Genomic DNA, 72089 nt, shown 5'->3' with positions numbered 1-72089 from the left:
CTGGCTTTCTTTGAAATGTTTGGTACTATTAGCGTTGTGCAGAATTTATTCACACATTTTTTTATTTAGATTTAAAAAATTCTAGTAAAATAAGATAGAAAACAAATGAAGAAAAGAGAAAGAAGAGGAGGTATTTCTAACCAACTAATAACACTTTTATTTGAGGAAACGTTTATGGATTTTTGTGAATTCATTTGTATAGTACACTGCAGAAACTTTTCTTACTCCAGTTTATGAGTAGAAAATAATTCTTGTATAAGGCCTGTATTTAGTTCTCTCTCCTTCTGTCTCATCTCTTATACTTCTGAGTTCTCTCTTTTGTCAAGGGGTCTTTAAAATTTCATGTTTTTTGCTATAATCCTTGGGCAAAAAGAGTAAATCCAAATTGTTTACAAGCTAAAAAATGGATTTCCTAAAACAATATATATATATATATATATATATATATTCCCTAAAACAATGTGTGTATACATGTATATATAGTTTTAAAATTTAATAATATATAATTATATATATTATTTTATAACATATATCATTTTATATGTATATGTTTTACAACATATATTTTATAATACATATTATAAAATGTTTTATTATTAGATGTTTTATGATATATATTTTATATGTATATGTTTTATAATATATATAATTTGTACATATAAAATATATATGTAACTATATATTATATGTGTACACATATATTATATATGCGATATTTATTATATATGTGTGTATATCTCTTTATATTTTATCATTATCTATCTCAAGCTGCAGGTTTTCAGGTTTTGCTTCCTATTTGTTCCTATTCTACCGCTTGCTGGTTTTCATAAAGTTCTTAAATTGAAAAATGATATGCATTTTTTTAGGATTCTGATTTTTTATCTTATTTCAATAATACTATTAATAATAATTTTTAAAAAATAGTTTTTTAGTTGTAGTTAGACAGAATACCTTTATTTTTATTTTATTTATTTTCACGTGGTGCTGAGCATAGAACCCAGGGCCTTGTACATGCTAGGCGAGCACTCTACCAGTGAGCCACAGTCTTAGCCCTGATAATACTATAAATGATAATTTAAGAATGTATTATATATACAATCTACGTGATGAATAATATTACTTGTTATATACCAGATAAGAGGGTCACATGTTTAATCTCTTTACTACTAATTAAAACTTTTAAAGTTAGGACTATTATTATTTTCATTTTACAGAACAGAAAAGAAAAATCACATAACAATAAGTAGAAAACAGGGGTCAAATGACAGTTGTCACATCAGTCCTTGGTTGCCACAGTCTGGCTGGGCACAATTCAGGAGCCACTTGTCAAAAGAAACGGAACTTTATTTTTAGAACCACACACGCCAAACAAAACTGCTCCTCAACAACAGTTACTAATAGGGCATTATGTAAAATTGTGAATGTGTAACCGACGTGATTCTGCAATCTTCCAATCTGCATTTGGGGTAAAATTGGGAGTTCATAACCCACTACAATCCAATGTATGAAATATGATATGTCAAGGGCTTTGTAATGTTGTGAACAACCAATAAAAAAAAAACAAAAAAAAAAAAAACACTGCTCCTCAGGAAAACCTTCAGAGCCCAACTGCCACCCCTGGCTTCCCACAAGCCTCTCCACCTCCCCCAGTCCTCCTGCTCTTGAGGACGATTGGCTGGGTCTCATGGGTGGAGCCAAAAAATCCCCCAATGAGCAGCTCCGTAGTCTGAAAGGGCGGGGAAACAGCCCAATGAGCATCACCGCAGAGGAGCCAATCAGCTAGAAGTTTCTGGGGCCGCTGGGAGCCAATCATCAGCTGGCAGTCTGAAAGTTTGCTGGGACCCCTTCGGCTGTGGCTCTCAATACTTGGTGATACCTGCTGCATGACAACACTGAACACATGACTTAGAGAAGCAGATACCTGCAATTGCCCTTCAGTCATTCCATCCTGATTTTATTTATTTATTTTATCAGAGTCAGGAGAAGCATAGGCATTCTACTCATCTAATTTTTTTCCCTAGTGTTGAAGCTTAGCTTTTGAACATAAGAGGGTAGCTAGCACAGGAAACATCTCTCTTTCTTTTTTCTTTTTAATTTTTTAATTGATTTAAAAAAAAAATAAATGACAGTGGAATGCATTACAAATCTTATTACACATATTACAGCACAATTTTTCATATCTCTGGTTGTATATAAAGTATGTTCACACCAAGTTGAGTCTTCATACATGTATTTGGATAATGATGTCCACCACATTCCACTGTTCTTACTAATTCCCTGCCCCCTCCTTTCCTCCTCCTTCCCTCTGCCCTATCTAGAATTCATCTATTCCTCCCATGCTCCCCCTCCCTTTTCCACTATGAATCAGTCTCCCTATATCAGAGAAAAGCATTTGTTTTTTGGGGGATTGACTAACTGCACTTAGCATTATCTTCTCCAAAACCATTTATTGAAATGCAAATGCCATGTTTTCATTATTTTTTATTGCTGAATAATATTCCATTGTGTATATATGCCACATTTTTTTTTATCCATTCATCTACTGAAGGACATCTAGGTTGGTTCCACAGTTTAGCTATTGTGAATTGTGCTGCTGTAAACATTGATGTGGCTGTGTTCCTATAATATGCTGTTTTTAAATCCTTTGAGTATAGAACGAGGAGGATATACAATCAATCAACAAATATATGAAAAAAATGTTCATCATCTCTAACAATTAGAGAAATGCAAATCAAAACTACTCTAAGGTATCATCTCACTCCAGTCAGAATGTCAGCTATTATGAAGACAACAAGTGTTGGCAAGGATGTGGGGAAAAAGACACACTCACACATTGCTGGTGGGACTGCAAATTGGTGCAGCCAATATGGAAAGCAGTATGGAGATTCCTTGGAAAACTGGGAAAAAGACATCTCTTAATATTCACGTTATTATTTCTGTAAAAGTAATCTCTACTTTGCCTAAAAAAAGCCTCAGGAAAAGAGGGAATAGGAATGTGTTTCTTCCCCTCGCTCCTCCCTTCAGCCCCCTAGAACCTCCAAGACTGGGTCTCAGTGGAGTATTGCCTGGCTTCTGAGAGAGAGGAAGAAAAAATGCCCCATTGTGTTCACTTTAATTGACACTATGTGTGACCCACTTTTCCCCTTGAAACATTCATAGTCTGGAGATATTTTATAATACTAGTTTTTGTTGTTATTTGTTTGTTTGTTGTTTTGTTTGGTTTTATTTTTTGGAGAAGTACCAGGAATTGAACTCAGGGGCACATGACCACCTATCCACATCCCCAGCCCAGTTTTATACTTTTATTTAGAGATGGGGTCTCAATGAGCTGCTTTGCACTTTGCTTTTGCAGAGGCTGACTTTGAACTTGCCAGCCTCAGCCTTCCAAACTGGGATTACAGACATGTGGCATGGTGCCCGGCAAATTGCTAGTTTATTTTTACATAGGTTTGAATTACTACCACAGTTTTTCTTCTTTATCTTTATTTTTCTACTTTCTGATTTTATATCTTTGTTTTTATTTTTCTTTCTTTGTTCCCTTAGTAATTCTCCTTATTTTTTTTTTAATCTGGTCTCTCCAAAATCATAGTTCAAGTCCAGTGAGACATTTGACTTGAGAGGCAAAATATAAAAACTCAGTAATCAAGATATTTTCATTTACTAATTTTTGTAAAGAAATGACAAATGACTATGCATAAGCTACTTGTTTCTGTAAATAAAATTTCACTGGAATAAGAAACATGACAGTGCTCCTGGCATTCCAATCTGTGGGTTCTCCTGGGGTTCCAATGCATGGAACTCAGTTCCCCTCCTGCATCAGAAATCATACAAAAAAAAAGGAAAAATGAAGTTAATTGCAATTTGGTCCAAATTGGGATGACAGCTAATCTGTCTCCTACAGGAACTTGACAATTTCTAGAAACAAAATATAGGAAATCTGTCAATACTCTCTCTCTGGGTCTGAGCAGCATCTTCTCAGCTTACATGTTTTCAGGGAATTGGGAGGAAAAAAAAATGAAAAAATAAACAAAAAATAAAAGTAACTGTAAGACTTTTGATTTTAAAGGGGGCTCTGAGGAAGCAAGAGTAGAACTAGTGGGATGGATTCATGTAAGTGCAGGGTCCAATCTTGTCTGTTTTTAAAATGTTCCTATTTTTCTATATAAGATTTTTGCATTTTTTTCTAAATAATTCATTACACTACTATCTACATGGATCATTTTGTTATTTTCTACCACATAACATTTCTATCCTCACTTTGATATTTCATTCACCTCATGCCAAGCCCTCCAGAGTCTTGAACTACATGAGGTGTGTGTGTGTGTGTATGTGTGTGTGTGTGTGTGTGTTTTATAACTAAAAGTATTTCCTGAAAATAATAGTTCTCTTTGGAAAATACTCAGCATATGCCAGGCTATGGTGTGTTCTTCACATACACACAGGGAACAGGTTTTGCATGTACCTTTTATTTTTCAATAAAACAGAGTAAATACTTCACATATTGACTGGGATGAACCTCAGTATCTAATTCCTCAGATTTGTTATAGTGGTGGCCTGAAATAGTTCTAAAGAATGGGAATCACTAAACTTTCCTCTCCTACCTTTGTTCTTTGGTGTCACATGCTGGCTTGGTTGAACTCCAGGATTTCTTAGAACAATACACTTTGTTTTTTTTTTTTTAACTTTTATAGAACAATAGACATTTTAATAATGTCTTTCTGGTCTAGGACCCAGCACAAACTGCCATAATCCTATGGAAGGAAGAGTTCTTAACTTTGATCAAGCACAGTGAAGTTTCTGTGAGTTAGCTACCACTCTCAGTTCATAAAATAGTATGAACTGATGGCTCTTGTCCTTCAACTCTGTTAAAAACATGACCCTCGATATTATGGAATTCAGAAATGTGGCCTCAGTGGAGTGGTCAGGTCCTAAAGATGGAGCCCTCACTAATGGGATTGGTGTTCTTGCAGGAGGAGATTTTCCTTTCTCTGTGTCCTCCATCATTCAAGAATGGGATGAGTCCACTTTCTGCCAACCAGGAAGCAGGTTGTACCTGGGCATGGATCTGCTGCTTTACCGTTCTCCTAAAGTTGTGAGAAATAAATGTTCCTGTTTGAACCCACAGTCCACGGAAACTTGTTTCAGGGACTTGAACTGACTATGCCCAGGCTTGAGTATTAGAATCAAGCAATGTGCTTGTTCGGTGGTGAAAGCCTGGCCTCAGCCTCATACTGCCATAACACCTGTCCTCCTCTTCCTGCGACCCACTGAGCAGCCTCAAGGTAACGAGGCGTCAATACTCCGGTGGCACTTTTATGCTCTGAACCATCCTGCCCACTGATGCATGCCTCCTAAGCTAAGGGTGAGGCAGGTAGTGCTGTTTCTTTCCTTCCAGGAAGATATTCAGATTCTTATGTTATTAGATTCACTTTCTGTCTGAACATTTATTTTTTATATTCTAGCAATTAATGGGTACTTTCATGGATCCTTACGGGAACAGTAACTATAGGATAGTGGCTATCAATAAAGGTTTACAGGTCCAGGAAGGCAAACTTCTTTAAAAGGAATGAATCAGTGAAACAAAATCATGGCCTATCATTGGGTGATAATTACTTCCTTCCTGTACTTGCCCACCCTGATCCATAGAGAAGGGATCCCGAGACCTGCCCTCTTGAGCAGAAGAGCATTTGAGCTGACAGAAGGCCTGGTGTGGAGCCATATTTTCTTCAGAAAGGTAGTCACAATGTGACACTCTCTTCACTTACCTGAGTCTCCCATTGTTTTGGCCTTCTCCAGACACAGGGGCTCCCACAACTGACTCCTTTCCTTTCACCAGACTTTCTGTAATTGGCACATGCCTCCTGCTCCTCCTTCCACCCCCTGTTAATCCCTCTGTCTAAATTGTGGAAGAACCTTTCCTGCATTCATGACATGGAATTTGTATACCAATGGCAGGGGTCAAAGCTAATTGCAGGAGAGAATCAGAGGTTCTTTTAGACTTCAAATCTAAGTAAGAATTACTGCAGCTATCATGTTATAAGCTATTCAGTTGACCATTATTACAGTTACTATTTTGATTGGCATTCATTTAATCATCTTCTTATAATTATCTCACTTGATTATATCTAAAGAAGAATTAAGGTTACAGGAGTTTTGTTCTTTAACTTCCTAAGCATTATTATGTGTGATTACACATGCAATCCTCCTATCAACGCTATGGATTAAGTGTGATCATTAGTTGTCCCTTAAGTGAATAATTAGAAGCTTAGAGATGTTAAGTAACACTTACAAAATTACATGGCTTGATGGAGTGAAAATGTACATCGAGGTATCTGGAGTCCTGCTGATAATCTCTCAGTCACCAGGGTGCATGTGAGCCACTCACAAGTTATGCAAGTTCACTGCTGCTTGTGTATTCCAACATTCTGCATTATTCTATATAATGTGATGCTTCCCTATAGGTTCTGGGTTTGTCCAAACAAAATGTGGCTCAGGGTTTTAGAGTTGAGGACTAAAAATCTTTTCCTTCTTTTATGCTCTCTCAAGATCAAGCCTCAAATGAAAATCACAGTATGTGTTACAGTAATCATTGTGTATGCAATACAAATGTAGCCAATTTTTCCACACGTTTAAGAATGATGTAAAAAATATGACACTGATACTAAATATGAAGGAGAAAAACATGCAATTCACACAAAAAAATCAGGGAATTATCATCCGGATGAAGGTAAAATAATTCCTTTAGGGAATCAAGTTGTTAATACTTTCTTTAATTTCTCAGGATACCAAGTTTTCATGTCAGGCAGAAATAGTCCTCAACATTCACATGTCAGAAAGCTTTGCCAGTGTTTTGTTACAATAGCCATTAAAGTTAGCATCCTTCTCTGTGGAATACTAAGAGTAACACATTCTCCTGCAGAATCAAGTTGAAGCTTAGCCACTCAGTGCAGCAAACTCTAAGTTTCAGTGTGATAATAGCTGGTTGATGATAATTCAACATTTCCAAAAAAACATCATGAATTTAATTTGACTTTTCACCACAGATGTAAGAACATATAATTGATCTACATTGAAAAAAGCATGCAAAGGAAAGGGGTTAAATTTTTACTCTTCTTGGTCACTCACCTGCTTTGCAAATTTTATGGAGTATCTTCAATTAAGACAAAGAAAAATTCTCCCAGCGTGGGTTTTTCTTTTCATCTGCCCTACAAACATGAGGGGTAAAAGGGAATAGCCCCAAACCACACTGGAAAAAAATGTAGTACTATCCATTCATTTACAAATATCTTCTGAAGCTTTCCTTTCTTAATAAAATATGTCAAGGTAAGTAAGCCATGGTGCCTTCAAACCCTAGTCATTAGTTAGTACTGGATTCTGCCTTCCTATTTGAAAAATTACATTACTCCCTTTTTTCTTTCTGAAAGCAATTTGTTAACCATTATCATTAGGAAGTTTGTTTTTGTCTTCACAAATCTTGCAAAAACAATAGTTTGTGCTGGTTTTACAAGGTCTACAAATATTTTGGCACCACTGCATGGCTGGCATATATTATTAACAGATTCGATGTGTAATGATGTGTGGCTGCATACTGATGCAGACCCACACCCATCATTAGATATAAGCAAATTCTAAACACATGGAGAGACAAAAGAACATTGTTTTCACTTTTCTATTACTTTGCCTTCCTGGAAATAGCTCTATTTTCCAGAAAAAGATTTGTTGATCTGTTTTGTAATTTTAGTAAAAATACCAATTTTGCAATTATTTTCAGTTATTGTATTCCAGAAACATGCCTGAGGCATGTATATTCTGTGCATGTGGTACTGGGAAGATAACCCAACCAAGTATTCTATCAATGTGTACATCCCTACCCCATGATAAATGTTTGGAAATAAAGTCAGTTAATTTGACATTCTTCTCAATAGACAAAGGGTTTTACCCAGCTAGCCCTTAATGCTCTCTGCAGGGGACAGTAAACTATGTGTGTAGGTAAGGCCAGTGACCCACCCATTTTTTTACTTCCAATGATCTAAGAGTGATTTACATGTTTTAGAAAAAAAATGACAGCTAGTGATGAGTTGAAATTATGCAAATTTCAAAATTAGTATCCTTAAAGAAATTTTATGAGATCTTAGCTGCGCACAATGATTTACTAATTTTCTGTTTCTGTTTTTGTGCTACTACACCAGGGCTAAATAGGTGCCCAAGAGACCCTGAGATTTGCAAAACCTAGAATTCCTGCATCTTTACAGAAAAATGTTGCAGATGTCTACTCTACATGAACTCAGAAATGTAACTATACACTCCACTCCACACCTACAATAGGGACAAAATGCCATATCTAATTGGAATAGATGGTCACTGTGAGACGTTATATAATGATTAAACGTCCATTTTTTAATTCATAAAATTGCAAGTGATCATTACACATCTCCCTAATTTAATATCTCATTTCATATTAAGGAATTGAAGTTTAGAAAAATTATTTTACTAAACATTTACTTATTTTACCAATAAGTTTACTCAACTTGATAGTAGTGGTGAAATAGTAGAAACCATATATAATATTAACAGTCACTATTTTATGTGATTTCTATGACTCTGTTGACTCTGTGTGTCAAAGTTTTATTTATGTTTGTGTATTTAATCTTTGCAATATTACATAATAGTTATTACTATCACCTTTTATAGCTTAATACTTGGCATTGCTAGAGTTAAGAAATTTTGTTATAGCTTAAAGTTAGTAAGAGTACAGATATTGTCATAACTTGGATGTTTCTAACTCCTAGAGTTTTACATTTATGGCTAATTAATGCCGTCCTTATTTAGAATGAAATCTTTCATCCCACTTTATTGAAGCTATAAGAAAGTTGTGAAATTTATGAGAAAAGTAAGTATGCTCTGCAGTTTGTAAATATTAGAAAACACTTGCAGATGATAGCTATTAGAAATAAAAACTAACTTTAGTGGAACCGTTTGCATTTGAGAAAACAACATTCATTAACACCTGAGAAAACATTCGACCTGTGTGGAGCGAGGCATTGCTGATACATTTGCTGAATGAATAATTCTGAAACCTCTATGAAAAAATAAAAAAAAAAAAACAAGAAATAAGCAGGCTCCACTCCACCTCCTTGGTGCTTCTCAACAGAAGCTTTTTCTGTACCTCAACTAAATAACACATGGTTAAGATTATGTCATATAAATTCAATTGTTTTCCCTGTTTAAAAAAATAAAGGTATTCATTTTAGAGGGTCTTTCAACAAGACAGTGGACCTTTGGGTCTTTACTTATGAATGAGAGAGTTTGATGCAAAACTTGATTAACTGCCAGAGACTAATGGTCAGAGGTGTGCCAGAGAGGCCAGACACTGGCCCCAGGACTAGCCTGGACTTGCCCCAGCACTGGCAGAGGCTACTGACTACACTATTATCCTCTGCTCAGCAACCCAACACCAAGAGCACAGACTGCCTTTGAGGGAAGTAGGCCTAAAGGGTGGTTCTTTTTTTTTAATGAATAACTTCTAACTTTAAGTTGAGAAGTTCAGAACACAGGTCACTTTTTTTAAAAGCCAGATTTTTTAATTTGGCTTTTCATGCTTTCATTCATGTGCTTCACAACATTTCATTGAATTTGGTATTTAGTTAATAATTCTAATGTCTTCACTGATTTCCTTCTGAAAAATGCACAAGGGAGGGTTTAAATGAAATTCAGCAGGCCCATTTTCCCTCCACTAATTGAATAGTATGACTTATTCAAATATGTAGGCAGAGATCGTTTTTATGAGTATTTATTTCATGCCAGTCATGAACATCCCTCTTAAAGCATGCACTTTCTCAAATGCAAAACAAATATGCCTTTGATTGGCTGAGTGAATTCTATGGAGAACTCGGCAGAATAGGCCACGCCATTGTGTGTTCTTAGGAAGGTCTGATGAGCTCCATTGTTCGCTTTGTTCAAGACCTGGCTGGCTTTCCCCAGAACAAAGAAGCTATGACTACAGCTACAATTTTATTTTTAAGATTACAGATTGTAACGATCCTATTACACTATCCAACATATTATATTCAAATAGTCTCCTTGCATAAAACCTTCGATAAGGAATAAGAAAAAAAAGTTTTTCTATGAATAAATCCAAATTATGCTGAAATCATACAAATGTGGAATTAGTTACACCTTTTTAAAAAGCAACTAGGGATTGTATCCTACTTTAACTCTGTGATGAAACAAGAATTCTAAGGCTAAGTTGAGATTTTAGAGCTTTGTATATTAGAATTATAATGTTCTAATCACGTTTCTCATGTAAGTGCCAAGGTCCCTGCTAAGAAATATACTATAAATAAATTACTAATGAGGTTTCTTTTTTTTCCCCACTTTGTTGTTGTTTTTCTACTTTTGTCTTTTCTGGAAATAAAGTAAGAATTCTTAAAAAAATATTTATACCATTCCATAGTCATAGAATCATTATGTCATAGGTTTGAAAAATACCAGAGAAATGTGGAATTATTTTTAAAAATATAGTTCAGAAGAGAACAGAATTCAGAACATAAAAATATATTTTAGTGGAGTGAGCTTGGGAATATGGTATTATATTTTTTTTTCAAAAGAATGTTGTGATGATTGAAATCCAAATTCCACATTTCAAAGGAAAGCAATGACAATAATAACGGTAAAAAATACAGTTGTCAGGGTATAAGCATATTGAGGTCCCTGAGAGTCAGTGATATTTGTGAAAAGAGACCCTAACAGGCAGTTAGGATTTATGTGAGTGGCATGTATTAATAGAGTTTTGGTATATTTTCTCTCTGAAGGAGGAATCAAAATGATCTCTTGAGAGTAAAGGGGGAAAGAGTAGGATTAGCAGGTTTAGAAGAGGAGAAAAGGTTTAAAATAATTATTGCATTATACACACCCTCTGCACACAGTAAATGTGTCCATTGACTTAAAATTATAGGTAGCATTTGCAGAGCTTAGGACTGTTTGTGGTCCTGCCATTTCAACTGAGATGTTGGATCAATTTGGTCAAACATCATGCTAATAAGGTCAAAAAACCTGTCCAACTGGTCTGAGTTGAATGACTGTGAGACTCAACTCCTATTCATCTCAAGCCTGATTCTGAGATGAGCTATTTCAGATGCTAAACTTTCTTTGGTTTCTGTAAAATCATTCTGTCTATACTAATATTCTTTAACATTCTAGAGCGCACACTTTCAACTGAAAGTGTACTCAATGTTATGACCTTTGTAAAAGTTCCATCAAATTCAAAATAAATTTGAAAATAGTGAAAATACAAAGAGACTTTCAATTGATTTTGAAAATAAACAACTTTCTTTATCCTAACGTGTATCAAATACCTATTTTACAGGGCATTGTCAATGCAGGAGTGACTTTAAAACTTTGCCCTCTTATTTCCCTATGTCCATTTATGGGATTGTGTGCTAGTGAACATCTTTTAATTATAAAACCTTCCATATTTTCCAAAGTCTAATTGTTGTTATCATTGATACTTCCCTTTATAGTTTGAGCCCTAAAGAATATTAATTCTGTTTATCCATAAACTATCTAACATAGCTACTATTAGTGTGGAAAGTAGCTTGTTTCATGGATCAACTTCAGTCAAGTCAGTGAAATCTCCTTTGTGGCTTTCTGCTATCTACTTATTATAAACCAGTTGTTGGAGCTGGGGCTGTAGCTAGAACACTTGCATGTGTGAAGCACTGGGTTCAATCCTTAGCACCACATAAAAATAAACTGCTGTACATACACAACTATAAAAAATAAATAAATAGATAGATAAATAAATAAAACAACAATAAGATGAATTAGAATCAAATGTAGATTTTGAGTTTTTTATTGTTTTAGGGGTATCTTAGTAGGGCAAATAAGATCTGGCTGAAATTATTTTTTAGTAAAATTATTAATAGAAAAGACTAAAATAATTGAAAGACTAGAAGAATCAACTAATGTTCAAAACTAACATACTTGCTATATCCCACCCAAAACACCTTTTAATAATTTCTTAAACAACATTAGAAAAAAATGTACCATGATGAGGAGAGTAATATTAAAGATCTCACTTCTCACTTTAATGCCCCATTCCCCATGGAGACCCAAGGGACCTCTTATTCACTTTTGCTTTATGGCTGTACCTGATTTTAAATGTGCTTGGGAACTTTAAAAGCAAAAGTAAGAGCTTTTGTCTCCACTTATTTCCATACATTACAACAAGGAGTGAGGGTGACTGAGAGGGGAACCATTTAGAAAACAATAGAATGCTGAGAAAGGAAGCACTAAGAAAGGAATAGGTAGGGAGGTATTAAAAACCAATCAGGGTAGCATTTATGGATCCAAGGTCGCTGTATAACTTAACTAATGAGATATAGGACTAGTAAGTTACTCATAGAGGTACAACCTGGGGATACTGTTTAGAGTCTTTAAAATGGAATGATCGGTACTCACTGCTATTTCTCACTTTTTTTGGGGGGGGGGAGAGAGAATTTTAATATCTATTTATCTTTTTAGTTTTCGGCGGACACAACATCTTTGTTGGTATGTGGTGCTGAGGATCGAACCCGGGCCGCATGCATGCCAGGCGAGCGCGCTACCGCTTGAGCCACATCCCCAGCCCATCACTGCTATTTCTCTTTCATTAATATTATTACTTTTCATTAGAGATCACAGTCAGAGAAGCATCAGTATCAATTAAGTTTCCTGCTCTCCCTCCTATAGGTTCTGTCCCATTTACAAATATGAATCTAATAACCAACTGCCACTGGGCTTCAAATCCTTCCATTTCTCTTGGTCTTCCCAACCAAGTTACTGATCTTTCTCTGTTGGTTTCCGGAAATAGCTTCCTAGGCTTCTAATTTTCTACTCCTGTCTACTTGTCTTTTCTTTTTTTGATTTTTATCTATTTATTTATTTGTGCTATGGTGAGTGAACTTGGAGCCATGTACATAACCCAAAGAGCACTCTGCAACTGAGCTGCATCAAGGCCTTTTAGTTTCCTTCCTTCCTTCCTTCCTTCCTTCCTTCCTTCCTTCCTTCCTTCCTTTCCTCCTTCCTTCCTTCCTTCCTTCCTTCCTTCATTCCTTCCTTCCTTCTTGCCTTCCTTCCTTCCTTCCTTCCTTCCTGCCTTCCTTCTTCCTTCCTTCCTTCCTCCCCCTCCATCCTCCCTCTCTTTCATTCTTTCTAATTTTGATAAATCATCTCCCAAAGTTGACTGGCCTTGAATTTGTGATCCTCCTGCCTCAGCCTCCAAGTCCTGGAGTGATTGGAACTTACTAACATGTCCTACCACATCCAGCTTTTGTTCCATTTGTTCCAAGTAGAACTTCACAGTCCATTAAATAAATGTTTCACTAAGAATAAGATATTTTAAATCACAAGGTAGTTATAAATACCCACATGCTGTGCTCCCAGTGCATCATTTAGTATTCACAAAGCAGTGCCCACCTCCATGGCTGGCCCTCGCCCAACCTCCTTCCCCATCTTGTTCCACAGTCCTGAACTCCATCAATATTGCCTTTAGTCCTTGTCATGCACCAGGATCCCTGATCCATAGGGACTTCTTTACTTCTTGTTTAAAATAGTTATTTTACTGCTTTCCTGAAAAGTATAGCCTATTTAGCTTCTCAGTCTTTCGAGGTTGATCCAAAATTAACATTCTGAATAGTCTTCCTTAATAGTTGAGCCTGCATCACATTTTCTAGTACAAATTCTGTTTCTTTCAGTATTTGATCTTTGGACCATTTTTCCAATTCACATACTGATATTACTGACATAGGCCCTTCTCTCTTCTTGCTACTCTGTGAAGAGCTTGAGTCCAAAACTGGAGTCTGTTCACTTTCATTCTGTTAAATGCTATTGGAGCCTCCTCTACCTCTCCAGAGCCTGCCCTGGGGGTTATTGGCAGTTATCTTTGCAGCTCACTGACATGTTGAACCCTCAATTGGAGAAAATGCTTTAGGCACTGGGTTAGGACTGCCTGGTGCAGGGAGTAGAACACAAACGATAGGAAGTTAACTCTCCAGAAGTGACCTCCAACCACCTGGGGGATTAGGGGTTCTGTACAGGGCAGTCATTTTCTCCTCAGTGAGACAATGTGTAAGACTGTTTTCATATTTGCTCTAAAGTTACATTCTATTTAACTACTTATCGGAGAGAATTTGTCAAGGACAATAAAAACATTCTAAGTATTTCAAGAAGGGCATTTAATAGATGAGGGATAGCAAAATAGCAGTTAATGGAGTTAGTAGTGATGATAATGATAGTAGTTTAAATTGCTGTCACTGCCAGGGTTGAGATAGGCTAAATGTTGGCAGTTCACATCCGGAATCATAAGAGAAGATACCACTGCCAACCTCAAGACTTCCTCACACACTTGGGATAATGGCAGAGAAACAAGGCAGGCTGAAAAACTTCCTTTGTAAAACCATAGGTCTGTTCCTGTTAAGCACAGATCATAGTTAATGTTTTTCCCAGAAAGTAATCACATTTGTAATCCTTAAAACAAAAACTCTGCTATACAAGTTCCCAGGCTTCCCATGACCGACATTGTGTGGAGAACACAGAAAGGAAGGCATAGAGAACAATCAAAGCCACAATGGCATACTGCACCATAATGAGTGCTGATGTAAGTTCTGCAGTGACCGAACTCCTCTGAACTTGAACTTCATATATATACATATGGGGGGAGGGGTTGGTCAGGTAGCCTTCATTTAATGCACTACAAATCACATCTTAATGGCTCTGAATGGATATTAAGATATCATTTTAATGATTCAAACATCACTTTGATAGATTAAAAACATTTTTAATAAATTAAAATAAAAGCAACTATGGCTTTTCTATTGTTATTACAAGTTAATGACTTTCAATTAAGTATTATATTACTTTAATTTTTATTGGTCTTGTTCATTTTAAAGTTTTTAAGAGTTTTCTGTAAAGAGTTTGTTGAATACATGCACTTTATCTCATAATGTTGTCACAGGGAATGGTCTTTTCTTTTTAACCTATGTAGTATTTATCATCTATTACTATATTACCTTCACTGTGCTGTCATTAAAAATTGCCATAAATTCTGTGTTTTAAAATAACAAAAAAATATTCTCATACAGTTGTGAAAGTCTAAACTCCAAAGTCAAAGTGTCTAAGGTTCTGAGTGCTCTGAGTATTTCTTCTAGCTTCTGGAAGCTTCTAGACATCCTTACTTTTCCTTGGCTGGTTGGTACATCACCCAAATCTCTTCGTCCTTCTTATATCACCTTCTAAAGGCCTTCCTGTCTATATAAGGATGACTTTCATTGCATTTAGGGCCAACCCTAATCAGATAACACCCTGTTAGGTCCTTACCTTTATTAAATCTGCAGACATTATTCTAAAAAAGGTAACTGTCTGAAGTCCCCAGTGGATATATATTTTGAGACATCACTATTCACCCTCCTACCATGTCAAAAAAAAAAAAAATTACCCTGGAACTTACTAATTTAAAGGAGCACTGATTGTTGTGTCATAGTTTCGCAGGTGAAGGAATTTGGGCATAGCTTAGCCAGGTACTCTGGCTCAAGGTATTTCTCAAACTGCAGTCCCTTTGTGGGCGGGGACTGCTATCAGCTAAGGCTCTCCACTGGCCGATCCCCTTCCACACTCACTGTGACTATGGCCAGGCTCCAGTTCTCACTGTGAGACACGGGAAGACTTCAGACTTTGCCTCTGGGGCTCTTCTTGTAGGTGGCCAACCACATGGTAACTGGCTTCCCTCAACAAGAGCCTAAGAAAAAAAAAGAAGGTGCCCAAGACAAAAGTAGCACACATTTTTTTTAAAACCTAATATTTAAAGTGAAATCCCATCTCTTTTACCATGTTTTATGCGTGAAGAGTAGGGTTCTAGGATATTTCACATTCAAGGGAAGGATATCACAAAGAGGAAAGAGTGTAGGGATCCTTGAGAGCCAACTGAGAGGCCGCATAAAACAAACAATAACTTCCTGTTTTCTCCAAATTTATCAAATCGGTAATTTTGACTGGCTGTCTCAATTCTCTTTTGTACTTGGTCGTAAAGGAAACATATGAGCAAATACAAGGTAAATGGCCACTTAAACATGGATGAGGGAGTCTGTAGCCTAAAACGGGGGAGGCAAGACATGTCAGAAGAAAATATTTTCAACAGTCTTTAAAAAATGATCGTGCTCAATCATATTTTGGGGTGATTTTTCAACCTGGGAGTTGGTTGCAAAATAGTTTCTGATTATTTATTCTGTTTGGGTTTAATTGTGTAGCTTCATAATCTTTTGGTTTTTGAAATTGCAATTATTTTAGTTTTGTGTCATGAATCACAAACTTTTTCCTGTTTACTTAAAAATGATTTCTATTTCATCTGATTTAAGATGACTTTTTCCTAAGAGAAAGAAAATGAGTGTTAGGTTCATTAATTGTGCCCCTTGGTCCTTAGGTAGATAAGTAATTTCCAGATTATTTTAATAAGCAAAACTAAGTGTTATTGAAGACATTAGATTTAAAAAAAAATCTGAGCTATTTATGTGTTCTTAGTTGTAGCTGTCTAACTGGGAAAAAAACATTCGTAAATCATTTATAATTTTTCCAATTGGGAAGTTTCACAGCATTTTAACTATTTTTTAAAGGGATAAAACTTGGTGCTTATAGGCATTATGAATAAACCTAATTTCAAGAAAATAGTTTTAGGTATTTTAAACCAGATGTTTGAAATGTAATTCCATTCCAAAAGATAGAATGAAATTTTGCCAATAATTGATAGAGCTCTTTGAAGAATTCATTCAGAAGATTGTAATATGCCTCCAGTATGATGCAGATAAATGTAGAATACATGTTGTGTATGAGAACTGGATAGATTTTACCTATCCAAGTAAAAGCCAGATTTCTTTTTGACTGCTTCTCTTATACTTTACCCCATGTAAGTATGTATGGACAAAATCAATAAAATAGAAATTAGTCATTAAAATAAGACTCACATATAAGAAATCTAATTAACATACCTCTATATTTATGGTGTTTCTAAGCTTCTGAGTTTCTATTTATATCTGTGATTTGAGTAGTCATTCATAATTGATTGAAAAAAAAAACTTTTTAAATTGCTCTCCAAAGCTACTGCACCATGATGTGCAGATCTTGCAGGAATGTGGAGGGGTCTTATCTTCTTTTGCTCAGTTCTGTGGCCATGGTACCTTTCTGGGTGGCCAAAAACAGCTGTCAAAAATGAAACGCAATTTGGGCACTTAATTAATTATCTACATGTAATGCAAATACTCATGCAACAATAGAGTAAAAATAATCTACATTATTCTCTTAATCAGTCTACAACTTTATTGTCAGGAAAACTTTAAAAAAAATCAGCTCTTCCTCTTATTAAATCTTGATCATGTAAATTTAAATTCCAATTTCAAAAAAAAAAAACCACTAAAAATATATCTTAAAAAAATCCACTGATTGATTGATTAACCCGTGGACATGAAAACAGTAGCTTCTTGATCCCGGGCACATTTGACTTGTCAATTCTTCTGTCCTGATGTTTGTTGATGGTTTAATAATTCACAGCTCCTATACGTGTGTATCAAAGATAGAAATGCATAAGGCTGTAGAATATATTGTGATCTTGTCTGGCAAGGAACTGAGGGTCTTTTTTCCAACTGCCAAGGATTCATCAGCCAAATAGGATAAGCAAGTTTTATGAGGCAATTAATAAACATTTCATGATACTTCCTGAGATAGCCCTCGGGCCTTTTATGAATCCACCCATAAAACACAGACTGAAGCATTGGGAGGAGATTACAACACAGACACTTAATACAGTCTTTTAAGGAGGATGACAATGAAATTTCCACCTGTTTCTGTGATTAATAAGAATAATAAGCATACGTTCATGAAAGTAAGTTGGGTTCTAACTGCTTCACCACTGTGGTCTGTTGGACCTATTCATTTCCATTTAAATTTAGAATCCTACATACAGACAACTAATATTCCATTATATTGTTAGGCATATTTTAAAAATTAGCTTTGGGTTTTTCTTCCTTTGACAAATTTCAGTTTGCATTTCACTGGTGACTGCTCCTCTCAATTGCTGGATACTGAAGTTTTCTCCACTTTTTGTTTTGGAATTAGAGTGACAAACATCCTTTTAAAACAGTAAGTCACGTGAAGTTTTTTTTTTGTTTTTTTTTGTTTGTTTGTTTTTTAATTGTCTCTTTCTTCTATTAAGCAAATTGAACTAAAGAAATCCTCTGCTTAAAACCCTCCAGTAGCTTTCCGTTGTCCTGTGGGTAAGAAGTGAATTGGTCAGCACAGACCACAAGGCCCAGCCTTCCTGAACATCGCCTGCCCTCTCTTTCCTCTCAGCCCCTTGAACCCACAAGTTCTGTTTCCCTTCAGAGCTTTCCAGGCCCTGACTCCCCCTTCTGCCGCTCCCTTGCTGGAGTTTAAGATTGATCTATCCTGGTGCCTCTAGTACCATCTTCTGTTTCCCATCTGCCCTTTGCCGCCATGGACAGGGCAGCCCCCTGAAGGAGGAGATGGCAGCTCTTCAGTTCACTGCTTGACACAGCAGCAGACCACCACCTGGGGACTAAATGCTTGACTGTCCTGCCATCCCTCCTCCCACATTCCATGTCCCCATGGGAAGAAGCCTCCCTTGTGTTCCAGAGTCCCTATGAATACGCTGGCCTATTGGAATCCTTGCAAGGTCAGCAGTGCTTTCTCCTTTTCAACATTAGAGTAGAAAAATCAGGGTCGTAGGAGAGGTGAAATTAAACACGATTATTAAAAAAAAAAAAAAGAAAAGAAAAGAAAAGAAAAGAAACCAAAACAACAACAGAAAAGCTAAGACCCAATCAAACCCGGCTATTGTTTCATGTGCTCCTCATGCTCATGTGCTAATGCAAACTCACTTTAGATTTCAGATTAAACATGATAAGTGCTTCCGAAACTTAAAAGATCATACTTTTCCTAGACTCTATTAAATCTTCTATTTATTTATCTATTCAAATCTTGCCTCGACTTCTGCTCCTTTGATTGCTATTCTTTCTTTCACTGGGTATGACCGATGACTTGCTAAATTGAAAATTGTTAAAAGTGATTTTCAACTGGGAGAGAGTGCAAATGTGATAATCTTTATCACTTAAAAAAACTAGAGCATATCCATTGGTAGGTTGAGCTGGCTGCTACCAGAAGATATGGAGCAAAAGAACATGAATGAAACAAAGTTTTTTTTTTTTTCAATTCTTATTGTTGCACAAACCAAATAAAATGGAACGTAATTTATATGAAATTTCTATTTTATATATTCTAAATTATTTTATAATGGAATATAATTTATATGAAATTTCTATTATATATATCCTAATTTATTATTTGTTAGGATGAAATAAGAAATGGGGCTGAGGATGTGGCTCAAGCGGTAGCACACTCGCCTGGCATTCATGCAGAGCTGGGTTCAATCCTCAGCACCACAAACAAATAAAGATGTTGTGTCTGCTGAAAACTAAAAAATAAATATTAAATTCTCTCTCTATCTCTCTCTCTAAAAAAAAAAAATAATAAGAAATGGAGTTGGTTGGCTGGGTATGGTGGCTATTTTCTGTAGTCTTAGTGACTCAGGACAACAAGACTGAAGGATTGCAAATTCAGAGCCAGGCTCAGAAACCTTGCAAGGCCAAAAATAACTAAGCAAAATGAAAAAGTACTGGGAGCCTACAGAATGGGAGAAATCTTTACTACCTGCACTTCAGAGCATTAATATGCAGATATACAAAGAACTCACACAAAAAAGTAACACCAAAACCACAAATAATATAATAAATAAATGGGCAAAGGAACAACAATTCTGAAAAAGAAGAAATACAAAAAGTCAAAAATATGTGAAAAAAAATGTTCAACACCTCTCGAAATTAGAGAATTGCAAATTAGAGGTACACTGAGATTTCACCTCACTCCAGTCAAAATGGCAATTATCAAGAATACAAATAAAAATAAATGTTGGCAAGGATGTGGGGGAAAATGTGCACTCATACATTGTTGGTGGGACTGCAAATTGGTGCAACCTCTCTTGAAAGCAGAATGAAGATTCCTCAGAATACTTGGAATGGAACCACCATTTTAACCAGAAATCCCACTCCTCAGCATATATTCAAAGGATTTAAAACCAACACATTACAGTGACATGGTCACATCAATGTTTATTCAGCTCAAGTCACAATAGCTGAACTATGGAGCCAACCTAGGTGCCCTTCAACAGATGAATAGTTTTTTTAAAAAAATGTGGTATATATACACAATGAAGTATTACTCAGCCATAAAGAATGATGGTATGATATTTTTCAGCAAATGGATAGATCTGGAGACTCTAATGCTTAGTGAAACAAGCCAATACCCGCCCAAAACCAAAGTTGAATACTTTCTCTGATATGTGGAAGCTAATCCACAATAAGGGGACTGAGGGGAATAGGAAATCGATGGATTAGACAAAGGAGAATGAAGGGTTGAGAGGGGTGATAGGAAAAGGAAAGACAGTGGAATGTATCTGACATAACTTTCCATTATACATATGGTAATATACCACAGTGAATCTCACCATTGTGTATATCCACAAGAAGTTAATTAAAACAAATAATAATAACTATGGGTTAATGGCAGAAAGATCAGTAGAGGGAAGGGAGCAGGGGGTGGGGAACGGGAAGTGGAATGAGAGGTACTGAGATGGGAATTAGAATAACATAGATCTGTACCTGTATGATTATGTCAAAATGAATTCTACTGTTAGGTATAACCAAAAAAAAAAAAAAGAAAACAATTAAAAAAATAAATTTGACAAACAAACAAACAAACAAAAGGCCCAGGGATGTAGCTCAGGGATTGTGCACACCTGGGTTCTATCCCAGGTACCAAAAAAAAAAAAAAAAATGGAGACTCATAGAAGTTCAATGTATAGTAGTTCCCATAATTCATAAAACCTAAAGATGGCTTTGATTGAAAGATGGATTGCTTTTATATATATCACATGTGCAGAGGTACTGATGACTAAGCAGTGACACAGTGACTTAATAATACCCCCTCAAGATCTTTCTCAACAGCTTCTTGTGGTTTTGAAATTTCTTTCAAATTTTCCAGAGACCTTTTCAACCTTTCCATTCCCATGTTATTGCTGACATGTTGTATCCCACCTCACAGAGCAAAGCATCCTATGGCTTCTTCTTTTCCCCAGTATCTTCCTTTCAGCCCTTAAAACACTCTCCTGCATGGCCAGGAGATGTGGTGTGATAGCTCTTCTCTCTTGGCCTGTACTTTATTGCTGCATCAAGTTGCATCCTGCCGCTTTGTTCCCAAGCCTTTAAATATACTCAATGATCATTTCTTTGAATGCCCAGTCATGGTGTCATTTTCCTTAAAACTGTGGGACAGCTATTAAATGCAAAAGTGTATCATAAAAAATTTCAGATAAATTGACTGAAGTAAAAGCACAATGGAAATATTATGAATAATTTCATACATGTACAGGAAATCCCTACTATTTCACAGTGGCTGCCTGGCAAGCAGTAATAGTTAGATGTCATCAGTTGTACTTGTTTCAAACTCAGAAAATCCAAAGCTCTAAAAATGTTTTTAAAAGAAAGAGAAAGAGAGGGAGGGAGGGAGGGAAGGAGGGAGTGGAGAAGGCAAGTTAGTCAGTCACTTATCACTTAGATAAAATAACCATGATAATGAGCTGGAAAATGGGTGTAAAATTCACATAGTAGTGTTATATTGTCTCCCAGAATTCTTTTCTATTTTGTTTGAGTACCAATATGGTAAATCAAAATGTGAATAATAAACGATAAAAATAAATATTACAGATATTTTGTTTTTCACATATTTTCACAGCAGAAGTATGAAAATTATTTAAATTGTTGAGCTAATTTATATCAACAATTTCTAAACCAGTGAGTATATACAACAATAGTAATAGTAATAAATACTCTTATCAGCTTAAGCCTTCAAAGATAATTGTCCACATTTTTTTTTCTTTCTTAAACTTTATCTTCCCTAAAAAAATCTGAATAAAAAATTTACTTAAATATTTATTTGCTGCTTTTAGACATACATGACAGTACTGTGCATTTTGGCATACTATACATACATTGGGTACAACCCATTACAATTTTGATCCTCTTCTTGTGGTTGAATGTGATGTGGACTTGCAGTGCTCACGTATTCATATATGAGCATAGGATTGTCATGTCTGATTCTTTTGATAGCTGTTGCACCAATTTGCAGTCCCACCACCAATGTATAAGTGAACCTTTTGCCCCACATCCTCACCAACATTTATTGTTACTTGTCTTCTTGCTAATTTCCATTCTGAGAGGAGTGAGATAGAAACTCAGTTTAGTTTTAATTTACATTTCTCTAATGTAATTGAGATTGAACAGTTTTTTTTTTTGACCATACATAATTTTTCTGTGAAGTGTCTGTTCAGATCCTTAGCCCCTTTATTGATTGGGTTATTTGGTTTTATGTTACCAAGTTCATTGAGTTCTTTGTATATCCTGGAGATTAGTGCTCTATCTGAGGTACAGGTGATAAAAACTTTCTCCCATTTTGTAGGCTCTGTGTTCATGTTCTCGATTATTTCCTTTACTGTGAAGGAGCTTTTTAGTGTGATGACTCCCATTTATTGATTTTATTTCTTATGCTTTAGGAGTCTTATTGAGGAAGTCTGTTCCTGAGCCAATCTGGTGGAAAGTTGGGCCTACTTTTTCATCTAGTATGCTCAGGGTCTCTGGCCTAATGCCAAGGTCCTTGATCCACTTTGAACTAGTTCTGTGCAGGGTGAGATGTAGGGGTTCAATTTCAATCTACTACAAGTGGATTTCCAGTTTTATGAGTATCGTTTGTTGAAGAGGCTCTCTTTTCTCCAAAGTATGACCATGGTGCCCTCGTCTCTGATGACATGACTGTTTTGGTGGATTTGTCCCTGTGTCTTTTATTCTGTACCATTGTCTTCATATCTGTTTTTGTGCCAATACCACATCATTTTTGTTACTACAGATCTGTAGTATAATTTAAGATCTGGTATTTTTTAATTTTTTTTTTAAATTTAGCTGTAGATGGACACAATATCTCCATTTGGTTTACGTTGTTTATGTAGTGCTGAGGGATTGAACCCAGTGCCCCACAAATGTGAGCCAAGCACTCTACCACTGAGCCACTACCCTAGCCTAAATTCTGGTATTTTGATGCCTCCTGTTCACTTTTTCTCACTGAGGATTGTTTTGGCTATTCTGAGCCTCTTATTTTTCCAAATGAATTTTATGACATCTTTTCCTACGTATTTGAAGAACATCACCAGAACTTTAATAGCAATGGCATTAAATCTGTATAGCTCTTTTGGTAGTATAGCCATTTTGACAATATTTATTCTGCCTATCCAAGAACATGGGAGGTCTTTCTATTTTGTAAAGCCTTCTTTAATTTCTTTCGATAGTGTTCTGTAGTTTTCATTGTAGAGGTGTTTCACCTCTTTTGTTAAATTGATTCCCAAGTATTTTATTTCATTTCTTTGATGCTACTGTGAATGGAATAGTTTTCCTGATTTCTCTTTCAGCTGATTTGTCATTGGTGTATAGGAATGCAATTGAATTATAGGTGTTAATTTTATATCCTGATACTTTGCTGAATTCATTTATCGTTCAAAAAGCTTTCTGGTAAAGTTTTTTGTTGTTGTTGTAGAATGTTCTAAATATAGAATGATGTCATTGGAGGATAGGTATACTTTGAGTTCTCCTCTTTCTATTTCTATCCGTTTAATTTCTTTCTTCTGTCTGATTCCTCTGGCTAGAGTTTTAAGGAGTATGTTGAATAGAAGTGGTGAAAGAGTGCATCCCTATATTGTTCCAGTTTTTAAAGGGGATATTTTCAGTTCTTCATTTAGAATGATGTTGACATTGGGTTTAGCATATATAGCTTTTACAATGTTGAGGAATGTTCCTACCATCCCTAGTTTTTCTAGTATTTTGAACATGAATGGATGCTGAATTTGTCAAATGCTTTTTTTACATCTATTAAAAAAATCATGTGTGTCTGTGTTTAAGTCTGTTAATGTGATGGTTTACATTTATTATTTTCCATATGTTGAACCAAACTTGCATCCCTGGAATAAACCCCACTTGATCATGGTGCAGTATCTTTTAAACATTTTTAGTATGGTATTTGCTACAATGTTACTAAGAATTTTTGTATCTATGTTCATGAGAGATATTGGTCTGAAATTTTCTTTTTTTGATGTGTCTTCGTCTGGTTTTGGTATCAGGGTGATACTAGATTGAAAGAATGAGTGTGGAAGATTTCCCTATTTTTTTTTCTCTCTTTCATGAAATAATTTGAGGAGTATTGGTGTATGTTCTTTCTCAAAGGTTTTGTGGAACTTGGCTAAGAATTCATGTGGCCCTGGGTTTTTCTTTGTTGGTAGGCTTTTGATAGTGTCTTCAATTTAATTGCTTGAATTTGGTCTGTTGAAATTTTCTATAGTTTCCTGTTTCAGGTTGGTTAGGTCATATGTCTCTAGAAATTTGTCAATGTTATCATGATTCTCTATCTTATTGAAGTATATATTTTCAAAATAGTTTTTGACTTTCATCTGTATTTCAATAGAGTCCATGGTGACATTTCCTTTTTTCATCACAAATTTAAAAGATTTGAGTTTTGTCTCTCTTGCTCTTCATTAGCTTGTTTTTAGGGTTTATTGATTTCATTTATTTTTCAAAGAACCAATTTTTTTCTTCTTTTGGTTGAATTTAAATGATTTTGCCTCTGATTTTTATTATTTCCTGACTTCCACTGATTTTACTGTTGATTTCTTCTCCTTATTTTGGAGCTTTGAGATGTAACATCAGGTTATTTACTGGTGAATTTTTATTAAGAATGCACTCAGTACAATATACTTTCCTCTTAGAACTGCCTTCATATTGTACCAGAGATTTCACTACATTGTGTTGTACTTTTCATTTACTTCTAATTGTTTTTAAAAATTTTATCTCTGATTTTTTCTACTATCCATTTGTTCTTCAATAGTGTATGATATAGTCTCCATGTGTTAGAGTAGCTTCTATTTTTTTGTTTCATCCTTCATAATTTTATTTCATTATGATCTGATAGAATGCAAGGTATTTCTGTTTCATCTCTATTTTCTGTATTTGCTAAGATGTGCTTTGTGGCCTAAGAGATTATCTATTTTAGAGAATGATTTTTGTGCTGTTGAGAAGAAAGTGTATTTAGTCCTTGATGGATGAAACTTTCTATATATGTCTGTTAAGTCTAAATTATTCATTGTACTCATTAGTTCTATAGCTTCTTTCTTTGGTTTTTGTTTGTAGGATCTATCTAGTAATGAGAGAGGTGTGTTAAAGTCACCCAGTATTATTATGTTGTGGTCTATGTGATTCTTGAAATTGAGAATGGTTTGTTTGATATATATGCTCCAATGTTTGGGGCATAAATATTTATGATTGTTTTGTCTTGGCGATGCATAATTCTGTTAGTATGAAATGACCTCCTTGGTCCCTTCTGGCTTGAAGTACATTTTTTTTTGTCCTGATATGAGGATAGAAACCCATGCTTGTTTATGTGATTTATGTGAGGGATAATTTTTTCCCATCTTTTACCTTCAGTCTGTGGATGTCTTTTCTGATGAAAAGGATATTGTTAGGTTTTGTACCTAACAATCTGCCAGTGTACCTCTTTTGATTGAAGAATTTAGGCCATTTACATTCAATGTTATTATTGAGATATGATGTTCCCTACCATTTTGACTTATTTCTGGATTTTAACTTGAATTAGTTCTTTCTTTGATTTCTTCTTCTTCTAGTGTAGCTTTTCCTCTTGCTAGGTTTTACTTTTATTTTTCATTTCTTCTTCATGAAATATTTTTTTGTGTATATTTGTGGTGTAAGTTTACTAGTTGTGAATTCTTTTAACTTTGTTTTACATGGATCAATCCTGAAGCTTAATTTTGCTAGGTATAGTATTCTTGGATAAAATCCTTTTTCTTTCAGAGCTTAGTATATACTATTCTAAGACCTCCTAACTTTGAGAGTTGGGGTGGAGAAATCATCTGTGGTCCAGATAGATTTTCCTCTACATGTTACCAGTTGCTTTTCTCTGTCAGTCTTTAAAGTTCTACCCATTTTGATACTAAAGGCATTTTCTTAATAATGTGCCTTGATGTGGTGGGGCTGTTGTAATTTTGTGCATTTTTTGTCCTGTAAGCCTCCTGTTTCCATTTGTTTTTAAGGTTTGGAAAATTTTATGATATTATTTCATTGAAAAGATTATGCATTCCTTTGGTTTATATCTCTGCATTGTCATCTATCCTGTTAAATCTTAAGTTTGGTCTTTTCATGTTATCCCATATTTCTTGGAAGTTTGGTTCTGAGTCTCTTAATATCTTTTCTCCATGGTTAAGTTTATTTTCTAGATTATATATTCTGTCTTCATTGCCTAAAACTCTGTCTTTTAGTTGTTCTAATCTATTGATGATGGTTTCAAATAAATTTTTAATTTGGCTTATTGAGTCTTTCATCAAGGATTTCTGACTCATTCTTTTTCAGGATCTCCATCTGCTTGGTAAAATGATATTTTACATTTCACATTTTCTTTCTGATTTTGTTTCTTATATCACCTTTTACTTCATAGATCAGTTTAACCATAAACCTCTATAACTGACATTTCCTCCACTGTGATGTCAATGGAGTATACTGTTGAAGTAGTCTGGGTTACAAGGGATGGTTTGTTCACTTTTTTTCCCATATTGTTTGTGTGCCTACCCATCTATCTGGATGGAACTGATGCTGCAGAGTTTCTACTTTATGGTTTTATAGTATCCCTCTATGTTTAGTAACTTTCAAATGAGGTGGGTATCCCAATAGTAGCAATAATGTACGCAAGCATATATAGCAGTAGACCCAGTCCTTAGTTCCTATTTTTATATCCAGAGTTAATTGGTATGATACATAGGAATAGCGGAGTCAACAAATTCCCTCAGTAAAAACAGTACATAACCATGTATTATGTCTGGTTTAAAATCAAACAACAGGTGTTGTCTGTGCCTTGCAATGTATTAGTTTTTGCTGAGACATTGGTGGTAGAGACATACAATATATAGTTCAATGAATATTAAGAAGTGTTAAGGATAGAGTTGAGTATGTGTAAAGTAGAAAAGATAGGAGGGTAGAAAATTGTATGCAATATCAAAGGGTATACAGGGAAGATGCAGTGGTAAGTTAGAATATGATGTTAGTTTAAATGAGATGAAAAATAGAAGAATATAAAGGAAGAAGAGAATTTGGGTGACAGGAATAGAGAAATGAGAGATGGAGACAAGGAAGATAAAGTATGATAAAGATGACTCAAAACAAATCAAATCAAAATAGTTAATCATAAACATTCATATTCAAAATATACAACATGGGAAAATAATTCATTTGGAAAAAACCTCCAAAACAAAATAACAAGAAAAAAATAACAAGAAAAAAATTAAAGAAAGGAAAAGAAGAAAAAAGAAAAACAAGGATAGAAATGAAGAAAAATAAGTATGAATATGTGTAGGAGTCTTTGAGTCAGTCAGTCACATTCAAATAAAACAAAAATCTACTATGGACACCCAAATAAAAATGCAGAACAGAACTACTGCCACAACAAACAAGCCACAACAACAACTACAAAATCTTGATGAAATATTAAGAAATTAATGGTTTAGTGGTAGAGCTCTTGCCCAGCATGTGTGAGGCACTGTGTTCAATTCTCAGCACCATATAAAAAAATAAATACATAAAATAAAGACATTGTGTTCACTACAACTAAAAATATTTTAAAGAGAGAGAGAGAGAGAAATTGAGGACTCGTATCCGCTATGGTGTACAAAATATTCAGTGATTGTAAGGTTTCACTGTCTCTGTCTACCTGTTTTTCTTTTCATTTCTTCTTGAAATAAGATGTAAGCTTGCAAGCATGGGCCATGGGTTGTGTGTCCTGTTTTTAATTGTGTTGCATACAATGTTGAAGTTTGGGGTGTAAGAGTTCTTAATTTCCCTTTTTAGGAGATTAGTGTGGGTGGGCCAGGCTGTAGACCTGGAGGGGAAGTGCTATGTAAAGAAGCCAGGTTGCAGGGGCTATCAAAGCAGATGGCCACATCTGGGAGGCAAGTGGGTCAGGGCCTGGGGCTAGATCCTGGGGGTAGGCAGGGAGGCTGGGCTCTGGACTGGGTGGGTCTGATAGTGAAGTAGGACCTGGCAAGTGACTATGCTGTGGGCCTACTCTCAGAGGGATAGGCAAGGTAAGGACCCAGGGAGGGATTGGAATACTGGGAACTGGGGAGTCACAAGGTCCTGCTGGGTGCTTGACTCCTTCCAGAACTGCTAGGTCTTGGGGACCTGTGGCTGCTGGACTTGGGAGGGATGCAGGGACCGACCATTACCAGCCTGGGTGGGCCCAACAAACCCAGTGGATGCCAGACCAGCTGGCTGGGTGAGCTGAGGCAAAATGCCCTCACACCCTCTCTTCCAACCTTCTGAACCATAGCCCCCACCAGTCCCAGGCCTCAGAACTCCCAGAGCTGGCCAGAGCCCAGGTTTCTTCCACTTCTTTAATCTGTGTTTCCCTGGGGAAAATGTTCCCAGTGTCTGACTTTCCACAGTTTTGCTAGGCTGAGACAGGTCCACATAGACCTAGCTGCAAACTCAGGATCTGGATCTGGGTTTCCAATTTTCTTGGGTTCTGCCACATTACAGTCCCAAGATAGCTCCTGGATGGAGGGTGATTCAACTGTCCACATTTAGCTCATAAAATGTACAGGTGCAAAGGCTTTCATAAAACTCAAAATCTTATCAGTGAAAATTAGGTATTAGTGTGATCCAACATACTAACACACACATTTTTCCCAGAGGGACAAAATGATTTTCAAATATGCAAATGCACATTGCTGTGATTGCTCTGTTGCCTGTTCATTGAAAAAATTTATGAGGCAATTATGGAAACTTGTTTGCATTATTCAAAAAACACATATGACTGAACTTCATCATACCTTTGATTCTAAACAGATTATTGCCTATTGATAGTGAATGATTGTGGAGTTCTAGTGCATGAAAAATGAATGCTTCCCATTATACTTGCTGATTACTCAGGTAAACATATATTTCTAAAATTGTTATGAAATCAGCTCTTTCAAAAGAGATGCCTTCCTTTCACCCTGAACTCTGTCTCACAAGTCATATCTGTGATTGTCTTTCTGAGAATAACTGGTCTTAGCTCTTTCCCTAATAATTTGTGACACAAAGTGATTCAAACTTAATATTTAATATCTCTGTCAAATTAGGTCATATTTTACTGCGTGTTCTGAAATATATCCCATTATAAAAAAATCTTATTTCTTAAGACATGTGGAAAGCTGACTTTTCTAAATGCTTTTACCTAGTGTCGCAGTTTAACAAACACTTGAAAACAACCTTGTAGTTCAAGAAAATATCTCTTCTGTTATCTACTTTTACAGCATCACTTTTAAACTTCTGTCAAAAAGTTTCCCTTTATGCAATTATTCTTTGGAGGTTATTATTTAAACAATTATATATAGTAGATCAGGAACAATAAGCATTGAAAGATCATTCAGCGCAAAGTAATTTTACTGCTGGGCATGGTGGTGCATGCCTGTAATCCCAGAGATTTCGGAGGGTAAGTGAAGAGGGTGGCAAACTTGAGGCCATCCTCAGAAACTTAGCAAGACAATGTTTCAAAATAAAAAATAAAAAGCAATGGGGACATATCTCAGTGGTAAAGCACCCCTTGGGGTCATTTTCCAGTACTAAAACAAAAACTAACAACAAATAAATAAATGTCATTTCACTAAATGTTTATGAACCACAACAAATAGCATACTTTGTTGTATACTTATCACATTTAACATCTTAATAAGATATAAAATTAGGCAATGTTTCTGAATTTTGTTTATTATCACAAGACCCCTTTTCATGGAATACTTTTTAAAATCAACATATAATTTTTCCCTGGAATATGTTATGAAAATGTTAATAAGTTATGAAATATTGAACAACATTAAAAATACATTATACCATTGATTACCTATGGAATCTAACCTAAAATTTGCAAATTATTAGTTTTCAACGGAATATTAAGAGAATTTTTTAATCTAACTTGTCACTTGAATTATAAGTAATAATTTTCATAAGTATTTATCAGTTAAGCATACACAGTACTAAGAACAGCAGCAAACCTCAAAAAGATTCAGTTAAATTAATATCCCAGAGTACTGAACAAAAAGAAAAATAAATGGCATAGTTTAGAAGTTATAAAAGGCATAGGAAAAAATAAGATATAATATGTAACATACATTGAAGGTTAGAAAATAAAACAGAGAAAGAAATGAAGAATAAAAAAGTTTTTTCAAGTTATAGAAAGACTCCAACTCTTAGGTTAAAATGAAACTATTTTAAGCCTGATGAATTAGAAGAAAATGATCTTTCACATATTGATAAATGTTCACAATATCAATAATGAAAATCTTTTCATCCTTCAATGCTGCAAATATATATATATATATATATTTATTTGTTTATTATATATACATATATACATACATATATATTTTAAAGAATCAAATTTATATATGTATATATATATATATATATGAATAAAAATCTGAGTGACATCAGACCAGTTATAAGATAAAACAAGTAATGCAAAAAAAGATTTAAAGTTTTCAAAAAAGAGTTTGAAAATAAAAATCAATATCCAGCTAAGCTATCAATCAAATAATGTGAGAACAAATTAATATATCTTAAAAATGAAAGCATTCAACACATTAATTTCTCATGGATTATTTTTGTAAGTAGAAGAAAGAAGAACATGAGAATTACAGAGAGAGAGAGAGAGAGAGAGAGAGAGAGAGAACAAATTTGAGAAAAGATTTCAAAGAAAAATAATCCCAGAATGATAGCTTGATATGATTTTTAAAGTAATCAATCTAAGAATAGGAATCAAATAGTCTGAGAATTATGGCAAAACAAAAATGTACAATTTCTCCAGAATATGGTGAGGAAGTTATGTGTCTCTTGTCTTAACAAGAAAAATATCAACTGGATTGCCACTGGGAGTCAACATTACACTACCATACTGAAGTCCAAATGTAAAGCAGATAAAATATGGCATGGTTTTGAACTGTTGATGCATTACAGTCAAAGGAACTGTAATTTACTGAATTCTACATGTACCTGTGTTTTGTCTTTATGACTTCAGTCATAAATAATCTTCAGTACAAAAAAATGCAAGTACTACATAGTCATGTTTTACTCTAAATAATGCATTATTTAAATTATATGTCATTCTCCTCCATTCCACATGTGATATAAATCATTCCTTTGTTCAATGTGTCCACATAGTATATACAACCTGTCTGTTAATTACTTAGCCATTTCATTTATCAGGTTGGTTTTCATGTAACCACAGCACTTGTATTCAAATAAATAATCAATATGCAATAGCCTAATGTCACCTCAGAGTGCCAATGTCAGTCACTTTGCTTCACCTCATCTTGTAAGCATTGATTCATCTCATAAGAAGTAGGGTAATTATGGTACAAGAAGATATTTTGAGAGAAAGTCCATATATATATATATATATATATATATATATTCATTGCTAAATTTGATATAATTATTAATTTTGTTGTTAATCTCTTTCTGTACTAAAATTATAAATTAAATTTTATCATAGCATAGTTATCCAAGGTTTCAGACATCCACTGGAGATCTTGGAACATATCCTCCACATATAAGAGTATCATGCTATATATTTTATGTAATTCATATTCTATTTGGATAAAAGTTGTATGACCAAATTGAGAAAAAGTTAATCATGCATAATTATTTTTAAACTTAAATAACTTTAATCATTTAGATTCAATATCTAGAAAAGGTAATTATAAATGAAACAATCAATGTATTATAATAAAATCACTTCCAAATTCATGTAATTATTGAGCATTGTTTATATTGCTTAAATAACATTTTATTTGTTTGGGGTAATCTGTTTAGCCATTGCACTGATAGATTTAATCTGTTATTCAGCTACTTCCTTGCCAACCTTATCCCACTTTCTGTAAGCTCCCTTGGCTACTGTGAATGAAGGTTCTATTGCCCTTTGTACTAACAAGGAAGGTCCTATTTACTAAATAATTGAGCAACAGAAACTTTTTGCAACACTAAGAAATCACAAAAGTTTAATGGACCTTTAAATGCAATGTGGTAAATCCTATAATGAGAATGAGACTGATAAAGTATATGTAGAAGTGGTCCATAAACCCTGTGTGTGTTGGGGCAGGGTGTGTATAAATAGAGAAAGAGAAAAATAAAAAAAAAAAATAGCAAGGTTTGTCTGTAGTTACAACCTCATAAAAATTCTACTGTAAAATAGTTCTTTAAGTGCCTCATCTTGAGAAAGAATATGTATAGCAAATGTAATGAAGATGTAAATATGAGCCCAGCCACTTAATACATATTTTATCCTTGTCAGTTTGCACTTTATTCTGTGAACCTCAATTTCCTGCTTTGTTAAAAAGGGCTAAGATTGCAATGTTATAAAGTTTTCATGAAGATGATATCAGCAAAAGGACTTTAGCACCTCCTCTGGGGTTATATAGCAGGTAGTTCACCAAATATCCTTCCATTTTTTCCCACCACTGTTATGAAGCAATAGGTTAAAAGTGTAAACTGAAAAAACAAACCTTACAACTTTGGGGAATATTATATTATTAAGAATGATGTTTTTCAAGTGTGATACATTTTCTTTTCTTTTTTATTTGTTCCAACTTAGTTATACATGACAATAGGATGCATTTTGACACACTGTACACAAATGGAGCATAACTTCTCATTCCTCTGGATGAAGTGTGCTACATTTTGCAAAACAAAACAAAATAAAAACCCACAAAAAACACTCTTTGTGTATTGGTTGTTTACCACGATACCAGTGTTGGAAATATGTATTTTATTCATAGATCTATATAAAGCATGATTAAAATGTTTGGTGTGACATAAAATGCTTTTACATGGTTGAGTTCTCATACATTACCTGCATATTCCAGTCACCTAAAGAAAAACTATGACTGCAGTTGCATGTTTTTTGCTGACTTAGTCTTATCTTGGCAGTTCTACCCCTTTTTCAGAGTTCAGATCATTTACTCTCTGCAGGTTAATGGGACCATGGGTGCACCTCAGTGTGTCCCCACACCCGCCTTTTTATTTTTATTTTTTTGGCAATATATTTACATCTAATATTTCTCTGGCCATAACTAGATTGGAGAGTCATCGATTGACTCCTAAGACTAATTCAAATGGAAGAATATTCTGAAGACTCATCTGGACTCATAAGTTACTAGCAAGTTTGATGAAACAAACTGAAGAAAATGAGAAGACACGGTGTTCCCATTCTGTTATGATACATATACATGGTTCAAAAATCCCTACAGTATGAGAATAAACTGTGTTTTCGTTTTCTTTTTTGTTTCTGGATGGTTTTTTAAATAGTGCATCATGGTTATATACTGTATTAAATTTCATTCTGATACATAAAAACTTAGGAAGCAACATGTTGCAATTCAGTCTCCAATTCTTCTCCTTTCTGTCCCCTCCTCCCTTCCTCCAATCCCTTTCCACTACTCCACTGGTCTTCCTTATATTTATTTATTTATTTTTTAATTAGTGCTTTATAGATACACATAAAGAGGAAATTCACTGTTCATATATGTACATAAGCTAGATCTTATATGTAAGTGTATCTTAATCATTTTCTTCTGCTGCTTCTCCTGTGTTTGAGATGAGACTAGCCATTTGCACCACTGAAATCCAAGGCAGTGGATATGTCAAAGGTAATGTCTTGATGCTACTGGTGAGAAGAGAAACAACATCATGAAAGTATAGCAAGTATACACAGATGTGCAGTTTCCTTTCATTAATATTCTTTGGTTTTACTTCATGAAAAAAAATATATTCTTTTTTTTTTGGAAAAGAGGTAGTATCTTTGTGCTTATTACATTATAACTGGTGTCTTTACTAACACATTAAAAGACACTTTAGTGGTCAAATACATAATATTGATACTCTGATGTGATGTGAGCAGTTAAATCATATTGAAATTAAGGGTGAGAACGAATTTCTAATTTTGTCAATTCTATTATTAATGCCTCTATAATAGCTAATGTTTGTTCAATAAACCATTTTTTTTTTTTTGCCTTTGGCCTACTTTCATTGTATTTTACCTTCTGAAGAGACAAGACCACTTCTAAGTCTCTCTTTGAAAGAAAATTCCTATTTTTTTTTTTTATACTGGAGATTTTAGCCCAGGGCACTTTACTACTGAATTACATCCCCAGCCCTATTTATTTATTTACTTATTTATGTTTTTCCTTTAGAAGTTTTTGTTGTTGTTGTTGTTTTGGGTTTTGGTTATATTTTTGAGACAGGGTCTCACTGATTTGCTTAGGACCTTGCTAAATTGCTGAATCTGTCCATGAACTTGTGATCCTATTCTCTCAGTCTCCCAAGCCACTGGGATTAGAGGTGGTTGTTACCACATCCATAATTTTCTAATATTTATGGCATAAAGCACAAATATAACAAAACATTCATTTTTATTTTCTTTTATTATGAAGATATAAAATTTACAAATAATGAAGTGTTGTCTGAAACAGCACTAAAAAATATTTACTCATTTAAAAATCAGATGCAAGCCAGAAATAGGAAAGTAATTTTGCTAAATATTTATCTGGCAGAGCAGAAATGATAGTTAAAGTAAATCTTTATACATGTGTCACTCTAAACAACAAAATAAATTTAAGTCTAGTGACACTTAGAGGTAGTTTTGTCACTTCAGAAGGTAAAATACAATGAAAGTAGGCCAAAGGCAAAAGAAAAAAAAAAAGGCCTACTGAACAAACATTAGTCATCATAGAGGCATTAATAATTAGAATTGACAAATGCTAAAAAATATTAATTTTAGAATTTCTTTCAAAAATGCAGAGAAATATTATAGAGTTTTCTCAATAGTTTTCTGTGCCAGCTATTGTCACCCAAGAATTTTATATCTAGTTAAATTTCTCTTATTGTTTAAAGTTCACAAAATGGATATTTAAGGCCAAAAGAATGTGCAATTTTTGTAAACATTACAGAATGTTAACATCCCCCTCCCCCCCCAAAAAAAAAACCCAGAGATTGAGAGACAAATGGGCATCTCTAGTAAGTAGACATTCTCTAAGAGACCCGGATCTCCTTGTCTCCTTCCTTCACTCCTTTCTCTTAACTCCTCCCACCTGCGTGTGCAGGATTTACTGACTTTCCTCCAAGGAAACAAGTCTGGCAGACGTAATAACAAAATTAGGTTAAAAGAAACCTTCCTTCACAGAGACCCTTTCAGTCTCAGTGGGTTCCTTCTCTGAAAGAAGTTGCCATTTTGTGAGTGGGTCTCCGGCTATGGAGATACCCAGGTGGCCTTGTGGGGGGCGAAGGTTCTCAGTCTGAAATCCCACAAGGAACAGAGGTGTGCCAAAAATCCAGTAAGTGACCTTGGAGGCAGATCCTTCCAGTGACTGAAGCCTAGGCTGAAGGTGGGCTAGAACATCTTGACCTAGACGCCTTGAGCAGAGCTTCTCATTCCTGGGTCCCACGCTCCTAGGGTGAGATACTCTATTTTTATTGCTTTAAGCTGATAATTAATAGAAAAAATTGCTACTCAACAAAAGCTACCTAATGTAGAGTCCATAAATGACTAAAAATTGTGATTGTTCTGGTTTACTGGGGATTGAAGCTGGAGGAAGTCTACTACTGAGATGCAGATGCAGCCCTTGTGTGTGTGTATAATAATAAACTATATAAACTATATATATATACATTTTAAAAAAAATGTAAATACAAGAATATATATATGTATACATATATATATATATATATATATATATTTTTTTTTTTTTCCTAGTTTTTAGTTTGAGAAAGGGTCTTTCTAGGTTACCTAGACTGGCCTTGAACTTGTGATCCTCAGCCTTGGTCTCCAGAGTAGCTGGTATTACAGGCCTGTGCCACCACACCGGGTCAGTTTCCATATTTATACTTCTGAGAAATGTTTGTGTTTTTAGTACCTTACTTTTATAAACACTAGAAGGACTTGGACATATTTATAACACATACACACACATTTGAAATTGCTAAATAATGTCAACTTCAATTTGAAGTTAGAACTAATGATTATTTGGAAAAGTATATATTCTATATGTTTTAAAATGAAGAAATGTCGTACTTCATGTGAAAAAAATATTAGGTATATTATCTTAGACTGCTATCATTTTATTAGTATTTGTAATTCAATATTATGACAAATTTAATTAAAATTCTAAAATTGCACAGACAAAATACTTAAGTGGATTTAAGAAACTGTACAATAGTTTTTTCTTATTAAAGTATCTCAATTTAAAAAATAAAATTAAACTTCCAAACATGCAATTCAGCATCACCTGGAGTTCATATAATAGTTCTATTTCAGCTTATTAGATGGCAGATTGAGGTATCATGTAGTTATTTTGTAGTTTATTATAGACTGAGTCTCATCAAATTCCTCGCTATTTTATAATAGATATTTCTTAGACCATATATAATTTCTATCAATATAATTTGCATTTAATATTATAGTTTTCATTAAAGGAAATACAAAAACATTTACTTTCATGTGACCTATTTGTTGACCATGAAATTGTATATTGTTTAAATGTCCTTAATATATTTGAAGTTATAATACAATATTTTTATTGTTAAGTTATTTATTTTATTTTGTACCAAAATAGGGGAAAAATGAAGAAAGGAAAAAACAAAACAAAACAAAAAAGACACCATGCTTAGTGAAAGATTAGACTATTTTTTAAATAAAATTACTTAAAATCATCCATAATTCCTTCAAATTACTACATATATTTCCAACTAACATATTTGACAATGAATATTAAAAATCTGCCAAAAACTAAACTCCACATAGTGAATTTTATTATGTCACATCTAATTAAAGCATTAAAATCAACCTGCAAAATTTGTATTTACATTTTTTTAAATGTAATAATGTTATATTAAAAGTATTATTAGTTTCACTTTAGCTAAAGGATAAAATATCTACATAAGTATTATTGTATGCATTTTGTAACAAGATCTTTAAATAAATTAGATACTCATCATATTTATTATGAACAAATAGATAGCCTATTAACAGGATCTGATTTAAAATTTGTATTCAATTATCTGCACTTTTGTATTATCTAATATGTTGTTAAGTTGTGATTTATACTGTAACCCTAAAATAACTCAGAGCCACATAATAAGTTCCAAATAAACTAATCGAGCAACATATGTCTTAGCAACATATGTCTTACAATTCTCAATAATAATGCTTATTATATGTCATTTTTAATCCAAAGAAGAAAATATGTGCTTGGTCAAAGTGAAAATATTCTCCCTACAAGACAACAAAATTTAGATTTCAAGTACATGTGAAAGTTAAACTTAATTAGTGATCTGAAATATTATTATGTATCCTTTCTTTTTTAAAATAATGCTATTATTTTAAAATACTAGACCAAGTCTGTGAGTTTTTATCATTAGAAAGTGTTGAGAAAAGTAAATCTTGGAACAGGTTTGCAGCAATGGACTCGAAAGACATCAGGTAACATCAGGTAAGACTCATTTGATGGATTATTTCACTTATTATTTTTGATGTATCTATAATTCTTAAGATCAGAACCATGGGAAGGAAGCTGAAATGTAAAAGCAAAAGGATTTAACTTGCATTTTTAGGTCTAAGCATAATTTTACTTATAAAGCCTAAATATGTATTTGACTTTTTGGTTTAAATGAGTATTTAGCCTAAGCCCAGAATATTTATTATATCAATTTCAGTATTGAAACTTGGAGAAATACTAATGAGAAGAATATGGAAGTTTAAAGAAGACTGTTTTGTATGCTATTCATTCCCTTACCAGTTTTATATAATTTAAATTTTGCAAAAATAGCAGATTGTGTAATGGTTTTGAAAGCCAGCAAACGTAAGTCTCTTACCTCCAGGAGCCAATGAGCTCAGCGTAGGTTAATACTAATTATTTTATAATAAATGACTCTTAGTGCCATTGAGGTATTACACCAGGCATTAAATCATATCCACTATAATTTCTTTTTTTCTAGATCGATCTGAGTTATAATCATTTCTAGAGCATGTCTTCTTTGAACTTTAATTCACAAAGAATAGTAAATCTCTTGTGATAACTATGTAATAATTTCAATTTTGTTAAACATACCACCACTTCCTTTTTAATCTACATGTAATAAATTAAAACAACTTCATTAAAGATTCAATGTATTATTAAAATCAACATATGGAAAATAAATTCTGAAAAGCTTTGAAGTCTTAATTCAGCAAATTTTATTGGTACTGACTTCCCCATCAATAAGCACTGTTATTATTTTTCTCATGCTTCTTTTCAGTCATTACCTCTTCATGTGCTTGCATTGGTAAGTGCATGGTCGGAGTGTCCTCTCTGTAAAATATACCTTGTTTCCTCTTATAGTTTACACTGTGTTCCATGAACACTTTCATCAGCCCAATTATTCCAAAATAGCATATGTATGGAAAAATCCACAAACCTTAAGCACACATATCAACCAAAACACATTTATGTAATCAACACATGTGGATCAAGGTGGCGAACACTACCACCTTCCCAGAATCTACCAACAAATATCCTCCCTTTATAGTTGTAGCAACTAACTCTTAAGATTTGATACTGCTCATTTGGTTCTTTTGACTAGCATTATGCTGTTCTATTTATTCACTGTGTTTGAATTTATCAGGATTTAATTCATTTTAATTGCTGATGCATATTTCATTGTGTAAACACAACACTTTTGATTTGACCATTTTAATTTGTTCAGCTTTTTGCTTTTCCTAGTTTCTAGCTATTATAAATAATACCAATATGAAAATTCTTGTATATAAATTTTGTTGTATATTTTTAGGCATTTATATAACTTTGAGTAAAATGACTGTTATAAAGTTAATTTAAGTAGGTATTGATTGACAAAGTTTCCAAAGCCATTGTATTAATTTATACTCCCACCAGCATTGTTTGACATTTGATTCAAACTTGTCAATAGTTGAGGTCAGTCATTTTAATTGTAGCCATTCTTACATATTTATAGTGATAGTTGACTTTTATCTTCATTTGTTTCCTTTATTACTAATAAATTTGTAATGCTTTTATATAATTTTTTTTCGTGTGCATTTGTCTTGGTGTGTATATTTATATGTAAGTGGGGGACAGTTGTGCATCTTTACATTCCTAACTGACATGGGGAAATTATTTAATTTTAATTTTGTATACGGACAACACACACACACACACACACACACACACACACACACACACACACACACTGAATCCCCTGTACATTTTGTGTTAGCTAGAGGCATTGGAGTGTGACACTAAGAATTTGCATTGTTGATATCTGTTGAATAGGGGTCAGGGATGGGGCCTGATATCCTACAGTGCACAGGACAATACTAACTACAAATAGTTATCAATCTAAAATGTACGGAATGCCACTTTTAAGAATTCTTATTCTAAATTTTCAACTTTTCAAATGTGATTCAAAAAATGTAATTTCATGTCATTTCTTATATTTTTATTTTGTTTCCCTTTAGTATATCCAATCATTTATGAGAACATTATTTCTCCTCTGAAAATCAAGTGTCTTAAATCAAGTGTCTGTACGTCTGAGAGTGGCTGAATCTGGACATTAACTTTTAAAAAATTTCTTAACTTTTCCAAACACATACTAGCAATACTCAGCATTAATAACTGTGACTCTAGAAAAAGCACTTGATATGTGCCCTGTAAACCCCTGAAATTCTCCTTTTACTCCTATTCCCTCCTTCCCTCTTTCCCCATATCTTCATCCTCTTTTTCATGGACATTTTTATTCTTTTCATTTCTTTGCATCTATTTGAATATGAATTGTGATATCAACTTGTCACTGCTCCATATAAGCTGGAATTTTGATTGGAATGGCATTGAATTACAGATCAAATAGGAGGAAATTAATCTTTCAAAACTGAAACTTTTCATGAATATGCTATATACCCTAATTTAGGCCTGTCTCGATTTCTCAAAGAAATATTTTATAGATTTATTTGCAATGAATTTGCACTTCTTCAACTGTTCCTATTAGTACATATTTGAAGTTTTAAAATAATATTTAAATGTCATAAATTTCCCATTGCAACTTTTTGTTGGTGTAGAGAAATATAATTAATAATCATATTAACTTTTTATCAAGCTACCTGACTGAAAGAAAACTTTCATTAATTCTGTTATTACATCAGAAGATTATTGTTGCTTTTTGTTCTACACAAACTTGAAGGAAGGCAGTGAATACCAAAACTACTTTTCTTTCTCTACATTCTTTCTTTTCTTTTTATTATCTTATTTCTGCAGTGAAATATTTAATAGGTATAGTAAGAATGAGAATTCTGTTCTTGACCTCAGGTAGAAAATATAACATCAGTAATTGTTATAAATTTTTAATAACATTCATTATATTTAAATTTTTCTCTTCTGTTATTATTTGAATTTATATCTTATAATGAATTTTATCAATTTAACATTTAAATTTAATATTTAAATGATATTTAATTCTAATATTTAAATTGATATTTAAATTTAATATTTAAGTTGATATTTAAATTTATTTAAATTTAAATTTAATATTTAAATTTTTCTGTTATTATTTGAATCTTATAATGAATTTTATCAATTCCTTTTAGAGTATCTTTTAAAAAGATCATGAGGTTCCCTTTTTACTCATTAAGTAGTAAATTATATTATTGTTATATAATTTAAAACTTTACATTTCTGGAAGAAATTCAACTTTTTGCATTATTGCTTTTATATATGGGTGAATGTGTTTTATTATTTGTTGAATCATTTGCGAATCTACATGTATGTATCACTCCTTTTAATGTCAGGATTGCTATCCAGATTTTTGATACAAATGAGTGAGTTGACATGAATGCATTACCTCACCAGTCCTTTCATAGAGTTTTTTGTGTTTGATTTCATCACCTCTCAATTTTTCTTTGAAATCATGAAGGAAAGGGTCTGGACCTGAAGTTTTCTTTCTAAAATTATGCTCAAATGGCATACTGTTAGTTTTCAATATAAAAATGTACAAAAGTTAGTTTATAGTCCAATATATGGTAAACTTTGATATTACAAATAGACATAGGAAAACCTCATAATGAGAATGTGCACTCAAATAGAGTACTAATTCTATATTTATCAATTATGTCATGTTTGGTAATATTAATCAGGAGTCAGCAGATATTTCATGCACTGGATTATATTTATTTTATTCAGATTTATATTTATTTTTTCAATTATATTTATATTTATTAATTCAGATTATATTTATTTTAGGTTTTGATTACTAAGAGGAAAAACCTAGTTATTATTCTACCACTATAATTGATAATGCACAACACAGCTCTTTGAAAACATGATGGTACTGTGCAGGGTCTCTGTCACAACTGCTTGACCCTGCCATATTTGTGTCAATGCATGTCATGGTTTGGATATGAGGTGTCCACCAGAAAGCTCATGAGGCAATGCAAAAATGTTCAGAAGTAAAATGATTATATTATGAAAGCTGTAACCTGACCGCCAAATGAATCCACTTGATGATTAATAAATGGAATGGATTACTCAGTGGTAACTGTCTGCAGATCTGATGTGACTGGAGGAAATAGGTCACCGGGCATGGCTTTGAAGATAATATTTGACCCTTGCTTCTAACTTGCTATCTTTGTTTCTCAGCTGTCATGAGCTTAGCAGCTTTCCTCCACCATGAATTTCTGCCATGATGTTATTCTTCACCTTGTGCCCTGGGTGGTGGAGTATGCTGCCAAAGACGGAATCCCCTGATACCAAAAGCCTAAATAGACCTTTTGCCCCGTAAATTGTGATTGCCAGGTATTTTAGTCACAGTGACCAAAACTAACATGGTGCATAAAAATATATATAAATAACTGAGCATGGCTGCATCCAAATAAAACTATCTTTCTTTATAGATAGTTCCACATAAATTTTATGCAATTTAAAAAAATATTTTATAGAATATTGTTATTCTTTGGACTTCTTTTTACCTACAGGGGAAAAATAGGTAACTTGGTCCAGGTTCACCTTCAAAGTTGGCCACCCTGCTGCTTACCTCTTTTGCCTGCCTGATTATTCTGTAAGGTATTGAAAGCTGATTTAAAATCTTCATGTACAATATTTGATGCATAGTTTCCCTTAAATTTTGTAAGACTCTACTACATGAATTTTAAAGATATATTGCTAGATTCATAAAAAATTTATACTTAAATCTTCCTGTCAAGTTGATCCTTTTAACATTAAAAAATGACTATGTACCTTTACTAATGCTCTTTGCCACGTGCTGAGCTGATTTGACATTGCTATTGCTAAATCTGATTCGTTTGGTTAAGGTTTCCATGGTATTTTTTCATCCTTTTATTTTTAATATTTCTATATTCACATTTTTATATTGTTTTGTAAACAACATGTAGCTGGTCTTTGTTTTATAGAATATATCAGGGCAATAATTTCATTGGAGTTCTCATTCTTATTATATTGCAACATGAGTATTTAATGGTTTTACATTTAACATAAATATGTATTTTAGTATGGATCTTACTTTACCTCCTTAGTACTGTTTTTCCTTTTTCAGTTGTACCATACAATTTCATTTTTTTCATTTTGTTGGCTTCTTTTTGTTATTACAGTATTTACCTCTCTGTGTTTTCCCTCTTATTGTTTCTTTTATTTTATTCTTTCTTTGGTGGTTATCCTAGAAATTTTAACAAAATTCCTTAAGTTGGAGGAATCTAAAAAAAAAAATATTAGTAGTCATTACTTCCCAAGCAGTACACATTCATTAGAATCCTGAATCCTTAACTCAATTTAACCCTTTATCTCTTTATGTAATTTAATTTTATATATATATATATATATATATGGATGTATTTATATATTTATTTCTCTCTCTCTCTCTATATATATATATAAGCACCATAGACATGATTAGTTTTATATAATATAGCTCATATTACTTAAAATATACAAATTATTCTCTTTGCTTTCTAGTCTTCCCTCTATTTTTCTACTTTCACCTAATTTCATTACTTTTTGGACTGAAAAATACTCATTGGTGTTTCCCTTTTAAGTGCAGATTTTATGACATTTAACTTCACTCAGTTTTTTAAAAAAATTAAAATCAAAATGTTTTCTTCATTTTGGAAAGTGTCTTGCTAGATATAAAATTATCACTTGAGAATGATTTTCTTCTACCTCTTTAAAGACATCTATGTTCCTTTGTTCCTTTACTTTTTGCCAAGAGTTAACTGAACAGGTGCATTCTGTCTCAGCTTTACTCTATTGAAAGCATGCCTCATCTTGTTTTTTCTCTACAGTTTTAGTATGATGTACCTAGAAATGGTTTTTGAGCACTTGCTTTCATTTTACTTGAGACTTATCAAGATTTCTTTTTTCTTTCTATTTGAATCTGTATCTCAATATCTTTCATCGTTTTTAGAAATTTACATCAATCTCTTTCCATATGTCCTGTGTCCTGTGCACTAGCCTTTGTTCTCTTTATGTAATTTAATTTACTATATATATATATATATGGGTGTATTTATATATCTATTTCTCTCTATATATTTGAATCTGTATCTCAATATCTTTTATCATTTTTAGAAATTCACATCAATCTGATCATAGTTATTACTATCTGTGTCTCAGATTCAACTTATTTTTGTTAGTTTGTGCTATGTTTTTCATCCAAGCATCTACCTGAAATTTTTCCATCAATATATATTTTGATCCTATAATTATCTTTTCTGTTTCTTCTCTTACTAACACTTATCTTCAGTTTTTAACTAGATGCATTTTTCTTATCATTTTAGAGCTATCATTTCATTTTTTCTAAATATTTCAGAAAATGTTACATGACTTCTATTTTGTATCTATTAGTCAATTATTTTAACAAAGTGTTTTATAACTCCAACATCTGCATTTTATATAGATAGAAATTTTAATTTTTTTCTTATTTTTTTCTTTATGTTTTATGAATTTCAACTCATTTTCTAACATTCTTGAAATGTATTGCATTGTATGCTAGCCATAATAATATTAAAGATATTGTTAATTTTGAGCCCAGTTAAATATTCCAGAGAGTATTTACTTTTTCTTGTGACAAGCAGTTATAATTATAATCTACTCTTTTTGACTGGAATACAATATTTTTTGTTTTTAGAAAATTGATCTATTTATTATTTGAGAGTTCCTCCTTGGTATGACTTCTGATTTTATATGTGCCATCTTAATGGTTTTTCTAGTGAAATCTTGCCTTCCTGGATGTTAATGAGTTCAGTAATGTCTTGTTGCAAAGCTTAGTGCAGAGATTTGGAACCACTATAATGTATTTCCTTTGTTGCCATAATCATGGCCTAACCACCCCAGACTACTGTTCTGGCCACAAACACTGAGTTTTTCCTCATTCCAAGAGGCTGCTAAAGGTTCACCTAGGACTTTTACTCTCTCGTGTTTTGCTTTTTGCACAACCTTTAAACCATTCAATTCCATGACTCTCTTAATTTGAAAATACATAGATGGGAATTAACATAGAATTTTGACCTCATTGCAATTAGTTTCCATGTTTCTTAAGTCCATATTAACTTGCTAGATTTCTTCATGCTGAAAACATGGAATTAGTATATTTTTTTCAACTTGCATTTGGGAATGAAGAATTATCTCTTGCCTGTTCCTAACAGATACACCAATGGTTTTGCCACATAGATAAGCAGGACATTTTCTACATCATTCAAAAAGCAAATTGTACAGATTTTAGCATTCTTAATTCCTTTCCACAGTATAAGAGGAAAATCCTCTTAAGAAAAATAAAGATAATTTATAGGTAAGTTTTTACACCTATTCTTTAAATATGTCCCTGTACTTCCCACAAAATCTGAGAAATAGGAAATATAAATTCTTATCAGGCTTCAGAATGAAACTTAAAAAAAATGACCATAAAGAGATTTTGGAGAATATAATAATGAGCTAATACTGATAGCACTAAGAAAACTCTCAATAGCCAAAACATGCTCAGTTGGTTCCATAAATGAGTTTTCTAAAAATCAAATTGTTATGATTGATGAACACCTGCTGCATTTCCTTTGGCACTGCTATTGAGTGCAAGGGAACAGAAGCCTATCTGGGAATCTTGGTTGTTCTCTAGCACCAGATAAATGTCTTCTTATTCAAGTACGAACATAGAGTATACCTTGGAGAATATGTATTAAAGTTTGATATATATTTTGTGTGTGTATGTGTGTGTGTGTGTGGTGTTCTCTCACAAATACATTTATAAGTTAAGGAGGCAAACATGAAAATTATTGATGCATTGTCTATTCACTATCACAGAATATATCTGTGATAAAAAAATCAAACAATAGTTTCAGATGCAATAAGGCAGAGAAGTGACCTTATGTTATATTGCATCAGAGCACAAGAAAGCAAAATTTAAGAAAAAAAGTCAATACAGTAGAAAATACAGTAATTGAAAACATAATTGAAATATAAACAAGGTGACTAATAAATATGTAGTCAAAAAGTTATGGTGTTGACAAAAATAAAGCAGAGCAAACACTATATATGAACAAACAAAAATTGTTTTAATTTTCTGCTCAATATTTGGATCTTCTACTTAGCCATAAAGAAGAATGAAATTATGGCATTTGCCATCAAATGAATGAAACTGGAAAAATATGTAAAATGAACTAAGCTATTCCTCAAACCTAAAGGCTAAATGTTCTCTGTGATATGAGGATACTAACCCACAACAAGGAAGGATAGGGAGGGGAAGAATAGAAGTTCATTGGATTAGAAAAGGTGAATGAAGGGAAGGGAGGACAGGTTTGAAAGGAAGGGAATAGAACCAATCAGTCATAATGTTCCTATATTTATATATAAACACATGACCAGTGTAATGCTACGTCATGTACAACCCCAGAACAGGATCCTAATAAGTTATACTCCATGTATGTGTAATGTGTCCAAATGCACTCTACCGTCATATGTATCTGAAGACAACAAATGATAATAATAAAAAACCCAAACCCTTTGTTCTAGACAAGAACTTTCATCTTCCCTGAAGAAAATAAATGCTATTGTTTTAATGTGTGAGAAGTTACAGGACAACAAGGGTTAAAGGAAACCAAGAGGACATCAGATAACATTTTTAGTCTTATTTTTACTACATCTGTCTCCCTGACAAGCTTCATATGGCGAGAAATCAAAGACTGTCTGTTGATATTGTTAAGCCAAAACATTTCTTTGAATAAATGGAGGAATGAATCATTAACAACAAAAGCAAGATTGAAAGTTCCTGTATGTATTGTGGTATATATATAAAATTTTGTAAGGATCATTTAAATTTAGAAGTACCTGAATTCTTAAATTTCTCCTCAGATATTTGAGTTCCGTTGACCTTTGCTTTGTCTGCCCATGGTGATTCCCACCTCTCTCTTGGGAAGCAGGCCCATCTAGCCTAGCCACAGAGATAACATGGTTGAGGCAGGGCCAATAGGAGCAGCTCCTGTTGTCATCCTCAGGGATGGGCTGGGGGAGTGTTTCCAACTCAAGGGAAGGCATTTCTTTCCACTTTCTGTCATTTCAGGTATGTGCAGTGCCTTGGGAGCAGAAAGATCTTTATTTCACATCAGACCAGAGAAAATAATTTGGCAAGCCTAGTTCTTGCGGTCTTCAAAGCTGATCTTATCTCTGCCTGTTTGCAATGTTTCTTCGTAAAATATATTTTTATAATCTTTAAACTGTTCAAGAACTTTGTTCAGTAAACCTTGTATAAGTATTTACATTTATACCAACTTGATTTCAAATCCATGTAACTTCCAAGTGTTTATTTAATTAATCTGGATTCTGTTGCTGGAAACCAAATAATCATAGCCTCTTTAAGACGGATTTGCACGCCAAATGTCTTAGCCCATCGTTCTTTCGTTCTTCTTACTTCCTACAAACTATTGTACTCACAACTTCCTGTTTGGTATAATTAAAATGTAAGTTCAGTCACATTAAGTGTCTTTAAAACCTTGGTTTGTTTTCTCCTTTTACTTGACATAGAAGTAAAAGACTATTAAATGCTTATAGGTCCTATGAAACTTTGATAATCTCCGGTTTCCTCTTTTACTATCGTCCTGCTGTTTCATTTTCTAAAGCCACTTGGGTCCTGTTTCTTTTTTTTTTTTTTTTCCCTTGGAACATGCCTCACAGTTTTTGCATGAGTTTGCTCCTCTATGTAGCAACTCTGTGCAGTTATCCATGTGGCTGACTGCCTTAACTCCTTCAGACCTTTTCTCAAATAGCAGAAAGACCTGATTTATGTCTGCACAACAGTTTCACCAAATGTTAAGACTCCCCCAATTTACACAATGAGATTTTGCTAAATAAGTAGGAATTCAAGAATCATTGAGAAAGACCATGAAAACAGCTAGGATTTGTAAGGAATGAATACAACCCAAATGCATATTCTCAGCCTTCTTGTAAGTTTCCTTCTATCCTCAAAAATAGGACAGCCTTTATTCCATGTAATTATAAAAGGAAACACTTTTCAGAGTAATTAGAAATAAGCTCGAAGTTAATATTAATTTCTGAAGAAACAGAATGTCAATGGAAGGCAGAATACAAATTGATGTAGTGAGAAGTAAAATTATAACAACACTCTGCATTAATGACAAGTTCCTGAATCTAAAGTGACTTTTTTTTTTTTAAATCAATTGCTGAGTGTCTGAGTGACGTGGAACACCTAGCACAGAGCAGTGTTTCCATTCTGAAGTCTCTATTTTGGAGCCTTCACAATTTATAATAAAATGGATGCATTCATCCACACAGCAGTGAAAAGAAAACAGTGTTGTTCTCTTCCATTCCTGAGAGAGATGAAGATTAGTGTAAACTTCAGAAACTCAAAAGAAGCCAGCCCTATGATTCATAGCACATCTCTATTCAGTTGACTGCTCTGGCTATTGTAAAAGACTAATAAGACTCTAATAACAATTGATTATTATAAATTTATTTTACAAGTTCAGCTGTGTCTGTTATCCAGGTATACTCTTCTTATTAAAGCATGAAAATATATGCCTTTGGCAAAGGCATGATTTTATTGATCTAGCAATGCATTTCAAGAGACACCACTAGCTCACCTTGACCTGGCAGGACCACCTCCCTGGGAGATATTTGCTTCTGTGATATGCCAGCCTTCTAGCTCTAGACATGAGGAAAGTTTGCAGAAATCTTCTAGGATTCATTGTTAGAAAGAATGCCATACTGTTCCATTGTTTTATTGATAGAGTTTAACATAGATTGATGATAAAAGCAGCACCAACTAAAATGTATTGTTTACCTGCATTAACATATTGGGTTAATTAACAGCAGAAACTATGAAAGAATTTCTGTTATGTTCTTTATTTTTAAGGTGAAAAACCTACAGAGATGCTATATAATTTGCTCCTAGTTACAGCTAAGAAGAAGCTTAGAAGGATTTAGCCTCAGGCTCTCTGATGCTCAAAGATGACATTTATTCATTATGTTAAACCTCTTTCTTCAACTAGCAGAGAAACCAGGATTAAAAAATTCTTTTTTATGGCATAAGAAAAACACAAGTGAAAAAAGAAGGAAAATAATGTGTGTGTGTGTGTGTGTGTGTGTGTGTGTGTGTAGTTGAACTCACAAGCAAAATAAAATCCAAAGTTATTAACTGATAAGATTCTGTTCAAAAATAAAATATCTGAAATTAATACTGGAATGCAACCAGTGATGAACTTATTTATGGCCATTTACAACAGCACTTACCCTATTGTATATATATATATATATTTTCTTTCTTTTTCTTTCTTTTTTTTTCCTTCTGTTGCTTTTGCTCACTATTGAATACAGTCAGTGCTAGTTGATTTAGTTCTCAGATCCCAGAATAGCAAGATTGTCTGATGATAAAACAAGAATGATGGAAACAACTCAGAAAACACTGGCAACCTCTTTGGAAACAGTGGCCAGAAATAACTCTGGGTTTTCACCTATTGTAAATGGAATAGAGAGCTTTCAGTTGTTTGTGAGACAGACACAGAAGGTGAAGCAGGAGTGCTTTAGGGATGTTATGAATGTGCATACCTGAGTGGGTTAGCACTTGCCTAAGACTCCGTGCAGGGATGTTTGCACAATGGTTTCTATTTTTTTTTTTTTTATTGCCTATTACCCTTTCTCTTTCTGGGAAGAGATCCTGATCTCTTTAGCAATAGAAAAAGTTCGGTATGGTACAAACTAGATCAATCAAAATATCTCAGTCCATGACACCTGGGTGATGTCTCTTGTGAATGTCAATCTAATGGAGAGGCAGGAGGATATTCAGTTACCATCTTTGGGGGCTGGGGAGAATGCCCTAAACCCTTGCTGAGGTCAGTCCTGTGTCTCCTTGACCCTTTTTTCCCCTAAGCCTGAATATTTATTTTCAGCTGCTTTCCCTTCCTTCATATAAGTCTTTTCTTATTTATTTAAGTAAGTTGTGTATCAAGGCTTTGTTGTTGTTATTGTTAATGTTGCAACCAAAGAATCTGAGATTATATTCAATTAGAAGAGCATCAATAACAATCTGGATTCCAACATTTTCATCAAGAATCTCACAATTAATTTATTTGTCAAACATCAAGGAAGGAAAGAGAATTCTCAGGTTTACATCTCACTTAATGTTATTTATTTCACTGAGAAATAAGACATACTTTAATGTCATTGATAATTGGATCACTTTCTGAAAATATTCGGTGATCATTATAGAAAATAATATAAAATATTGAAATAAGCACTCATGCCTTTAAGACAATGGTTCTTGAATGAGTAAAAGCTATTTTACTACTACCTCTCCATGTACCTTGAGTATTATTTAGAAATCTAAACCTCCCCCAAACTCCTTCCTTGAAGAAAGTCTTTCTAAAGGCCCAGCACAATTTGAGCTATGCCATGGCACTCAATAAATATTTGTTCATTAAGACCTTAATAAAAGTTAAGTGAAAGCTTGAAGAAGTTTCTTCCATTAGATACAATAGAGAATATAGGAACAGAAGACTAATTTGATTATTGAAGGGAAATTAGATAAAAAGAAAATATGAATTCAGAAGGCAAATGGTATTAGGAAAATAGCCTTAGGTTATTCAATAGAAGATACATATCTTTGAAAAATGTAGGATTACGTAATCCCTCCCCTCAGCACACTGAAGAAGGCCATGGATTTCATGGAGTAAAGAGCCTCTGTCAAACATATTGGAACTCGTTCTCCTAGTACCAGGAGAAGAAATGAATACCAGGAGATGTAATTTTAAATGCTTTCTTATAAACAGAAATCCCAAATGATGGTAATGAGAAAGCAACATTATTTGTGAAAGGGTTTTAGACTTTCAAGATTTGTCTTTTTTATTCCCTGTCCCTGGGCCTCCTGTTCAAAACAGAAACTAAGTGCAATTCATTCTGCCTTCTCAAGTGTCTCTCCAGGCCTCTCTCCTCCAGGTCCCACAGACGCCACTTGAGTTTAGCTTAAGGTCACAGCTTTCTGCTGTGACCTTACCTTGTGACCTTACTACTTTGGCCTTACCTTGAGACTCGGGTCCTGTTTACCTGGGTACCCTCTCCTCCTTCAGCCACACAGTAATTAGGATCACAGGGCTCCTTTGCTTCATGCCATTGTAATTGTAACCTTGGCTCTTACTTAAGGCCCAACTGCTTAGCTTGATTTCCAGAGCCTTCAGTTACTCTTCTGTTACTGTTCAATTACTAAATAAGTCGATTTAGTTCCATTTCCCCTTTCCCCTGTCTTCCATTCCACAGTCCCCAATTCTAACCTCCAGGCAGCTCCACCCTCTAGCTCCCCACATTCTAAGTCACCTCTTTGCCTTGGTCCTGCTGTTCTCTTTGAAGAACCTGTAACATGACTTTAATAACCCTAAAGCATCCTAATATAGGACTCTTTACAACTAATCCCCATGACAATTTTGAAATATTGCCACCTCTTTTCTTCAATTTTAGTTAGAATACTTCATCACTGCCGTTCGATATCCTCTCTGGATTCTTGGTTCCTTTCTTTTGTGTCACCTTTAAGCCTTGTGTCTACTCCTTTAAGCCTATGTTTCCTCTGCTATAGAAATCTGCATCTCATGTGGGCAGATGGTTCTCATGACTTTTATCCTTGAAAGCGTGCTCAATTTGTACCTATAGCACAATTATATTTAACAAACAAATTAATTAAAAAAAATCAGTAGAACTGTAATAGTTGGCATAGTGTAGTTGGTTTTAGGATTTTTTAAAGTATATGATTTATAATATGTGAATATGATTAATATTACTAGTATAGAGTACAGTTTAAAATGACATTATTTATAACAGGTCAATTTAAGAAAACATGTATAGATTTAGATATTGGATATGATTTTTAGAATTCAGTAGGCAATGGCTGTTTTTCTTTGTTTACCTTCAAAATGCATTTTCCTGGAGATCATTCCACCTTTTTTCATATTATTATGATTTGCAATAAATGGGCCCTGATCCTTTTCAATAAGCAGGCTCTAGTCTCTAACTGGCTCTACATACTGAGCATATTCCATATTCAGGAGCACTAATTAAATCAGGTATGGATTAAGCAGCCATGCATATGCATTGTAACTCTGAAAGATAATTGCTTGATCTTCAAGAGAAGGAAAAGTCTGTTCTTCTTGCCCTAGAAACCTGGACAGTGAACGATATTTTAAGGCTATGAGGTCTAGTACAGAGGCACCAAAGTTTAATTACACTTAGAATATAACATAAATATAGGTCCATATGCAGTCATACCTCCATGATGTTAACACCTTGTGGAGCTTCACTACAATATCACAACCAATAAATGGTTACTGACACAGTTGAGGGTGGGATCAGCTCCACTCTCATAGTCCTGGACTCTGACACCTGACCAGCGCTGGTTTCATGAAAGAAGGTTTGGTTCATAAGAAATTGCTAGGGAGTTTTAAATTAAAGAGACAGAGTCTCATTACCTTTAATACCAGCTCCTGGACGACTTCTCCTAGCTCCTAATGAGGTGGCTGGCGAGGTTAACAGAAGAGACTAGCGAGAGAGAGAGAGAGAGAGAGAGAGAGAGAGAGAGAGAGAGAGAGAGAGAGAGAGAACACACCAGGGAGTGGGCTTTTATTGGGGAACAAAAAAATCCAGGGAAAATCTCGTCCAATGAAGGTTAAGGGGGGCAGCCTCCTAAGGTCTTCAGGGCAGTGGCCAGACACACCTCTGCACGGACAAGCCCTCGACCTGGGAAAGGGTGGGGCAAACTCTGACACAGCTGTGTCTAAGCACCTCTCACCCAGCCAGGGAGGTAACTGAAATCACATGAGAGGATGGCCTCCCACACTTGACCTTGCCCTCTGTGACCATTACACCTTCCTTTACTACCCTTCTTTCATCTATGACCCTTGAGAACCATTCATCTTTTCTCCAAGTATATCATCTTGTCATTTCAAGAATGTATCAAAGTGGAGTTGTAGCGTCTATAAGGCTTTTAGGATTGGTTTTTACTCTTGGTATAATTCCCCAAGGATTCTTAGATCTGAGTTTCTAAGTCTAGTCTGTCCATTTTAATGCTAAGTTGTAGTCCATGGTATGGATTTACAACAATTTTTATATGTTTCTCTGTTTGTTTTTAAAAATTTACTTGCTAAAGGATATCTAGATTGATTTCAAATTTTGCTTATTAAAAATGAAGCTATTGGTGACATCGATAATTAGATTCGAGGGAAAAATAAACTTTAATTTCTCTAGCATTAGTGACCAAGAATATATTTGTTGGCTTGAATGTTTAGTGGTATAGGGAATCACCAAATTGGTTTTGAGAGTGGCTCAAATAGTTCCCATTTCCATTTCCACCAGCTCTGTGTGAATGACAGTTATTTTCACATCCTTCCCAGCATTTGGTGTGATTGCCATTTTACATTTTGACCTTTCTGAAGGGTACAGTGCTACCTCCTCGAGGTGTCACCTGCGCTTCTCCACTGGCACATCTTTGCTTTGCTCATTCAACCTCTGTACATTCTCTTCTCTGAAATGTCTGCTCATAACTTTTGTCCATTTTCTAATTGAATTCCTTCCATCCATTTGCCCCTCTTTTCCTCTCTCATTTGCTTCCTTGTTTTTCTTTTTCTCTTTCTTTTTCACTCTTGAGAGCTCTCTGTATTGTCATGTCCATCCCCTGTTGTGTCAGAGCAGTGGGCAGGTGGCAATAAAGTTAAAGGAAGTGCCCAGAGATGGCATTGGAGATGGATGATTTATTGGGGAGAGTGTAGGAGAATTTAAGAAGAGCATAGTGGAGACAGACTGAATGGGTGGCACCTCTGTCCCTCAGGTGGTTTGTTGAGCACTGAGTACATCCTGTCCCACTGTTTGGCTTGGTGGTGACTGGCTGGTTGGGTTATAAGCTCCTTTACCTAGGGCCCTTAGTCTGGGCCCTTTTCCACTTTGAAAGAGATTTTATTATTCTGTGGAAGCAGTGATACCATCCACATTGGTCTGCTTAGTTTTGAAGTGGGTTTGTATGTGCAGTATCTCAAGGAGCAACTCTTTTGTATACATTGAACAAAAAGCTTGCTACCCAAAACACTAACTTGCCCTGGTTTCCTGTGTGTGTAGGAGAAAAGCAGTGTCCTTTAAGATTAATGTGTATCTGCACTTTGGGGCCCACATTTGTGCTTAGTGTTTATTTTAAGTTGACTTGAGTTCTTTGAGAACAGAAAGGGGACAGTCAGGGACATGGTGTTTTACTGTCCTCCAATTCTTTAGGAAGGATATACTCCATCAATCTTATGTCTGAATGTCCTCACAATTTTATTGTGTTTATCTTTTGTAATGTTCTTTGAACAGCACATCAGGATGTACCTGCTAGCCAAATCTCACAAGAGCAATACAAAAAGTAGCAGAATGTCCTGTTGTAACCACAGGTTGACTGAATAGGACATCTCTCTGGGGAGCACAAAGAGATTGTCACCAGCTAGAAACAGGGTCAACATTGTTTCCTGGAGTAGTAATATGTGTTTATAACGTACATGGAATCAAAGACCCATGACGATAGTTTCAGGAATATGCCACAGCATTTTGTTTTAATGAAGCACAGGTATCATCTTGTGCTGTAGTTAGTGTACCTAGCAGCACTTTATTTGAAACGCCAACTTTCGTATTTGGTTACGTTTATTTATTAAGTGAAGTTTTGACTCTGTGAGTATTATTTAAGGTAGCAGTAGTTTGTTTAGTTGAAGCCTAAACTCAATGTCAGTGTTTGTTATTTGAGGAAAATGTAGATCAAGTGAGTAAGCCTACAGGCAGGTGGCTTACCCTGTTTAGCTTCCATTAGACTTCAGTGGATGAATGGATAAAAAAAAAAATGTGGCATATATACACAATGGAATTTTACTCAACAATAAAAGAGAATAAAATCATGGTAATTTGCAGCTAAATAGATGGCATTGGAGAAGATAATGCTAAGTGAAGTTAGCCAATCCCCCCAAAACAAATGCCAAGTGTTTTCTCTGATATAAGGAGGCTTACTCATAGTGGGGTAGGAAGGGGGAGCATGGGAGGAGTAGATGAATTCTAGATAGAGAAGAGGGGTGGGAGGGTAAGAGAGGAGACGGGGGACTAGCAAGGATGGTGGAATGTGATAGACATCGTCATCCAAAGTACATGTATAAAGATATGAATTGATGTCAGCATACTTTATATACAACCAGAGATATGAAAAATTGTGCTGTAATAAGAATTGTAATGCATTCCACTCATTTATTTAAAAAATCAAGGAAAAACAATCAACAACAACAACAAAGAAATTAGAACTCTTGGGTTAGTTAATTTTTTTTTTTTAAGTTTTGTCTTGTACTAGTCCCTTCATCGACTGACCTAGGGACCTAGAAGCCCACTTTCATGGTCAGTACACAATATGGGTCCCCTGTGGCAGGTTCTGTGGCAGCAGCAACAATCTATCTCAACTGCACAGCAGGGGAAGACTGACACTACCGGCCCTGCCTCCATCCAAAGGCTGGAAATTTGCCAAAAGGGAAAACACACAGGAGACTGTGACAGGTGTGTGTTTACCAAAGGCCTCCACAAAAGATAGCGTCCATGGCCTTTCAATGCTTGGCACTGGGTATGACAGCCCTAAGGGAATACACAATGACTAAAATGTGCACACCACTGACCACATGGTACAAAATGGAGCAACATGTTGATATTTTCACACACTTTATATTTGATATTGGAGCAACATACACTGATATTTCCATACACATTATAAACCGGTTATAACAGGATTAACTACTTTAGTAAATGGCCCACTAAGAAACAACTAAACACAAAAGAAAGTTCCTTGGCAGTGGGGACCAACAAGTATGGCGGCCATCAGGACCATCACTAACCATGACGGCAGCACCCATCCCAGGGCCTGCCAGACAACAGTGCTAGACTGAAAGAACTTGTGTGTGTGACCTATCTTCTTAGATAACCAATGAGCTATCTCCTAGGTTGGCACAGCTTTTAGCCACTAACATTTTTTGGGTGGACTGGGAATGGAACCTATGTCACTTTACCACTAATCTAATTCCTGGGTCCATTTTTGTCCTTTTTTCTTTTTTTGGTAATTATGATTTCGAGACAGAGTCTTGCTAAGCTACTCAAGTTCCAAGTTCCCTAGAATGACCTGGAACTCAGGATCCTCCAGTCTCAGCCTCCCACCTGCTGGGAATATAGGTGTGAGCTCCCACATCTGGCCTCACTATTTAACGTTAGCTGGGTTATGTTATTGATTGTTAGCCAAGGAGCATGGCTGTGTGCTGCCTCATGACACATAGTGAATTATAAAGGTGGCAGTATTTTTAAATATCTTTAAAAATTTTTGTCTCGTTTTATGGCTACAACCAAGGTTTTAAGGGAAGTTCTCTATTTTTGCTTGTTGCCACAGGACCCACTTATATCCTTAGGGCAGCTAAAAACACCTAATTTAGAGGGATGTTCTTGATCTAAGTCTTGTAATTGTACTACAACTATTTTTTTGTGTCAGAAAAGGCCTCAATGTGCTTATGTTTTTAATCTTACTAACCTACTGTAAATCAAATTGCATAATGGTCTCCCTATCTGTGTTACATTTGGAATGAAGGCACATGAGCATTTTAACACTCCCAAGAAGTGACTATTTGGGAGCAGGGAAAACCTGGACTTTGTATAAGAAATGTCCAACCAAATAGCTGCCCCGCACTTGGCAGACAGCCCAGGTCCTTATCACTGGCAGGAGTGGACAGCGGGTCCTGTTTTCTGAGGATGGGCCACCGCTCTCTGGGTTGTCTCTTTCAGGTGAGGAAAAGGCTCAGAAGTTAGCGTTACATCATCAACATCATGAAGCACAGAAAGTGGACTTTGGGTTTTGTTTGTCAAGCAAGAGCTGTCGCCACCATCCCATGAAAATGTGGAAAGTCCATTGTTGTCCTTTCTACATGAGAGTAAATTATTTCGTGCTTTTTGAAATTGACTTCTTTGTGTTTTATTCATCTTTTTTTTTAACATTTTGATCCATATATATTATCTCTTGCTTTTAATTAATTAATTTATTTTTTACTCCATATGAGTTACAGCCTGCATTGCTCCAGAAACAGGAAGATCCTCTAAAGAGCTCAGGGTTGATACCACTGCTCCATAATAGCATCTAGGAGCCATTTGGAGAATGGCGTCCTTTATTTTTGTTGTGTATGTTTTATTATCAGGATCGGTGCAGTTTGCTGCCTAAACGGTCAGCTTTATCCCTCTCTTCAGAGGCCTGGCATTCTCCTGTGGACTGTTATCCTGAGGATGTTATAGGTAACACCTCACATTGGCCTAAGAATTTTTATAGGCAGCTATCAGCCAGGACAATAAGAAGATGGCGTGGTTCTCCTGAATAGCTGAGTGTCAATGTCGTGGTAGAGCAGGAGGTGCACTAACTGGGGCCATGGTACGCATTTTACTTATGGACTATGCCTTTAACACCAGTGTCCCAAAGCCACAGCAGACATTTTATTAAATTATCCTGAATTTTTTGTCTAAATGTGCTCTTCAGTTCTACCAACTCACAGCAGCATAGTCTCCTGTGGGGTTCCGCATGTGCTGGTCAGGAGCAAGCCCATCCTCCCCATCCACCGTCACTGGCCATGGCCCGTCTGTATGTGTCTTTTGAACTGTGACTGATCTGGCCTTGGCACTGAAAGCTCAATCAGCCTCTTGTCCTCTTCTTCTGAGGGTTCAGAGAGATTGCACTTACAGGGCCCCAATCATTCTGAACAACCAGCTCTCTTACTCTAGCTCGTGGTGAATATTCACCCTTTTAATGCAGCAAAGCAGCCGGCCAGAATGTCCATATTTTTATCAGCTCTTCTCACATGGACAAATAATTGCTCAGTAGTCCCTGCTTGAGTGAAATAAACTTCATACTGCAGCTTTTACTCCTTCTGTAATTGCTTCACTTAAGTGTGGCCTGCAGCTCTGCCTTTTTCCACTGCCCCGAGGAGAGACCATAGCTCTCTCTTTTTCTTTAGATCATGTTGCTTACTCACAAGGAACAGTATTTTCCTTAAAATTTGGGGTGTTTTGGGGTCACCACCATGCTCGTATGGTAGCATCCAGGCATCCCTAGTAGCTGCCACCCTTCCCCACTCAGAGCAGAGGGCCATCCTGGGAGTTCCTCCCCACTTGTCCCCTTCCTGCCTGTCAAGGTCTCCCTGCTCATACCGATTTCTTGGCCTCCACCCTGGCTCACCAATTGCCTTGTCCACAGCCCCATTATGCGGGGCCAGTGGGTAGGGTGTAGGAAAGGCAAGAAAGTGCTCTGAGACGGCATGGTACACCATGATTTATTCAGGAAAGCTTCAAGACATCAGTGACCACTCCAAGAAAAGTTCAGACAGGTAGCACCTGCTTCTCACATCTTCCCAGACAAGGACCCCTCCCTCATAGTGTTGAGTCCAGCGGTGGCTCGCTGGGCAAGTGACGCATGTCCTCTCCACAGTGCCCTCAGTTCTGTGCCTATCCCCACTCTGAGAAGGTGCTTGTAGGTTAAGCTGCAGAAGCTGTGACCTCAGTGTTAGCTTTCTTGTATGACCAACATCCTGAGGAGCAACTCTCCACACACATGCAAGAAACCAGCTTTCAACAGGCAACTTGAGCTGGTCCTAGTTCCCAGTGCGAATAAGAGAGCCAGTGTCCTGCAAGAAGACATGTATCTGGATACTCTGGCCCAGGCTTGCTTTCATTGCTCCCCTAACTTCTCCGGGATTTTTAGGAATAGAAAGGGACCTGGCATTTTGCCTCCCCCCTCTGCTTGATACATGATACTAGTCTTTGGTTGGCTCTGCCATTGCACATATTTCCTCCGTGGGTAGCTTGTCTTTTTATCCATGTACCTGATCACTTCATTTTGATTTGTTGTAATTTATTAAGTTGTCTTTATGGTTTATAATTTGTGTCAAGTCTAAGAATGCTTTACTATCACCCTAGATTGTGAAATTTGTTTCACATTTGTTTTCCCCTAAATGTTTGTTAGCTTTACATTCTATACTTAAGCTTCTGATCTGTTTATGGAGTTGTTTTTGTTTTATTCATTTAGGGATCCATTTCAGTCACAGGCCATCTGTGAAAGGTTCTTGGAGCAAGGATGAACCTGTTAATGAGGCTGCCATCATGGAAGATGTGATTTGTGCCTGTATATACAGGGACACAAACCAATGATCTTCCTTATAATCACTTAAATTAGGGTTTATTTACCAACAATAAAACATTCTAACATGCCAATATTTGCAAAAAGAATTTTACAATGACTCAGGATATATAATTGTAATAGGATCATTACAACATTGAATAAAAATGAAGCTCCCTCAGTTTATACATATAGCTAACTCATTAGAAGACAATAAATAAAACGTTTGCATTTCATTGGAGTTTGTTTGATATTTGATGGTCTTTAGCATATAATATCACTCTCCAAGGGTGGTGCTAGCAATTGCACCCTATATCTCAACACATGCTAAGTATGTGATCTAACACTGAGCTACAACCTCAGCCCTATTATTTGTCTTTTAGACATATATTTCCTAAATGTTATTTCAAAATAACACATGTTCTTTAAAATATTGAAAAGTGTTCTTGAGATCGACGACATATTTCACTTCACTAATTTATTTTTATACCTAATTTTATTCATCCACATAGTTTTAAGTGAAAATCAAAATAAAATATCTAATTTTGATTATTAATTATTTATGCAAATTATATTGACATTCAACTTTATAAAACATACACACTTCTTTTAGAAGAAAAATGACATTTAATATGAATAAAGTATTAAATACATTAAGAATAAAAGAGAAAATAAAACTATTTTCATTTGTTGATGTAAATTATTACAAAACAATAATGATAATCTTTAATTATTGTTTATTACTTTTCCAGAAGTCACATATTTTCTCTCTTGTAATGTGGTTCAAAACATTTCAGTTTTTATTTTTTATTAAATTCTGGAATGTTGAAAATTAAGAAAAAATATTCCAGTTTTGTTTATATTTAAAAAAATATAGAATTTAAAATTACACTATAATTTAATTTTCAAAAAGTAAGTTCATCTAATGGTTAATTGAAAAAATCTTCTTTTATAGTTTTCTATTATCTACTTTGCTGTAATGATTTTTCTACATGTTCAGTCTTCCTCAGTTCATTTTGCAATATGTTGTTTTTTGTTTGTTATTCTTAATTTTTAATTGAGGATATTTCTTTATTTTAAATCACATTGTCTGTTATGTAAACAACTTTATCAGCTCAGACCCTGAAAAATGTCAAACATTTATCATGCTTGATTGGAAGACCACAAATGTTATTTTGTCCAAATAACATTTAAAACAACTACAGTTGCAAAAACTCCATGTCCTTTTCTATGAAATATATTAACATACCATAATTAAAATAGAGACATTTCATGAATATTAACATTTTTTTCTCATATGCTCAAAAACCCAGAATATATTGACATTACATTTTAATATTGGTATTTATAAAAATAGGCAACACAACACAGCTATGTAAAACTTGATCTATTTTTCCCAGTGGATATTAGTATCACTAGTTTTATCCCAACATTATTCAGAATAGCCTTCCATAAAAAGAATTTACAAAATGATTGTTAACTGTGCTACATCTATCCTAACATGCATAATTTGTTCACTTTTTCATGTAGCACAAAAGATTTGATGCAAAAGTGAATACATTACTTTGACTTGTAAAAACCATAGGTTCACATTCTGAGAAATATAAACTTCTAAATATAATGAAGTTTCTTCTGGAATAATCTCTAAAGAATATTATCAATATTGTACCTTTCCCAGAGAAGATTGTATTTATAATATATATTATATAGAATATAAATATATTACAGATCATATAATGTATTTTCCTTGAGAGGAAGTACAAATTATTATTGATTTTTAATAACAAAATAAAAAGAAAATTATTGACAAGATTATATTTAGATTAAAAGTGTTGATTATCCTGTAGATTTTCTGGATAAGAAGTTATTAGGTGCAGTAGGTGTGGGCTTGAAGAGGGAAAATTAGGATTGTTACCCTATTTTAGACTTAAAGCAATGTAATGGTGGAGGGCTCTTGGTCTCCATGGAGTGAGTTAAGAACAGAAAACATTCTCAGCTTCCCACCACTGATTATATCTGTAATAAATTCTATCATAATACTTGATTTAAGGAAATATGCCTCATGTTTTATATCTATATTACACTATTATTAAAAGAAACTCAATGGTTCACTAATGAATTCAAATAACATTTAATTACCTTAGAATGTCTAACCAGGAGTTGAAGTAAACAACAATTTGAAAAGAAAATAAAAACAGCATTAAAGTGAAATTCCTAGACCACACTTTCTAGCTGATGCACCAAAACACACTAACTACTAGGTCATAGCAGAAGAACTACAGAAAAGTAGTCCTGAGGGTATCCTGCCACCCACCACCTCCCCTTTGGCTGCACTATGATGGGGTAGTCCTGAGACGCTGGACTGAGACAGTCCAGAGAAGGAGGCACACTCAGTGCATTGGGGAACCAGGAGTTTACCAAAGGAAATAGAAATATTGCATTATTTTTTTTAAATGGCTTTTTTTTTGTGGTTATAGATGGGTAGCATGCCTTTATTTGTATTTGTTTATTTTTATGTGGTGCTGAGGATCGAACCCAGAACCTTTCATGTGCTAGGCAAGTGCTCTGCCATTGAGCCTCAGCCCCAGCCTCAGACCCTGCATTATTTTAATAAACAGAGTGCCTGTATAGAAAACATGCTGAATGTGCATCAGCCTGACTAGAGGTGTACTGAGATTCTGATCCTCTAAGCACTAGGGTAAAGTGGGTGCTGGTTATCCTATTAACTCATTTTTGCCAAGGCCTTTGGACTAGTGTCTTTTAGATACAAGCACCCTAGGTCAGATCCTCTCAATGAACCATAAGATATTATATGCCATGCCTCTTCCTCTCTTTCTTTCTTTCTTTCTTTCTCTTTCTTTCTTTCTTTCTTTCTTTCTTTCTTTCTTTCTTTCTTTCTTTCTTTCTTTCTTTCTTTCTTTCTTTCTTTCTCCTTCCTTCCTTCCTTCCTTCCTTCCTTCCTTCCTTCCTTCCTTCCTTCCTTCCTTCCTTCCTTCCTTCCTTCCTTTCTTTCTTTCTTTCTTTCTTTCTTTCTTTCTTTCTTCTTTTCTCTCTCTTTTTTTTAAACCAGGAATGGAATCCAGGGGCGCTTTACCATTAAGCCATATTCTCAGCCTTTTTAAAATTATATTTTATTTAGAGACAGGGTTTCAATGAGTTGCTAAATTCCTTGCTGAGTTGGTGAGACTGGTTTTGAACTTGTAATCCTCCTGCCTCAGCCTCCTGAGTCACTGGGATCCATATCTCTTTTGATGTTCTAATCTATAAAGTGCTATTTTTTAATCAAAACAGAGATTTGTCACTCACCTTCCCAATTCCAATTTAACTTTATAAAATATTTTTATCCTTTTAAATTAAGTAGTAGTTAACTGGAATATACCTGGTTAAGGTAAGAAATTCAGATTCTAAGCTCAACTCCACAATTCACTCTGTGAATGTAGAATACAATTTCAACATCTTTGCAGCCATAAGTTGCCTTGTCATTAAAATTATAGAATAGGGAGGAATTGTTTTGTTCAAACAACAATTGTATGTTGAGTTTTTGGCAATCTGTAAAATACCTGGTCTGTGAAATCAAACAATTACACATTTGGAAAAGATGTCTAAATAGAAGAATTTCCAAAAACTTATGATAAGAAGTGTTTTTGGGTGAGTTGGATTGTACTTAAGAAATCAAAGAGTCAAGGAATGCATGTGCTAGAGTCAAGCTGATATCAAATTTGAATTCAATTTCTATTATGTAAATGATGTAACCAAACTAAACTTCAATTTATCTATACATTGAATTCAACTAGTACATACCCATAAGGCTGATGTGATTATGAAATCAGATAGTATTTTTTTTAATAATTGTTACAATTCCTGCTACATTGTTCTTACTAAATTTTGTTAATAACAAGAGTTGTGGCTTTGTAAAGAGGGGATCACTTGCTCTCACATGTTTTCAAGTCAAGAATAAATCTACACATAAGCATAATATATAAAAAATCTTAACTATGTGTTGGACGCACATATGCTAGTTAAAGAACCTTAATTTCAAGCTACCTTCTTAAATAGTCTGATTCAACCTTCAATTTTGAATAGTTGCATAAAAAGTCAAACTAGCTAAATCAGACTGTAAAAAAGCTTAAAAGGAGTTATAATCACTTATCATTATTATTTGACATATTTTATTACTCCTTCCCATGCCCAGTAGGTAATTACTCTATTCTAATGTTAAAACTTAGGCTTATAAATGCTGTTTATAAGACGATAAAGACTCTTTTTCTGTCTGTAATCTCTCTTCTTTGTCTTGGCAGCCAGCTCAGTCTTTCACTATGAAAAAGAGACAGACATCAGCAATATGTGGTGAAACAAAACTTAAAAAATAGAATATTCTCTAAAATTAAATAAGATAGTTTTTGCGTTAATTACTCATAATTACTCAAACTTTTTGTTGAAATTCATCCAATGCATAGAAGAGTTGGCTTGGAAATTAGTGTTTAAAGTGTTCTATCTTAAAATATATATGTGTGTACTTATGTATATGTTTATATAATGTGTTCTTATGTATTATATATAAAGTATATGTGTACATATGTATTATAAAAATCCCATAGATTAAATAAACGATGCCTAGTTTTTATAATTACAATTTAGCAAAAAAGTATTAACAGCTTTTCCTGTTATGTATAAATGCCTCGGTTGTCAGAAGTTTCTCCTAGCTCACTCTGGAACCAGTTCTCCTGGGTTTACCTAAGTTTGACTACATTGGCTTGCTCAGAAATTGAGCAGGTCTTCTCCAGTGTTTTCAAGTTCTGGTACAAGTTCTAAGATGTGAGCAAAAAGATAATGTCAATTTATGTTCTGACCTTTATTTGCTATGTTAATTTGGGAAAGATAAGTTCTGTGGGAAGCTACCTATGAGCCATGGGTGAACTGAGTGATGCTTGAGTCATTCATTAGCCAGGGAAGGCTGATTTGGGGAACTCCCAGTCGGAATCATTCACCTAGCGCTCTGTCCTAGCTCACAGCTCAAGTTCAGGTTCAGCTCCAGAGACTGGAGTGGCCTGCTGGAGCCAGACAGCCTCCAGAGATGGGTGTAGCATGCATGCCAAATGCCATCAACCTGTTACTGCAACCCTGCCACATTTAGAAGCAAGCACCAAGACTCCTCCCAATGTAACCTTATTCCTGTCTTTGATGTTCTCCCCCTTCAGTAAAGAATTGGGGACGTTTTCTGTTGTTCAGTTCCAGTTCCTATCAGTACATGAAGACCCATCTATCGCTCAGCTCTTTTAAAGTCTAATCTTTGGCTTTGTCTTCTTTTTTCATTTCCCCAGGCAGCTCACGCCTCCTGGCCAGGAACCTACTCTGTCAGGGTGCTGGCCAGCTCAATAAAGATCTCTGAACTTCCCTTGCTAGAGTTAAAAATAAAAAAGTAAATTTATTACATAAAGGTGTTATTAGATTGTATTAGGTAATGCTAATCCCTCTGACATAGAACCTTATACCTGGTAAACACTGGATGTTTCCTTGTCCCCATCGATTGGTGAGGATACAAGGAAGCAATTCTTTATCTGTTGCAATCCATCCATGGGCTTGTGTGAGAGCTATGCGCATTTGAGTGTATGAGGGACTGGCCCGATGTTACTGCCTGATTGGGCTGTGCGAGGTATGTGTGCCTTTTCTCTTGCTCTACCTGTGATCCCACACACCACCTGAGATGGGCAGGGCTTTCCAAGATGTCAGTCAGTCTGCTGACAGCAAGACTTGACCAAGCAAGACTGCACCCTTCAAAACCCAATCCCTTGCCTTATTTGGATGGAACTTTCTATAGAATATCTTTCCCCTAAATAAACAGAGGGGTTCAGGGTGTGCTCTCTCTCCTGCCTCTTGCCTCTCTTGCTCTCCTTGCCTTCCTGCGTGGGAGCTGACACCAGACGTTTCCCAGCCATCCCTGACCCCCGAAAAAGGTATTTCTGTGTTTGTATGGTTTTTTAGTTGACAGCCTGGCCATCTGGTGACATTTATCTAAGAAGAAAGAGATGTAAGGGCTTTTAAGGGTGAGTGCCATTACTATTACAGTGGTTTATTATGTTCTGGATGGTAATTGAAGATCCTAATCGTGGGTATAAACCAAGTCTGATTCATGAAATGAACAGGGTCCTAGTTTGCATGTTTATCTATACTAGAAGTTACCCTTATAGTCATGATTTAATTTTGGTACCAAGTTATACTACCCAAATAAATAAGAGATAGACTTAAAGCAGAATGCTAATTAACCCTTGGAAACTGAAAAATATTCAACTTAGATTCACATAAGTTGTCAAATTAGCATAAATTTTCTGGTTGAGTTTCCTCTTCCTAAGCAGCGAAGGTGTGTAACATAGTAAATGACATTCTCTCTTCTGGAGTAGTTTGAAAACTTCAGAATCCTTGTTTTCTAAATTAGAGATTAAAAGAATTATTACTTTACTATAATGAGATCTGAGAGACACTTTTTTCCCCCAGAAAACATCTGCGATCTATGGCTCTGAGTAATTTATTTTGTGTATCAATATTTTTCTCCTTTCCATTACTAAGTAGCATTTTATTATGAATGTAACACCACTTTTTTTTAATCCATTCCCCAGGTGAAGAACATTTGGATTGTTTCTACTTGTTGGTGATTCTGAATAAAGTGGTTATATGCATACAGATAGCCATTTGAATATAGATTTTATTTCTTTTGAAAATATCTAGGAGTAGATTTCTGCAGGGCACCGTGAGTGCATATTTATCTCCATATTGGCTATTCTGTGAGAGCTTTGTAGTATATGCTAAGAGACATATCATGGCTAAAGGATTGATGATAGCCATAAAGCTAACTCCAACATCTACACAATGTGTCTCTTAGTGCAACATTTCATGCAAATTTGCAACTCTGTGCCAGGGAGCTGCAGGAACAAGGCCATCTTAGCACATATGCAACGCTAACAAGCCTTACAACAAAGATTGCTCTTACAAGATAATCTTAAAATTCCTTTAAAAAGAAAAAGAACAGAAAAAAGCACACAAGCAAAAACCACCTTGTAACTGACTTGAACTTAATACAGTTATAATAAAAGGGGAAGAATCTTTCCAACATTGAGAACAGTGTTCAAATGGAGACCTACCTGGTCAGGCAGTCATCTGATCCCCTCCTCCCTGACCCTATTTGGTCAATGCCACTGGTCTAATCATGGTAGCCATCCAGTAAGAGTGCTGACAACATAACTGCTTGAACTTCAAAGTGTCTAAGGTTCAACTTTGATGAATATCAGTCCAAAGGTGAAATGTTCCAGGAAAAGCTAGCACCATTCAAAGTCTTTAATGCATCCATATTTCAATTGTTTTAGTACTAATCTACTTGACAGTAGATACTGTCAGATATTTTTCTCCTCATTCTAATGGGTTTATAGTGTTATTTCAGTGTTTTTGTAACTTGATTTCTCTAGTGATTAGTAATACTGAACAGGTCATCAAAGACATTGATTTCTGTCTTCTTTATTGCAGTGTCTAGCCAAATGTTTTGGAAAAAAGATTATTATTTTATTTCATTTTGTGTTTTCTTATTATTGACATTTAGACTTCTTTATATATTCTACATGTGAGCTGTTTATCAGGTATGTGACTTGCAAGTATTTCTTCTCATTCTATATTTCCATATTTTGTCAGAATCTTCTAAGTTTTCTGCTAAAGTTTTTTGTTTTATATTTTACCTTTGAGTATATAATCTTATTTGAATTAATATTGTGTGGATTTAGATGTATAGAGTAAATTTTCTTTTTTTATGTGAAAATGCAGGTGTTCCAGAATCATTTGTTTAAAAAAAATCATCCTTTCTCCATTGAATTACCACATATATATATATATATATTACTTTTGTACAAAGTCAATTGGCAAAATTTTCATGGATGTGGGGGAGAGAGAGGGAGAATATAATACCAGGAGATAGAAAGAAACAGAAAAAGAGAAAACATATAATAAAAGAAAAAGAGAAAGAATATGAAAGTAAATTAAATATCTGTATTAAGATTTTCTGAAAACAATTCTAAAGCAAATTATTTTACACTACTTAGCAGCTATATAAAATAGTAAAAACATATAATTTGAACTAGGATTACAAATTTACTTAGGCAATTTGACAAATACAAACTGTCCACTTGTAGATAAGGTAAATTAGTGTTCTCTTCCAATTGTGTTCTCTTCCTGAACCCCTCAATTTTACATAAAATATAAATTGTGCTTTTCAAAAACTGTCCTAGGTTTCAGTTTTACTAAAATTTGGTAATTAAAATGTTAATTTACAATTATTATACTTTGTAAAAATCTGTTTTTCAAAGATGCAAAATTATAAGTGTATCACACACTTTACAAGCCATTTCAGGTATTTTGGCCTCATTCATCTTCCCTTTGACCTCTTCTTAGTCCAACTAAAAGTTAAAATAAGTAAGGTTTAATCCTTTCCCCAAATAAAGTCTAGTTAGGAAATGGATATGCAAACAGATGTCAAAATATTGTCATTAATTCTGCACATAAATATATGCTGATCACTGTTTCCGGTTCCTGGACAGGAAGGTATGGCAGGGCAAAAATGTAAAAATAACCGCTCTTGTGAAGCTTGTTCTATAGCAAGGAAATCATACTGGGCTCACATAATATAGAAGATAATTATATTGCATGTAAGGAAAAAAGTAGGACAGAAGAAATGTGATCCAGGTGGTAAACATTGCAGTTTAAATTGTGTTGGATGATTTTAAGTAAAGACTTGAAATGCATGTGGTAGTTGGTTTTACAGAATGCTCAGCACAGAGCATTCCTGGACAACAGAAAGGCCAGTGCAAAGTCCCTGAGTCTTTCTGAAGAAAAATATGAAAGTCAGCGTGTTGGGAATGGAATGGAAAGTGGGGAGAGGGGGGTAGAAAAAAGGAGATGAGATTAAGCAAAAGTTTGTGGGGAAACTTCCAGTTCTTTGGCCTTTGCTGGCATTAAAATGGAAGTCTTCACAGGGACAGAGAGAGTCTGATCCACTTTTTTCTTCTAAAACAGCTACTGTGTTGAAAGCAGCAGCTCCCAAAGAAGCAGGGGCAAGTGTTGCAGGCCTGTGAAGCTGAGGGAGCCCAGGCCACCATGGTTCTCAGCCTGGGGATGCCAGGGAGAGCCTCGTGGTCAAAGTCACCCATGAATTGTCATGTGATATTGATTGAGTTCTGGAACTTACCTGATTAAAAATAATTACCTGATGGATGAGATCCATAAGATCTTTGTGTATAGGATGTTAACAAAAAAAGAAAAAAAGAAAAGAAAAGAAAAGCACTAGAGTTGAAATTTTCTTTTCTAAAACCTATACAGGAGATCAATACTGGGAGCCTGCAGTTTGATCTCCTCAAAGGCATCAGGAACTGAAGCCAAGATGATTCATGTGTGTGATTTCTGTAAATACAACATGCTTACTTCCTACCACTATTATTTTGAATCTTAGAATCAGCTAATTTTATGCACGCTTCTTATCCCTAAGCGCCGAACAAAACGCTGTGGATCTTCCGTGCTTCCTCCCACCACTTATGACAGTCCACTGATGTCCTCCTCACAAACCACCTCAATAGGCCTTTCGTTGCTCCGGTTCCATCTCAAATAGCTTTCTTAAGAAACTCTATAGCAGGAAAGATTATTCTTTACCAACTGAATGCTAGAAATCACCTACTGATGCTATTTATGTTAGTCCCTTCTAGGTGAAGGTACTTGTTCACCCATGTCCTCAGGGATTCCCCAATCCAGGAGTGTGTGGCAGAGAAGAGTCGGTATTACCTTGCTTGTTCAGTGCCTTTTACCAGCCTTTACCTCTATATTCTCAGGTAGCACACTCCCATATTGGAAACTTAGCCCATCTAGTCTAGTCTACTCTATTAAGGTCTGTGCTCTTGACCATCTTCCATAATAATTGAGGTTATAGCACTCATTTCTGTTTCCTTCCTGAATCCTGTTACCATCATTTCCATGACTGTTATTACTGATGTCAATGAACAAGTATTTCTAGCTCTCTCCCTCATGGGTCATATGTTAGGATCACCCACAGGAAAACTTGTTCTTCCAAAAGTATCGTGAACAGAAATAATCAGTGACATTTACTAGTCAGGGTATTTAATTATTGGCTTCAGATCCTCTTAGAGTGTTCTTTTCCTCTGGCATGACATCTAGCTAGTGGTACTGCTTCAGCCTATATCCTTAAATAGGTGTGAAAAACAGAACATATAAACAGACTTGTCAGAGTAGTAGCATAAGCTTAATAGAAGACTTTATTTTAGCCCAGTGAGATACTGCTGTGCTGCTCATGCAGCATAAATGAGCCTACTCAGCCACTGAGGAATGCAGACATTGTTATAAACAAGACAGTTAAATTAACATAGATCACATTTGCTACGGATTGGCTGGACACAGGCTGCTGGAAGCTTATGATAAACTCGAAGGTTGGCAATCCATATTATGACACGGCAAAACAGTTAAATTTCTACTTGCTATAAGATAGAAAATATATTTTATGAACTTAACCTATCTAAAAAAGACGTTGGAAAACAACATATTGATGGTATGTTTGGGCTATCGTTGAACAATTACTATGAGAATGAAACGAGCTCTGAAATATTTTCATGGGATCAAGCAGAAGGAAAGAAAATAGAAAGAAACTAGAAACCCAGAGACTTGCAATGTTGAAAAGGGAGTCTTTCCTTCTCTCCAACTTCGAGGAAGACAGGACTGAGAAGACCTATGACGGATGAAGCTAGATTAGACTATACCTTGCTGTGAGAGTCAAATGAAGGCTGTAGTTGTCGCAACTGCAGAAAACACCTGAGGGGATTCAGGTGCCATCCTGCAGAAGTCTTCCCTTGGAAAAAGTGCCCTAGTGAAAAGGAGCTAGGAGTATGAAGAGTCGATAAAAGCGTGCTTAACAATGGTCTGTGACTATGAGCTCCTCCAAATAAGTAACTCAAGTAAATAAGCACCTAAATGTTTTCAGAAAGCAGCACTACAACTTCAAGAAGCCACTGGGTGTGCACACTTCAGTGTGGCGCGTACACCATATGGTAAAGCCAGCGGCTCTACAGGGCTATTGAGAATGAGATGTGGCTAATTGTGAATGAAAACATGAATTTAATTTTATCTAAATTAATTAAAATTTTTATTTTAAAACATACTAAATATTTGGGGTTATGTACAACATGCTTGTTTAGAAAGGTCATGTTTTCTTTCATTAAACCCTTGGAAATTTAGCATCATAACTGACATGCACTGCATATATGAAATACACACTGGTCTTTGAAGATTTAGCTGAAAAATGACAAAATAAATATTAATTACTATTTTTAGATTTACTGTGAAATATAATATTCTATATACATGGATTTTAAAAAGATCTCTAACATTGATTTTACCTGTTTTTTTTTTTCATTTTTTAACAATATGGATCATTTTTCAGTTGCTTAAGTTGGCTACACGATATTTTAGTGGATAGTGCTAATTTGGCCTAAAAAGCAGTTGTGACTATTTGACAGTTGAAATGATCCTTACTCTCCAGTGCTGAGAGACCTGTACACTTAACATCCAGAAAGGCTTATTATCTAATTTTATCTAATTTTCTGTTGCCAAGGGAGAGAAAGGCGGGGGTGGGGGGGAGACTGACCTCTAGAGAGCAGAGAGAGGACTGACTCCAGGAAGCCATGAACCAGGGACCTCCTCAGGGGACAGCAGCACCCTCATCCCGAAGGAGGGGCCTCATCCTTTCTGTGCAACAAGATGAATGCCAAATGTTTGTTGCTTTGTGTCTGCCATTATTCTCCTTCCTGAATCTGTACTAAGAATATTGGCTCCCTGTTCATTCTCTGTACTTCAGACAAGTGCAGCAAAAGTATTTGTCCTTTTGGTACACAGGCCAAAATAAGTTATATTTAGACCTAAGAGACTTCTGAGCACCACCTTTGAGAGTGAAAAAAAAAATCACACTTCATAAAAAGAGATCCTGATCTTTGAGCATGATTCTCTGACAGAACAGAATGTACTACTCTCACTTGGAAAGTATCTGCATAAACTCTGGCTGCAGGAAGGAGAGCAGGATTAATCATTTGTGCACCAAGCAGACATTGCATCCATCCGTTACATCTTACCAGCTTTCTTCCTTCATTGCAGTATTAGTCCTATGATTCTCTTACGTGGGGTGGGGCCATTTGAAAACCCCTGCATGAGTTGTAAACCGAAATGATGTCTGCCAATGAAATGATGTCTGGTCTGGGACACTCTTTTCTTACCTGATAGCAAACTGTTTTCTTAATGCCATGACTTCCTTAGCTGTGGAGTGGATGTATGAGTGTAGCTTCCCTGCTGAACCATAATGGACACAAAACAGCGCAAGAAAGAAGGTTGGTTATTTTAACATAGTGTTTAGGAAAGGGTAGAGAATGCCTCCATAGAGGCACTGGAGCTGTTGGCTACCTTGACAGTTACCAGAGCCTGCCCTGGAGACACACATTACATATAGATAGATAGATAGATAGATAGATAGATAGATAGATAGATATAGATAGATAGACATAGATATAGATGGATACAGACATAGATATATATGTATAGAGATACATGTATGTATATATATATATAGAGAGAGAGAGAGAGAGAGATAGATATATAGAGATAGAGATGGATATAGATATAGGTAGATAGATATAGATAGATAGATAGATAGGGAGATATAGATATATAGATATATAAAGAGATATAGAGATATACAGAGAGATATATAGGTATATATAGATATATAGAGAGCTACAGAGATATAGAGAGAGCTATAGATATATATAGAGATAGATAGTGATAGATAGAAATAGATATAGATAGATATAGAGAGATATAGAGATAGATAGAGATATAGTGATATAGGGATATATAGATATATATAGATATATACATATATAGATAGATAGATAGTTATATGCCATTCAACAAACTTTTCTTCAATCAGAAAATCATTCTCCTGACTCCAGAGCTGAGTTTTATAAATCACATTTGCTTTACTTCTGAAATCTTCAAATT

This window comes from Ictidomys tridecemlineatus, chromosome 9 (genome assembly GCF_052094955.1).
Source record: "Ictidomys tridecemlineatus isolate mIctTri1 chromosome 9, mIctTri1.hap1, whole genome shotgun sequence".
Lineage (NCBI taxonomy): Eukaryota > Metazoa > Chordata > Mammalia > Rodentia > Sciuridae > Ictidomys > Ictidomys tridecemlineatus.
This window is presented reverse-complemented; position numbering follows the sequence as displayed.